Source organism: Blennius ocellaris (assembly GCF_963422515.1).
Source record: "Blennius ocellaris genome assembly, chromosome: 13".
Classification (NCBI taxonomy): Eukaryota; Metazoa; Chordata; class Actinopteri; order Blenniiformes; family Blenniidae; genus Blennius; species Blennius ocellaris.
The window spans coordinates 10368458-10439982 of NC_137662.1; the positions used below are offsets into that span (position 1 = coordinate 10368458).

Here is a 71525-nt window from a genome sequence, read left to right on the forward strand (position 1 = left end):
AAAAACAAACAAACATTCATGCTTATTATAATATGCACAGACAAGTGTAGTTACATATAAGAAAAATGCAGCCTTGTTCAAGCCCCACCTACGGGGTGCTGGAAGATACAGCTTTTGCTTCCAGGAAAAGTTGCTGCCACAAATTAGTTACTTTGATATTTGTAATGAAACATCATTTCAACAAACACCAGTAACTCAAAATACGAAAGTTCAAGTTCTCTGTCCAGCATGAGAAAAGGGATCATGATAATCAATGGTCAATGTGACATTTTAATGCTTTTACTGCAGTGGTATTGTTGGCTACACTTACTTAAACTCCTATGAGAATCTGCACTTGATGACAGATCGTTGGGGTGCACCAGACCGTACCACGACTGACCAGTCATTTCCTCAGCTGGATAGCCCAGAAGATAAAAAACGCTGGGGAAAAAAAAGCAAAACATGACATAAATATCCGAAAAAATGAACTCTGATTATCTACATCTCGAGGGAAGGTGAGTCTACCTGTCAGACAGCCCAGTGAAAGTCATATCCAGCCTGTGGCTACTGCTGAAGCTGTGGCAGTCGTTGTGAGTCAGGCGGTTTGCCGTCGGCGTGCAAAGGGCCACAAACAGAGGCTCGGTGGTGGCCGAGGCTCCGACCGGGGACTTCTGCTGCTGAGGAAAGTACCGGAAACTCCCTCTGACCAACATGGAGCAGCAGCTGCCATGCTGCAATTTAAAGGCCTTGGAGGTTTGCAAACAGCAGATGAAGCTCCTCTCTGAAAGAAGAGCGCAGCAGTGAGTTCAGTGAAAGAGGAGGATGGTGACTTTACGCTGCAGCAAAGTGTGAGGCTGTAACAGAACCAGTGTACTTTTCTGCAGAGTGCAACATCAGTCTACATTATTGAGGTAATTGTTTTGAAGTGAGAGAAATAAAGACACAAAATGAGCTAAACTAAAGATAGACGAAATGAAATCCAATCAAAAAATATTTTAGTTCTGTTAAAATTGTATACATTTTAAGTGATTTAAAGAAATAATTGTGGGTTTTAATTCAGAACATCATAAGAAATATAAATGTTCTCTTGTTTATTTCTATTATTTAAGTACTATTGTGCATAACCTCAGCTTGAGTGATAGTGAGTCAGGAGAGAAGAATGTTGCTGTTCAGATAAAAGGTTGTATATGCATGCAATTATAATTGTTACCAAGTATGATCAAGAAAACCTGAAGAATTAACACTTAAATCAATTGGGATATTAATCAGATAAAATTTCTAAAAGATCTTCACGTTACCTGCTGATGAGCTGTGGTCCATGTCCAGGTTTGATTTGACGACATCGACATCAGGGCATTCCAACATGTCGTATACGGTGTCCCCTTGAAGCACATCTACCTGGAAAGTTCACAGGATTTCCTTTTAGCTACAAAAGCGTTCAGGTATGAAAACTACGCTCCAGTCAAAAGTGCTGCATTATTTCACCGGTTTATTACCGGATCTGATTAAAACACTCACCATGGAAAGTCCAAGGTAGTCTGCGATGTTTTCTGACACGTAGACCAGCCTGCCCTGCGCGGTGCAGACGAGGATGAAGCCGTGCAGGGCTTGAAGAAAGGCCTCGTACGGCAGAGAACACTGTGATCTTTCCCCGTCCGGGAGCCCTTATTATAGAGAGAGAAGAGAGAGTTCAACCCCGGTTACACCGGATTCATCTCTGCAGGTTGTCTCATCTGTTATCCTTGATATGATCCCTAAGGTGCTGCGAACTCAGTCCCGTATTGTTTGACAGCAGCTGAATGTGGATTGGAAGCTTAAAAAGATTTTTAACGAGGCAGGAGTGAAAAACTTACCCTGGATGAGAACAGACTTCCTGATGTAGGTGCATATGGCGGCCATGGAGTGGAGGTACGAGAGGCGCTCCTGGTCCTCCTGCGTGATGGGCAGCAGAGCACGCATGTTCCTGATCTCATGGTTGATGTGGTCCCGTCGAGCTTTGGAGGCTCCTTTAGTGGATCTGTGAGAGACCATGGTCACCGAGGTCAGTGGCGTGAGACACTGGAATCAAGGAAGACCAACTTTTTTTCTACATTTCAAAGAAATGATGCGAGTTCATTCTTTTCCATGTAGATAAAAACACATACGCAAAAAAAAAAAGGCGGAATTGGCCTGGACTGATCCAGTTTCTCTGACACGGTTCGACTGGGTGTCTCTTCCCCTACGAGGTAAAAGCACAATTTGAATATCAAGGGTTCCTATGGAAACTGCTAATATGGGAGGCTGTCGAATCTGAAGTGGAACAGAAACGAGGGCTCTCAATGGACATTGTCCGTGTGATCGCTATCTGTCTGGGTCCATCCTCAGAGCCCGCGGCTTTTATAGCTGCCAGGGCTTCAGCGTGGGCGTCACACACAAAGGAGGGAGGATGGGCTTCTGATGCTCCCTTGCATTACCTTATAAAGTGGGTGTCCTCAGTGTGGGGCACCCCACGTCACAAGGACACAGAAAGTGCCACAAAAGGAATATTATATCACTTCTGATCTCAGTGTAACATTTGACAAATACAGTGGGTTTTTTCATGCTCTAGACAAATTAAACCACTGAGTATGGATGATAATATTACATAACAACAGCTTTAAATTCACAGACACTAAAAAGTCCCACTAATGTTTTTCATCAAAGTGACTTTTCCAAGAATGATGCTTCACTCCAATCACCCCAGGCCTGACTGAAGCAGCCTGATTTGTTCTAATGTGGAGAAAGCCTGGTTGTGCTCTGGATTAGTATGTATCACATAGAGTCCTGAGCTGCAGCCTGGAGGAGAAAACTGGATTAAGAAGTGCAACATTTTGCAATGCAAGAGTTGGGTGCAGACGTTTTCAGTTGTTTTCTGAGCAGCCAATGTGTTGATTGGGCCAGAGAGAGGAGCCACTGACCTGAACCTCCTGCAGAGTGAGCTCCGGTGATCCCGGGCCCGGTGCTGCTGGTGAGAGGTGCACGGGGAGCGGACGTGGCTTCTGCACGAGATGCACCATAGACTCATTTTGACGCAGATGTTGTTGCCTAAAACGTAACATCCAAAAAAAAAGTCAACAAAAAGTCGCGTCGAAGTTTCTGATAAAAAAAAAAAAGTTTGCTATTAATTATAAAGTCATCCCGCAGTGAGGTGAAAATAGTGTGAAAGAAAACGCGTCTTCTTCTCCTCCTACCTATTCCTCTTGTCTGGAGTGCCAAGCACTTGGTGCGCGTCCCTCCTTTTATAGCTTCAAACCTGACACCTCGCATCCAACCCAGCCGGAGGAGGGGAAAAAAAGAGAGAAAAGAGGATAATGTTACTAGTTGTGACGCGCCGACAAATGATCGAGGCGGGTTATATTTAGTGAAAGGAGCCCTAAAAATAACAACAACGCAGGATCTGCCTCTGTCAGTTAAAGTGACGACGATGTCATCACTCATCAGAGTGGAAGAAACGTGCGTAATGCGCGTAAAGAACGAGCGAGGCAGGTACGACCCTGTAATGTCAAGTGTTAATTAATTGGAGAGGAGGGACAAAAAAAAAGTGTGAAGAATGAACGAGTTTACCTTTCTGCGTCGTCTCTGACTGACTGATGTGAACATTTATCGACAGTTTTAATGAGTATGACGTCTTTTCACCCGCGGTTAAATTATCACCACCAACTGCGTGCACATGTTTTGTGAAATGTACTGAAATTCGCACAAATTTCCAATGTGGAAAATATCTGGAAAGTCAAACTTAAAGATTATTTTGTCACCATTACATTCAGTTTTGAATCGTGTGCTTTTATCATATAATTTATTGTTTCGCTCGTCACTGTATTTGTAAGAATAATTATAACAATAATGGAATAAGTCGATCCTCTGACACTTCCAGCTCCTGTGCTCTTTTAAAACCACCAGCACGCATAGATGAAATCAGTTAAGCAGTATGAGACAAACTGAAAGCACTTATAGCGTCAATAATATACATATAATGATGCCTTGTGAAGCTATGAAACCATATGGGCCAAGTCTCTGGGCAACATCCTATTGCTTTATTGATAAAATGTAGAACATGTTATGTATTGTCCCTGAGGTGCAGTTTGTGGAGCCATCAGACTATAGGAGCAATAAAGTAAAAATAATAAAGACTGATTAAAAAAATATACCAGACTCCAGTGCACAAACCATCAGCATAAGGAAACAATTTCAGCCTGACTTGAGCACCTACTTTTCAAATGATAGCCCCAAAGTGGCCACAGAAGATCTCGTTTCTGTTAAATCACAGTTGCTTTTTCATTGACAACAATGTCTTTTTAATGTGAAAATAGAGGAAGTATGGCATTTAGCCAAATATTACCAAAGCTCATGCAGCATGGGGGTCAATTTAGAGTTAATTGTGGAATTTTCACAGTCAAGTGATCATTCACCTTTACTGAAACTTTAATAATATATGCATTTCCGTCTGGTCTGCTGATGAAGTAGCTTAAATTACTATGAGGAGGGAATACATGTGATCATACATAGACCAGCTATGCCTCCACTTTTACAGAAAATCGTACCTCAACTTCCAGTGAAATGGAATTACCATCCTTTATTACAATTTCATCTGCATATAACATTAGCTTCAAGGCAGGTCAGTTTCTGAAGACCAAAAAAAAAACCTTTCTCTTTTCACTTTCTCTACAGTTATTTTCCCTTTGTTGTGTGCTGTTTTACAATCAGGGTTCTTCTAAGGGTCAAAGGGTAAACCCGAAGGGTCATGACATGATTAAGGGGAGAGAAAAACAAGAATAATTAGAGAACAAACAATAACACAGTAAGAACAAAAAAAAATAACAACACTTTTCTTTCCTCCAAACTGACCAGTGTTAAAAGAATAGTGTTGTAATGAGACTATTTCATGAGTTTAGAAGATAAAGTCGCACCATGTTCAGGAGTCATAACACAAGGACTGAGTGACTTTGGAAACACTGATTCAGTTTACATAAAAAAATTATTTTGTAATAATGTGTTAGATTTCATTGCTCAAATGTATTTTTTATAAGGTCATGACAGGTGTTGACAAGTGAATTCTCATGAAAATGAAGTGTAAAACCATTAACAATAGACTAGAAACACACCATGCACATTTATACTTTGTGATAATTTCCAAAAACAAATGAGTGGTTTCACATATTATAGTAAGATGATTGTCATTATAATCACATTTTGACCAGTGTCAATTCAAATTACTCCAATTAGTTGTTGTTTTTCTTTTTTCTAAGGTAGACCAGAAATACATTCAGTCCTTTTCAATGAACAGCTGCCAATATTTTAATAAAACCTCATGGTGGATGTCCTCGTTCTTGTGAGGATTCAATTTATGCGACCTGTTTATCCCTGATACAGATACCTGTTACACAAGTCAAGTTGGATAGGTTAAACAAGCAAATGAAGGTAACTGGTTTTTATTTCCCCCCCCAAATTAATTACAGGTTGATAAATCTTATGGTTGGAAATGTCAATAAACCTATTTGTCTATGTGACGTTCTGCACAAAAGGGACATAAACTAGAGCTGACAACCAAATAAAATCAGTCCTTAAACAGTCATCTGTAGAAATAATGTTTAGAAGTTTAAATCAGAATAAAATTAATCTCAAACATATATTTCAGCTCAGATACATCGATGTTAATCAGTTTTGCTGATAGAAGATGTCCGAGTTGTTTCGCCTGATTAATTGTGTAATAAGCCGCTGCAGCTCAGATTAGAAGACCAAATATTTGTATAAAATTGTAAAACATTGAACGGATGAATGTGCTTCTGTGTTTCTGCATGACTGTATTTGCATTGCTTGAATCAGACTAAGATGTTCACTCTCACTCGAATCATAAACTGGTCGAACTAAAATAGCACTTGGTTAATTTCAAGTTAACTTTGCCAAAATATTTAAATCAAAGGAAAATAGACAGGAAATAGGTTATGCAGCATATAAACAAGAACCTTGGTGACTCTTAAGAACCGATCAGCCCCAGACTTCTATACAACCATGCAACAGTAGAGTCGTTGGAATAATTAAACACATGGGAAGAAAATATGGATTTGTTGTCATTTAGAAATTTTGAGAGTGTAAGACATCCTGAGCTCAGCTCTACAGTTTACATCTCCATGTCGTTATCATTCAGATCTCAAGCAGAAAACCAGCTTGGTGCATCATTGTTTAATTTCTGAACAGGCTTCCCGGGCAGTGAGCTGTGGCAGTTTGTCTTCAAAGGGCTTTAACTGCGTGCGTATTAGTCACTCAATTAAACCCCTGCTGGAAGGGAATTAAGCTACAGGTCTGCAAATATGACGCACTGGAGTTCAGTGGTTCGGTCACTCGCACTAAATTAGTTTCTCTAACAGACGAATAGATTAGGGGCATGACAAAATATGACTAAAGCACACTTGAAACTTAACATTTCTGTGCAGGCTGAGGATGCCTGCATGGTAAACTCCTGACTGTGGTTTTGGTTGCTCTGGTTTTTTTTGGAGGGGTAAATTATACAGCTACAGCGTCTATCCTCAACGGGCTCCTGCTCTTTCATTGCTGCTTTTCTCAAATCCCCAGTTTAGTGGCCTAAGCGGCGCTGGGGGCAGAGGACTAGAACTTGGGAGAGGGAATTGGAGAGGGAATTGGACAGCAATATGGACGGACAAGACAAAACAAATCACTCTGAACAAATCCTCAGTCTGATTCTCAAGGGCCAGCGGGATCGTCTGAGTCCTGAGGGGAAATTAGAGTGTAATTTGGCTAAGTGTCTCCCCGCATTAGCGCCTGCGTTGCTGGCCGAGGCAGACTCTGGGGGCCAGACAATGGGGGCCCGGCGCGGCCCCGTTTCCTGTGTGCGGTGGGACCAGGCGGGACAGGGTGTCTCTGCTGCCTCGCTTTAAGCTGACCCCCCATCTGTGGCCTGCACTTAACACCGCAGATAACGCTGGCTTTATAGCACGCGGCTGGTGACAGACGAGAACAAACTGCCAGGCCACCAATGCCGGTATGACTTGGCGAAGACCAAAGCTGGAGTTCAGGGTGAGACACTTCATAATGATGAACCCCCCCAAAGGAGCAGCACACAACCCATTAGGTAGTCTGAGGGCCTTGGGGGGGGGGGTTGGTGGCACCATGACGAGCCGAGCCAAGGACTCGACGAAGTAGACGCTGAGGGCTATCAGACAGGCCAGCGAGGGAAGGCATGGCTGGTTTTCGGAACGAGCTCAAAGACTTTGTAATGATTATACAGTAGCCCTGAGAGGAGACTCGAGTCTCTGGATTAGAAGGCAGAAGTTGAATGTGTCTGATAAGAAGCGTGTGGCGAAGATTTAGATAGTAAGTAAGGCTGCAGACCCCATTTTATTGAACGTTATTGCCAGAGAAAACCTACGGTGGACACAAAACCTTGGAAAAAAAATACTTTGTGTTTGTGCATGTTGGTTGATCTAATGCAGCCGTTCGATCACACATGCTACTGATGATTGAGACAGGCAGAGCGAGAAGAGGTTTTCAATCCACAAACATTAGAATACGAGGATCAGCAACTCCAATAGAGCCAAACATCAAATTTTAGACAAAAGTAAAACTGTGGCTTTGATTTTAGGGGTTGATTTCCTCTATACATTCATCTTCTCCACCTGCGGCATCCATGAAATTTTTTTTTTTCTTCTAATCAATGGGGTTTCAAAGAAACAGGATGAGTTCAAATATAAAGTCAATTTGTTTCCTCAGAGAGAAATAAAAGCCTCTCTGGACACATCAGTGCTCCTCGGAGTCCTTTCACATTTCACAATCAGATGCTATCAACCTCCATCCTCTCAGATGTATCATCCACCTCGGTATCAAACATACTGCACAGGAAACTCAACCTCTTCAAAAACACATCCATTTCAATGAGGACAAGAAGCTTTAAGAGCCTGCACAGAATCCAGACACACTCCGGTTTTCAAAGCAGCCTTTGTAGTCAGAAATTGAAACACTTGATGCCCAAAACACACACATGAAAAAATAAAATGCTATCGAAGGACAGACATGTACAGACTTATTGCCCTTCTAATCTAATGCTGTTATGAAATGCACTTAATTGTATTAATGGCGCTTCACTCTGACAATTGTTCATGATTGGAAGGCTGCCCATCATCTTGATAGATCTCTTTGAAGTTGTTATCATTGCAGTCACCTACAATCATGGTGATCTGGGGGAAAAGCGCAATAAATAAATAAATAAATAAAAAAATAAATACTATGAAGCTTTGTTGCTGCTGCGCATAACCAAAAAAGATAAATATCACACATTACGTTAAAGCATTGTGGGTAATATATTCAAGCAATACCTGGAAATGTGTTCAACAGACAATATTATATATAAATAGCGTATTATTATATTTGTGTTGTAGTAAAGAAATATAACTGCCCCAGTGATGCTTTTGATTATTAATTTTTTTGGATTAGGCTTTACGTAATATTCCGATGTTTCTACAGGATTTTTCACATTATGTAGCATGATAGAGTTGTACATTATAACACTTTGTACTTTAAATCAAATTTTAACAAGTTGTGATGGTTTTACTAATAGGTTTTTTGTTATATTGTATAAACCTTTTTTTTTTATCATACTTTTTACATCTTATGTCATATTTAGGTTTAACGTGTGAAGTTTCACGGTTATATATATTAATGATTTGTGACGCTAGACTAAACTTCGAAATATTTTATTACTTTTCTTTTTAAGCATTAACATTTTATTGTTATGATGTAAGCTTATTAGTGAAATGTCACAATGTTTTATACATTTCGAGCCTCATGAAGTGAAGTGAAAGTACCAGTCAGCCATAACATTAGGAACATGGTACAATGCTATGATGAAGTCTGCACCGTCCCTCAAACAAAACTAATTGTGTTGCACTGTGCATTCAAGTAGCTTCCGGTTGGAACCATGACTTCTACAGCAGTAATACCACTTTTGGATCGGACCAAAGGTGCAAACATTCACTGGGAACCCCCAAAGGGAGCTGCCATTTTGGAGATGTGACTCAGTCATCAAGTCCTTATCAAACTTGGTGAAATCCCTAAGCTTGAAGTCAGATCACATGCAATAATGTGGGCCACTATAAAGAAAAAAATCAGTACTAATCAACAGTCAGTGGTCATATTCTTATGGCTGATTGCAGTACTGCCACATAAACATGTGATAGTAAGCGTTTTAGGGGATTTCTGCTTTGGCAAGCTCAAGAAACGGCCTCATTAAAGTAAAATGACAACGCCTTTTAACAAAATTTTTTACAAGCACGTCTGTGAAGATGAGATGGAAATTCAGAAAGCCCTCCGATTCACTTCAGCCGATCGACCATCACCAAATACACTTATTGTGCAGGGCTTTTTATTTCTGATCGTTTTTTTTTTTCATATCAACTTCATAACTTTGTATTCATGTAATGTCATATTCCTGAAGAGTTCATGATGGATTCAATAAACATACAACCACATTTTCCACTCGGCACATTTGCAGGGAAATCAGTTTTGCCAGCTGTCACACATACAATTTTTATTGAACACAGAATTGGCTTCCCTGCGGATCCAATGCACTGGGTGCCGTATAGTCCAAGTGACTGGGAGTATCATTCGAAAAAAAAGAAGATTCAGAGTTGGTTCAGGCGGGAGATTATCCAGAGTCTACTGAGGCAAGAGGCAGCACGGGCACGTCTCCTCTCCGGAAGGCCTCCATTGGCTAGAGTGAGTCCAAACCTGCAGTGAGGATTGTTTTTACACTGTTCCGCATGGCAGATCTGTAAACATTTATGTAGCTCAGTGTTTGTCTGTGTTGGAGCCCAAGAACCAGTTTGCTTCTCATCCAAACCAGCCAATCAGAAACTGACTGATAATGGAGAGCAGGGAGGCAGCAAGAGGTCAGATTGTAGCAAACGGAATCCCTGGTGATAAATAGGTCACACGTGAATGTTGCAATATATCGTACATTTGTTGTTTCATCGCGTTTCAAAACTGTCTTGAGTAGACTTGGATACTTTTGATGTTCAATGTTTTTATTATCAATAAAGACGAAAAACTAACTAATCTAACAAGGTTTGTCGTAAAATTGTCTCCCAAACTCCGTAACTTGTATTTATTCTAGACCATTAAACATTTTTTTTTTTTTTTTAAATCAGTTTTATTGCCAATTCTAGATCACAAGTCATCAGCAGCAAAAATAGTTTTTCTCAATCTGGGGCCATCATAAGCATCATCATCATATTTATTGAATGCTCTAAATGTTTTGTTTACATGTGAGGGATGTAGAAAGACAAAACAATGATCTTCTCACTGATATTTTAATTTGAACAGTTGGACAACATCCCATGTCTTTTGTGTATTCGAAGGGGAAAACAAACAAGTCACAACACGACTGAACAGTGCGTTTTGCTTTTTAATGGAATTCGTCAATAAGAGCAAAACTTATAGTATATAACCTTCACCTCCAGCAGGAATCCGATAAAAGACCACCACCATGCTTCTGGTTTCAAGGTTTTGTTCTGACCTTTAGAATTCTGACCAATAAAATAAAAACACGCATCCTGAATAAAAAGTCTCCTTCAATTCAAGCATTTCCAAGTAGTTTTTCTCGCTGCGAGTGGTGATGTCTTTAACAGCCCTTATGCATGAGGAACATCTGCTGCTCTGCTTTTTCTTTGCTTGTAAGTGCACAGCGGCAACATGTGCACACTTTATTTTGTTTTGCCGCACAATTAGCCGGGCGCGAGGAGAGCCTCTGAACGCTGTAGGATTGTCTATAAAAGATGAATATGATTATGCATATCATGAGCCCCCACCCCCTTTGGACTTGGACTGTGTGCAGACAGGACCACATGCTCACACACATACACAGTATATACTTTGCATCAAGATTCCCTTCTACAGTTTGGCACTGAAAAAGAAACTGGGGGGGGGGGGGTTAAAGTGTAGTGGCACGACTCCAGCGACACTGCAGCATTTCTTGGAAAGATACGAAAGACGACCACAAATACCAACGTCCCTGCTAAAAGGCTTTTTGATTCTCAGGAGAAAAGCAGAAGTCTTAAATGTCGGGGAAGGCCGATAGACTGGATGATACTCGTGTTTGAGGGAGGTAGATGGATTTGATTATTCCACAAGGCAGACGGCTCTCCTCTGTGCTGCCTTGCAAATCACCTTAGAGACAGTCGAGAGCAGAGCGGTGGTTATAATGAAGCAGGATAATAGCCGAGCATTAAAAACCAGTCAGACCATTTACACACGTTACACTCCGATATCTACCGTCTCCTTGTTAATGAGTTAGTCTTGTCCGCCCATGGAAATAGACCCAAAATGTTTTTTTGTTGTTTGTTTGTTTAATCACCAAGTGGGAGCTGCGAGGGACAAACTCATGACCGTCTCAGTCCGTTCGCATCTGCAACGGAAGGTTCACATTTTTCTCGTAGGCGAGATCCGTGGAGTGTGACATCAGGACGACTTCAACAAAGAGAGGAGCGCTCAGGACCTTTGGCTGAATGTTCTCGACTCTTCCTGTGCTTAAGATTAGAAGTCTATGATTATCATAGGCTGATTGGATTTCGTAAGAGGCTAGAAAGAACAGGAGTCAGAAATCTTCTGTCTCACGCAACCAAACCGTCCTCGAGGGTAAAAGTATCCGTGGACCGTGTCCGAGGAAGTCTCACGTAGAACATTTTGGTCAACAAAGAGTTTTTCATTTGAAGAAATGTGGGAAATAAAATGGATTGAGATCCAGTTCAAAAACTATACAAAAAAAAAAACAGTCCGTTGCAGCTCAGGTGATTACAAAGAAAAAGGCCCAGAGTCCAACAGAGATTCTGATTCACATTCAGCTGCATCAGCCGTGGGAGGAGAAGATGGGCCTGCTGATGTTGCTGTTGGTCGTCATGGCTGCCAGTTCCCACCTGAAAAAAAACAAAAACACAGTAACAATTAGTATTTAGCAGTAGAGCTCTCACAAAAACACAAGTGTCTTGAAATGGTTGTTACTTCTTCCTTCTTTGATGAAAATCAACAACTTGCACATATTGACTGCAAAAAAAGGTCATGAATACCTTCCTGCAATTTGACTGTTATAGACAAAGTACCAGACATATTTAACATTATAAAGTTAAAAAAACCCAAACAAAATTACAATTGAAAATGGTACTGAACCACATGTTGCCCGTTTGAACAGAGGAGGATTATATCAGCAAAACCTGCAACATATAATGTTGATCAGTAAAATTAAACAAATACGAAAATTTTCACCAGATGACCTGAGTAACACAATTTGGAGAGAATGAAGACAGATGTGTGAAAGTTGATTGCAGATAATGCTGCAGTAGTGCGGCGGTGGAGCTGGATGGCGGCCGTGCTGTAACACGAGCGCCGGGAGCAGGAGCTGAAGACGGGGTCCAGTGCTGACCTGATGACAGGTCAGAGGTTGAGCTCCAGATTGTTATCACTGGCTCTGGTTTCACACTCACTCCCTCTCAACTGCTTTGTTCGTTTTTTTGTCGCCCTGCGTGAGCGTGTAAGAGGGGAGATTGGCACTGGGACTGCCGAGGATGCCACTGAGGGGCGAGGGGGGGGGGGGGGGGGGGAGTTAACCCGGAGTCTTGTGACCCCACTGGAAAACCCTCCAAGGGTTAGAAACACAAATGCAAAAGGCCAAAGTGGGGAGCGTGCAAGGTGGCAGTGACGGTGGAAGAGAAATGAGAGGCTAAGAGGAGTAATTAGTATCAGGTTGCACAGGATCCACGAGGAAAGAAAACCTTTTCAAGGAGGCTCTGGGTTGTAGACACACTTTTCTCATGAGCGACACGAGATCCACAGGATTCCATTAAGGCTTTTGGAGAAATTATTTATTCTTAACCTACTGTGTGCCAGAATTTCCCTGCAAAGCTAAATGTGTTTTAGAAATAATTAATTTGATCCCAGTTTTTTTCCCCCCTTTAAAACACACGCACACGCTCGTCTTCTGCATTTACACGGACTAAAATCAAGCTTTTCCACCATTATCTCCACCCTGTGATTAAAGCATCACAACAAATCAAAGCTTTGCTCTCAAACTTTCACATCTCCGTCACACATTATTTTCCAGTCAGCGCGAGTGAAAAATTACATGTTATTCTTGCAACACACCACGCTTTGTACGACAGATTCACACTTTTGTAGGATCTAAAACAAGCGGCTCCTGAAACTCTTTGTACCAAAACTTCATGATTGTAATGTGGCCGCTGTAGCAACGGCTTGACATCAAAATGGCAAGACAAGTCAGGAAAGAAAAACAAAACATTAAATAGAAAAATTACTTCGAGAGCAATCTAAATTGTAATCCGACCATCGAGAAGTTAATTTCTACAATTCACTCTTAAAGAGTTATTGCGCTCAAGTGCTTCATCTCAGTCGTTTGAATTATTTTCCCGTTATCACACAGAACAACACACACACTGTGTACTTTCTTAGCATGTGTGTGTGCTCTTGTCGCGCTGCTGAGCTGTTCACACACGCCACCGCCGCGACAGAGGTGGAACCGACTGAGCCGCTCTTCCACCTCTGTGTATTCACCCAGTCGGAGGGGCTGAACAATGTCAAAACAAACCGTCTGCGTCAGAGGGGCTGCAGACACCTTTTCACCTTGCTTGTGCTTCTGTTAGCACCATCCAAGTCGGCAGAGCGAGACGGCGTTGACGCATTCTGCCTCCACGCTGACGTGAAAGCACAAACTCTAACTGACTGACCGATGTCCTTTTTCCTCATAGACTCTTGACATATGTTGATTTTGTCTGTCAGACTAAACCTGTGTGAGTATCCATTACTTGTTAAAACTGCTTTTATACTGTAAAATTTTATAATATAATACTCTTTAATGTGAACTCGTAAAGAAAGGATCGTCTAACAGTTCCCTTAAGCTGTAGTTCAGACTTTGGCGGAAAAAAGATAAATCCTGTATGTCTCAGTTTCTCTACATTTTTACAAGAACATATGATGGTAAAGAAAAAGATTTAGTCAAAACAAATAAATATTCTTCCCTAAGTTTTGACTTAAACTTTAAATATAAAATTGTTGTTTTTAGTTCATTCAATAGAATTTGCTGAAACTAGATTTTTATACAAGCTTCTGCAAGCCTTGCAACGAGCAAAACGTTGATGCATCACTGATGGCAAGACTAAAACTGAAGCAATCTGATGTACAATTGACAGGAAAAAAACTAAACCAGTTTGTTTTATTAATGCATTTGTTATGAATAAAATATTTATTTCGAGTAAAGACAAAAAAAAAAAAAACACATTTCAAGTTACGTGGACGTAAAAAAGATTCAATTAAAAAAAAAAAAACTTGGTTTACGTTGACTATTTTAATTTGGGAGTTCTGCTAGTTATTCAAACTTAACTGAACAAGTGAAGAAATTGATTCTCAACCATTTTAATTTCAGATGTTCAGGAAAAGTGGACCTGATCAGGATGAAGTATTATTACTTGGTCAAATGAAGACCATGTCCATAAATGAAATATAAAAAAAGACCATGTCTGTAAAACCACGATGCAGTTATCTCAAGACTTTGTCTTCAAAAGCGTTATCGAGATACACACCATTTGGAAGATGGTGTTTTTAAAAAAAAATCTGTTCTGCAAACCGCACATGGGTACAGAGACAATGAGCAGGATGGATCACACAGACCTCACTAATGTTACAGCAGAACAGCCCGATTTCACCGTACGCATCCCATAATACTATTACAGATATAATATAATTGCGTACAAATTTCACATGTAAAGAGCAAAGTCACACAAAAGCTGCATAAAACTTGGCAGCAAGTTAAATGAGAGATAATGACTCATAATTTGGCTCTTCGAAAAAAACAACCTCATTATTGAGTGAGACAAAGTGGTGGCAACAATGACAAGCAGAACACAAACAGCATGAGCAGCAATACGTCGAATCAATGACAAAACAGCACTAATGTTGGAGAGGAGGATGCTCTTCTGACCTGATATCATGTGGGAGTCCTGACTGCTCCAGACTGTACTGAATAACAGCTATTTTGCATAACGTCTTCAAATTAGGGCCTGAAAAGGACAAAAAGTTAGATGAGTCACAGGATGATCATTGGCACGAATCACACTCCTGCTAAGAATATCTGTTTCAGCACAGCATTAAAACTGAAGTCAGGAAGATCAGAACTCTGTGAAAGAAAGAGGTTAGGGTTAGTTTTCCCACCCAGGGCTGGAAATCACATGGACCATTTATTGCATGCACCGGAAACAAACAGTTCACACACAAGGAGGAGATGAAAATAGTGATGATGCTGGTGTCAAATTATCTATCCTAGTACCAAGCAGCTTTCTAATAACACAGGCGAACTTCCTCCGGCTTACTACCGTCGTCATGGCTGTTCCGCCATATGTTCGGAGATGAACAGCGTGAAGGCCCACGTGACTGGCACGGGGAGGCGTGTGCCGCAGGGGATGCCGCTGCGTACTGCCAGTCCCATACGGTCGCTGTGCTAACCCTGTGTACGCCCACCTACACCAAAACCCTGACTGCGACCTGACAGCATTACAGGCTACCCCAGCGCAGGCAGGATGTGACTATATTTGGTATTCTGGAAGAAGGAAGCTCCCCGTGTGATAAAACAACACAGGACCAAGGCCAGGTATGATGGGCCGGTGAGAAATGAAACAGCGGTGTGGGGAAAGTGGGATTTTTTTGAGGAGAGCAGATTGTCGGCATATCTTGGAAGCAATAGGAACGATTTACAAACCTCATAATGACACTCGTGCATAAATAAAGGTCAACAGTAATGGCGCTCTCATGATCCATTTTTGACAGGCAGGAGTTGTTGCTGAGCAACATTACTTTTCATGTTGAAGTGTGAATTTGGACCTCTGACGATCTTAACGTCAAATGTTTCTTTGCTTTTCAGCTTTATGATATAAATCAAGTAAGTCTTTCTTCTCCAGACCAAAGAGAATCTTCTCGGGTAAACTGGTTGTTTCAGCTCAGGGGTGGACTGTCCACCTTCCTAGGTATATCCGGCCTCTCGCCTCATGTCAGCTGGGATCAAGGGGGCATAGCAGTAAAAAAAAAAAAAAAAGAAATAAACCCGAGTGCCTTTAACAGAATTTTTATCGAGTGCAAATTGTCCATCTCTTTGATAATTCAGCTGAGTAAATTAAGTGTGAAGTCCATTCTAGGCCGTGTGTGAGTCTGAATAGGAACAGGCAGCCTGATGGAAAACGTATAAGCCATCAGCAGTTGCAGCAGTGAATACAAACGGTCTTAAAAGTGCTGAAGCAGATAGACTTCAACGGGGGGTTTTTTTGCTCCTCAATGCACCTTGGAAAACGCTCAAATTACACCAGATCTTTTTATTTTCTTTTTCAACCTAATTACAAAGTTGGTATTCGCTACACCACCAGATAACCGCTGACTCTGAGGCTCTTTCCCAAGTGACACCATGATGTAAGAATGAAGTGAGACTAACCATCGATGAACCAGAAAGTAAAAGACCGAGTTAAAAGATTCTGTGAAGCTCCTGAAAGGAGAAAGGAGTTGCTGAGTCAGCTGATAATTCCCTGGAGGTTAATCAATACTAGAGTGCCCTATCACATTGTCACAGTGCCATTAAAGACAGTTTTACTGCTAAGTATCTATTAACAGCCACTTTAATATGAGAGATGGGTAAAAAAAGATCTTTACAGGTTAAAGAAAGAGGCATTGATACTTACTGAAATCTAAGATATACAGGTCTGAATGATCCATGAGGTTAAACTCGTCTCCCATTCCCTGCTCCGGACAAGGGCTGTGAAGAGACCAGAACAGAAAACTCATCATGAGACAACGTTTTCATATGTATTAAGTAGCTGCTCATCTACATTAAAGAACAATGTTAAGATCTTCCTCTTTTTTTTCACTTGTAAACACCAACAGGAACTCAATCATTTACTTGGTCATGCTATCTTTTTTTAATCACTGTGGTTTATAATCAGGCAGCTGCAGACTGCTCTCAATAGGACCTCCTGGTCACATTTCGCTCTCCTTATCATGAGCTGGCATGATTTAAGCCCACAGGAAGAGGAGCACTGCAGCGAGACGGCAGGCTGGCCCGAGCTGATAGTCTCTCGGACTCGTGCAGCCGTTGATATCATTGCACATCTGTTTCCTGCCACGGCTAAGCACACACACCTGTGAGACACCAGGTGCACTGCCACATAGAGGGAACACTTACAACATAACACCACTCAGTCGGTCGTTCTTTCCATCAACCCAACATCACATATCAATTATTAAAAACATGGCTACTTGGAGAGATGAAGGAAAACATTTTTTTTTTTTTTTTTTACAGAGAATTAGGTTAGATCCTATGGGAGACCAACTCACATTTTCTAGATGATTTATTCCCACGGGGTAGCAAGGATAGTCCTTTAAATGTACACTATGCACATAATTGCTTTATATTCACAACAGTGCATCAAGAGACCGTCCAGATTACAAGATAAAAACTGCACTTTACAGTTTCACACGACCCAGAGGACAACTTCGTCCAGACAGGTGGACTCAGCAAACAGTTTAGTGTCTATGAATATCTTTCGTGAACAACAACTGAGGGAGGTGGCAGCCAAGACTGCTCATTAAAATTCTCATGATGCCGTTTACTTGTTTTTTCCCACTTGCTTTGAACAGACCGATATCACATTTATCTTTTCTCCCTTTTGATTCTTGCCCCAATCCATCGTCCTGCTGTAAACAATACAGTGTCGCCTCCACTGTCCCTCCGCTCATCAATCTCTATCCCGCCGTCCCCTCCATTGCATCTCCCTTTTCGCTGCGTGTTCAGGATGTTGTAAGGGTTTTACGTTGCTAATCTTCCCTAAACAAACAGGGTGGTGGCTTAAAGCGGCCAGGAGAGGAGCGGAGCACGAGCACAGTCGTCCCAGGGGGCCAGATGGGGAAGTCATTATGCCCCCCCCCCATTCCCCTTGTGAGCCACCCAAGCTTGTAGCAAAAGTTTTGATCATAATACTTTCTACTACCCAAACTGTGTGTCACATCACTGTGATGAGTCATTTGGTTGAATGTTAAACATATTGTTTGCTTAATGATATGCACACACACGCGTCAAAGTTTAATGATTAAAAACCTAAACGATCTAAAAGACGGCCAGGGACCCTGATGACTGTGTGAAAAGTAACAGTGCATTTGTTAAAAAGGGGATTTATCAGTGCTTCAGACGAAAGAGTCCTGACACATCAAGCCCATGGCTCGATGTTTGATCTCATCGGGCCAATAATAAACATCTGGGGTCAACAAACGGCTCCTCGGCCTTCAGCAGCCTCCCATGAAAGCAACATCTCTATCTATAGAGCACCCCGCAGTAGCTGTGAACTACCGTACAAGCTCACTTGGAGGTCGGGTGAAGGCTTCAGATGCTGACGCGTGAAAGAGTGCAGATAAGAGCAGTACCTTAACAGGAGCAACAAGCGAGACGGAGATTGCATCCTCTGGGATAAAGTTTTTCTCACATGTCCATTGATAATGCCGGCCTGGGTGTGAATTTTGGCAGGATATTTAGGAATGATAATGCTTTATTGGTCGCTACAAAAAAGGAACGGCGTCTGAAGCTGATTGCAGAGGCGATGTAGGAAACAAGAGAGTGGTGAGAGGTGTCTGATAGACCTACAGCTTTTAGAAGCGGGAACGTCGCAGTGTGCGACTTTATGTGGCGTCCTGGTGTTTGATGGGCCACTTTGTTACTTGATCAGCAAAGTATCACTATGTGTGAAAGCGTTCCTCCCCCCCTGTGGCAGCAAAGGTTTGCAGTTTGAATGAGGTCTGAGTGATGCTGCTCCCCCACTAAAACAACACTGGCTGCTGTTTCAAACAACACTCAATGAGGGTGTCTAATCACCTAATTGCCAGGCCTTTGGTGCAATGCACTGCCTGCACAGCTCCGTCTCAAAACTGTAGGGAAAGACGACGGACTGCTGCCCTATGACTAATGAAGATACACCAAAGAGCCCAAGAAATCCAGATGTTGTGCAAAAGACTGACGGAATCCGTGTCGGCGACAATAATCATTTCTCAAGATGCTTCATCCAACTACCTGTGATCGGTTCAGTCGAACGCATCTTTTCGAGCGGCTCATCCTCATTCTTGAAGTACTGATGATCTTCATCCTTTTCCTTTCTCCACTTCCTATTGAACTTTTGTGCTTCAGCACCACAGGAACTCATCACACACTACAACTTCCTGCATGGCACCTTATCAGCACGGCCAGACCCGGATCAATGCATTTCAGTAGCACTTTGGCAACACAAACAAAATCCCAAAAAGATGTGCACAGTACTTCAAAACTGACATGCTGCCCAGGGTTTGAACATGGTGCTTCCCTTCTACACATCATGTCAAAGTCCTCTTTCAAGGTGCAAATTGATTTTCTATATGTGATTTAGTCACAAAGGATGGATGGAGTATGAAGGAGAATGGGGCAGCAGCTGTAAATTTCTGCGAGCTCTACCAACTTCCTATCACCAAAACAGTGCTCGGTAATCAAAGATTGATAGATCCCGCATCCATCTTTTTTTCTGGCCTAATCTCCCCTGTCTCACCTTGTCTTACCGTCCTATCTGTGCCCCCTCCTGAGCGGTGGCTGGACAGCGGATTAAGACTTGTAGCTGCTCAGACCTAAGCCACAAGCAGAAGGGAGACACAAACCACAGCTGGCTCCCAGAGAGAGACGCCTGACTTCAGATTACACGGAGGACACGCCAGCCGCTAATGAAGCATGCGTCTCAAATTTCAGCTTGTGCACGTAAAATGCTGATGGTACAAGGAAAACACAAGTTCATGCCTTTTTTTTCCTTTTTTTCTTATCAGTACACAGTTCATGCCTCTGAACAGGACAGGTTGTTATCATTATAGACCTATAAAATAAAGAAGATATTAAGTACTTGTTCAGGGCCTTGAACACAGCTGGTTAATATAACATGTAGGTTTTAAGGGGGAGTGGGTGCCAAATGTTCCTCTATAGCAGCATATTATTTATTTATTTATTGTAATACTTCCTCTTGCCAGAATTCTTTCATGTGAAGCTGAAGACTCGCTCCAAGGTCAACAGACACCGGAAGGACCCTCCAAAGATACTAATGAACACACCACAGCTATCCTAAATCGTTGTTTTAATATCTGGATGAGTTCTTCATTAAAGCTATTGCTCCATGTCAAGTTACTCTAATTCATGTCATATTTGATATTTGTCTTTGGATAACTAAACCTGACATGTTTCAGAAACATAAATGTCACCCTGAAGCCAGGGCATTTAAACAGAACTTACTTACTGTGAATGAAAAGCCATTATATTATCATCTTGAATCCTGTGCAATTTGTTTGTGTTTGTTTTACTTGTCCTTATAGTCTGGCATTGTTTCACAGAGGAGCCACAAAGCATCAACATGTGCTCAGGAAAGCAGTAAATCAAGAGATAAACGATTATTTACAGACAGCAGCATCACAAAGCATCATCTATGCAGGCTGTTTATTTGAGCTGCTGTGTAACACTCAACCCTGTGACACCTCGACGTATACAGCCAGCCGGTGGGTTAAGGAGGGTTAAGATGCAGATGAAATACTATCAAAGGCTTGTCTTTGAAGAGTAAATTACGGTGTTGTGGAGCTGCCCTGAGGTCTTGTCTAGCCACGTGCGGGATGCCCCATATCCTGCTGGGGTCACCTTCACTGTTTGACAGGTTTTTATCTCTACATACTGAAGCACAAAGACAATTCATAAAGGAAACTTCTGCAGGCTACCCTTTGACACAGAGGGCCAAACAACAACATGTGTGGCATCGACATATCTGGTGTGTTGACGAGTTTCGAGGGAGTTCCATCGAGGAAGATTTTAAGATATATAAGCGACAAGCCGATTTGTGGTACAATTGCTGGCCAGAAAAGTGTGTCCTGACACAGCCCCTTGTTGTGTTTAGTCTGAAGTTTTGACTGTCAGGTTCTATGGCGATAACAAGCTTCGTTTAAACCAGCTGGACTATCATAACAGCGGCACTGTCAGCCATTGATAAGCAACAGCGCGGGCTTCTAGGAGATATCGAGGCTCCAGGCTTTTGACCTTTTCTGAACTACTAAAGTAAATCACTGAATGCTGCAGAACTTTTCGAGCTTAAGAACTTTGTTTTAACCGACCGGCTAAATTCCAGGCAGATTGAATATCAGGGTAAGACTTGGGTGGATTAAACTAAAGGTGTTGGGCTGGGATGTTTTGGCTAAGAGTGAGATTACTTGCTATGTGGTCTTCCTCTCGCTGGAGAGCTTGGGTGTTGAGTATCGACACGATTGTGTGACGGCAAGACAAGCGCAATCTTATGAGCAAACTATATTTACTATGCTGTTTTCAATCAATCCAGCCTATTTCTGGGTAATGGCTCAGCAATAAAATATATTTCTAAATAAAAACCCAAACACATCTCAATCACTGCAACGTTTCCAATATACTGAGTAGCTCAGTATATTGCCAAATGGAACAAATGTGTCGAGTCTGGCTCACCAAAGCAAGCATGTGCGTGTTTATGCGCCTGCTTGACGTCAGCTTGACAACTGGAGCTGTGAGTCACAAAGTCACGTGAAACAAGCAGATGCAAAGACACAAGAGTGGCACACTTCGGCCGGCAGCAGAGGATGGTAGAATGTGACTGGGTGTGTCGATGGCACACGTTAGGAGCAGGGCATGATAAAACATCTCAGTACAAAGACTGAAACTCACATGCAAGGTGAATGAATCATGAGCAACACGGTATTTCAAGTCCCTGAAAATCTGATTTAATTTTAAAATGGTGATATACTCGGACCTTGCACAAAGGAAAGAAGTGCTTCCAACGAAGATCTTTACCATTTGCTGACTTATATATACTTAATATTCTGTCATAAAAGTTAATAAACTCAACTAAATCAAGAAGGACTACTAGTTAGAACCACAAGCTCTGCTGAATCTCTCCAAACACTGGAAGAATAATACCTTGGCACAATGTTTTATTCATTTTTATTCCTTGTTTCATGTCATACACATAAAAGAAAAAAAAAAACTATCAAAGCAAAAAGCGGCATTAACTTCTTCAATGTCAGCAAGAAGCATCAACATTGAAATGTATTTTGTACTTTGCCAGTAGGTGATGACATAAGCATGTCTACAATGGCAGATCTGAGCAGCTGCTACAATTAGTTTTTGTCACATGCCTTAGCACTATTCTATAGAGCAAGGATCATGTGTTATTTCCAATGTTAGAATTATTTGTCCACCTCACAGAGTGCCTTACACAAGGCGGTATTATTTATGAGAAACACAAAATTAACTGAATAATTGATAAATAGTATTGTATGCAGTGATTATTGAATTTACGTGGATTAATTATCTATGATCAGACATTCAGCCGGATTTGGTTTTTATTCACATATTTCCTCCTAACTTCGAATGACAACCCTTTCTTGGAAGCATCCATTTAATATGACACTAAGTCAGTAAACATGAGTGCATCTCGTTGTCTCTGTTAGCTATGGTCTAGCATAAATACAAAATACAACATTTCATCCACAAGAACAGTGTAACTTCATACACCCAGCTGCAGTAATGAGTCATTGAAATGGTCAGAAACCATAAACTTCCACTCGCTGTAAACCTGAAACAGTGTTTAGAATGTCAAACTGCCCAGCCATCTTGCAAACAAAACTTGGGAGTTCGCAAAGTTGGTCTTTCATCAATTTTGCACCGTAACATCAAAAACAACTTGGAGCCCGAGGCAAATAGATCACAGCATTGCTTTATCTCAGAAGCAACAGTGAGCGTTTAATCTGTGACCTGACAGAGGAGGCGTCGGTACCACACTGAGGATTCTGAAGACAATAGACTTTGTCTCTGGAAACAACTTCCCCAAAACCTTGTCGTCAACTTAAAACTAAAAATGAGGGGGAGGAAAAAGTAAGAAAACAATTAAGTGGAATCTGTGTAAAATATGATCAAGTTGTTGAGGCCAGTTGAGTTACATAACAGAGACATACAAGAGTTTAGTTAAGCAGGGCAGCAACATCAAAAAGACACACTGACAAAAGCCAATTTGACACTGATGGAGCTAAAACGACTCATAGAAGTCATAGAAGATTGTGGATTATTGGCAGGTGACGTGAAAATATTTCTGAAGACACCCGGGATAATTTTAGTCTTCACATTTATCTTGGACCAAAAAAAGAAAAGTCTTAACTAACCACAAACTGTCTGAGTAAACAGAGTCAGACTTGATTTCAGTCCCTCAGTACAAACAAAGCTGTTGTGGTAAAAATATACTTTCTAAATGCAATCATGAAATGAATATATTTTGTCAGGTCCAAGTAGTTCAAAAGGACAGTGCCAGGTCCTCCCTTGCCAAACTGAAGCTGTCTGCTCTCAGCATGCCAATCTGTCATGTCCTTGTTCACATCCTGCCCCTCATAGGAAGCCCTGTTCTCAAGCTTAAAGTGCTTCCCGATTTAGCCCATCCTGGGTTTGTCGGAGGCAATTATACACAGAGTGCCATGAATGCCAACAATGACAACATAGGAACAGCAGGAGATTCATAATCTATATGGCGCTGCCTTCATATGCCTTCGGTTCCTCGGAAGGAAAAAGATCATCTCCAAATGTTGAGGGTTTTGATGGTCGCTGCCAGTGAGCGTAGGTGAAGGTCAGTGCAGGTGGAGCTGGTCATGCGTGGGTCGTCCTTCGTGGGACAGTGAGCAGGTCTCAGTAAATGAGTGTAGCAGAGGCGCTGGGGGTATATCAAATTGCAGCCCGTGAGAAAGAATGCTCCCCTAGGTCATAAATCAGAGATGGGGCAGAATTTCGCGCCTTTCCACAGCTCAGCAGGCCTGTTTACACTGACGCAAGTGGCACTCTGCAGACTGCCACTAATGCCCAGCCTGTCATTCACACACATGCAGCTAACTTATTTACCTTCAGAGGTGAAGCGTGCACCAAAATAAGGTACCGGTATGTGGCACTGAATCCTGGTGTACTGGGCCAACATAGAGACATTTAGTGTGAATACATCTCAATCAACACTCATTTGTGTTTCGATGATAAACTACACATATACCAGCTATTTGTTATACAATTTGTTCATATTGTAGAAATGTCCCCAAAATACACCTCCACAACATTCGAGAGAACCGAGGTCTTGCTTGACTTAACATTATTGTCCTTTCCCAAGTGATAAATTATTCCTTAAATTCCTTCACGCAGAACAAATAAAAGAAACTGGGGGAAATACTATCAACAGCAGGGGTCTGTTTAGGATCAATGTGAAGGAACAACTAACTCAGGAAAACAAGACGAGGACTATAAATTTCAAAACAATTTCCTTTGGGAGACTCACCAAATGAGGAACACAAAAAAACACAAGCAAGGTGTCCAGCAGCTAATTCATGACTGCCTGTGCAGACATTTATCAAATGCATTGAGACAGGCACCAATAACTTCTTAGACCTGTGAGCTGCCCTCGTGTTCTCAGGTCACACACAAACAAACACCAGGCTCTGCAATGGCTGCTTTTAAATTGGATCTTTGTGTTTGAATTGTTATCCTAAGTGGGTGCAACTTTTCTCCTAATCCACGATTCAATTCACAGTTGGGTTTCAAACTCGCCTTCAAAAAGCCAAAGAGATCAGATGAAGAATGACGTTTCTTTTCTGTGCATCACATAATTCAACTGAGCTTTCACAAGATATCACAATTAAAAAAAAAATAACGTGGAGCTTAAACAAACATTTATTGGAATTAAACATATATCTTGAGCAATGAATGTAATGTACACCGAATAAATACAAAACAATTATCAAGTAATAAAAAAAAGGATCTATTCAACAACCATTAAATTAACAATTGCAGGTAAAAGGAACGACTGCCTTACCTCCTTTCAAACTAAAAAGTCTCAAACTAGACAAACTTTTGTTGCCACAGATTCCAACAGCTGTTGACAACACAATCTGGTTTCGTGAAATTATTAGTTCGTTTGACATCAACTAAAATCTTTTAAATGTTGGTAGAAAGATTTCCACCTACCCATGATAATGATAACAATAATGCAGCAGACGAGGAAGTGAGAAGACCCTACAAATGGTCACCTGCTTACCGGCTGAGTGAGCGCAGCGTCAGGGCCACGTCTCCGAATATTCGCTTTGTTTTATTTGAAAGGCTGCCTGCCCCTTTTCACAGCAAGTTTCACAAAACTGCTGACAAACCATATGCTTTTTGATCAGTCTCACAATTTCCAACTTCCTTGATATTAACAGAAAACCCATCCCCCCCCCCCCCCCCACATATCTCTGAAAACTAACCCTCCATGAAATGAGGTTGAGTTCACAAACAAAAACAATTATGCCCTATAAATGAAAAAAAAACAAAAAAACAAAAAAAAAATCAATAAACTATTCATCTGTACAAATAGAAACAGAAATTAAAAACTCTCAATGAAGAAGAGAAAGCAAAAAAAATTAGGGAAAAAAGAAGCTGTTCAGATTGTTTGTATTTCTAAAAGTGTGCGCAAGCATCTATGGAAGTTCCTGTGTGTAAGAGGCTTAAGTGTGCTCGTGTAAACAACAAACAAGCAATGTTGGTCAAGTGAACCTGTGTGGCCAACTTTGCACGGAGTGTGTAAGGATTATGCAGGAATCTGTACAGAAACCGAGGAATTAGAAGGTGAGAGTAACCAAAGGTTACCCCATGGACACATACCTCCTCTATATCCAGAAATACAAGTGAAACTCAGTTCCTAAAAAAAATTTAAAAAAAATAAGGCTTTAAACAGGATGTTGGGTGATATTGCAGTGTTTGATTTCTTCCTCTGTGCCCTCCATCAGCCCACTGACACTCCCTTTTCCAGCCCCTGCCCTATCTGCTCCACAGGAAATCATGACTCTCTAAAATCCATCCTGGAGGAATCCTACAGAGAAACCAAACAATGGATAACAATCTTGAAAAACAAGCATCATTTTAAGCTTTTCATTTTTACCCTGCGTCTTTCTCAGTACCGTATCAACAACCAACTGTAAATGTTGCCGTTTTTGACAACAATCAAACTTTTTCAATATGCTTTTGCATAATATTTATCACCTCCCCCAGGGGGGTTCTGTTTGCAGCGAAGTGTGTTCTGTTTGTCAGCAGGATTACAGAAAGAAAAAAAAAAGAAAAAGAAAAAACACTGCCCCAGTTTTCATCTTGTCGAGGGGTGTATTTCAAGCCAAGAGCACGTTGCATTTTTGGGGAAAATTCATCACTACAATTTAATGCAGAATAATGAAAAAACATAGGGCATTCGGTGATTGTGGTAGTTTCACGTTTACCGGCACCAATAGGCTTCAGAAAATCACAAGTCTCCTTTGACATGAGTCTCTCGGTAAGTCTGGAAACAAGCTTGCGGATTTCCATCTTCATACTATGGAATTTTGACCTCGGTGGAGGTCTGAGCTCTCTGACTGGAACGTCATAATGTCTTGATAACACAGCAGACGATCTGTACACTGATGTGTTTGGTGGAGCATTATGTGGCGTCTAATGAAGCTTTAAAAAAAACAAATCCAGCCACAGCCAAACGCCTCCGGGACTGGTGGAGCCTGCAGACGTAGAGGGGCTGAGAGAAGCCTTATCCACAGCTTTGTGATCCCCACCACCAGGTTCTCCCACCAGGGTTCGCCTGATAACGGAGTCTTGCTGATAACAGGAGCTCAGGACCTGGACCATTCTGGACCATGCTACTGCTGTAAGCTACTTCATTACCCCGCCGGCTACTGGCATATCACAAGTCAGTCACCAGCCCAGCGGCACCTAACCAGCAGCAAACCCCTACGGTTATCACTGCTGCACTACAGCCAGCTCCAGGAACATCAGACTGCTGTCTGCTGGAGCCAGACCCTCTGTTTAGCATAATGAGAGAGGACACTTCTCCATAAACTGTTCAAAAGCTTACAATGATGCTTGTTTCCAGGGCCTCAGCCTTGAAAGGACCAGGAAAACAAGTGTTTTCAGTTTTGAATACATAGAAGTGAATTATAATGGCTCTTTCCATGGATGGGGAATGAGATATGTAAATTATTGCAGAGATATATACATGTCAATTGTCCCGACGGACCATAATCATGGATAAAACAAAAACTATAAGAACATTCAGCTTTTACATGTGAATGAAAAACTGCTATTTAAGAGTTAAAAACAAAAGAAAGAAAGAAAATTATTCAAATTGTCACATCATTTACATTTTAGTGTCACCAAAGAGAACTAGTCTTAAAACAACAATATTGACAATAGTCCTGGTAGTAACATAAAATGTAGATTCTGTATTTATAAGCTCCAAAATTGGATCCTTATTGAACTCAGTTTGCAAGCAAATGTTTGAAAGCCACAAGTAATTACGTCGTCAAATTAAAAGCTATGGGTTTCTCATTGCGCATGTTGTTCAAGTTTTGGATTTTGAGGAAGCAAAGTGTGGTCACTCTTCAAATATGATATTAAAGAAAGTGCTGAAAGGATTCTCATTGTATTCTTACTCTGGTCATCGTCTTTTTGGAAGACATTCAGTCAGTCCTTCTTTCAATGCGTGTCATTCTGAAGCATGCAGGGAGCTTTCGATGATGATTGATTTATCCTTACCAAAACCCACTCCACTCAAGTTCCTGTTTTCAACTCTAATATCACTCAACAATGACTCTGACAGTAAAGCATGAAGTTGTCAAGGACTCTTTAGTTTAAGTAACTTTTACATAACACTGTCCTCATCGTTAAGACCTCAGAAAAACTTTGACTGAAGATTTTGGCACCTAAAAGGCTGAAAAGCTGACAACACTTGATGAGCAGTGCCAACATTTATTCAGGATTGAGCTGCATGGCTCCACTCTCAGTATAAGGAAGAAGCGGCCCAGCTGGCACGCAGCGGTATTATCATCATACATTGTCAGCTTAAGCGTTTAGCATACACGCCTCTGTGAGGCATACAGGCGAAATTGGATTTAAATAAACTGATATTTGAGCAATGAAAAAGAGGCTCGGCAACAACTAATGCATAATATCATTGTTTTGTTTTATTAGCAATGTTAACAGGGACAACTTTCACATGTATGGGCGTGTGCAATTACTGAGATATTTACTGCCATTATAGAGAAAGAGCCATTGTGAGAGCTGCATATAAAGTGCTTGGTCACAGTGAGAAGACTCCGACTAAATTTCAGTACAGGCTTTTTTGTATGGAGATTGCATGTTCTCCCTGGTTTTCTCCAGCTTCCTCCAATAGCCCAAAGATTTACAAGTTTGCGTTAAATATTCACCGTTATTTGCCTTTAGGCGTCAATGTACAGCTCCGCTTTTCAAAGCGCAATGCAGATTACGCTCTCTGAAATATTTGTGACGTGAAGTGCGAGGCCAACGGCGGGAATGCCTCTAACCTGAGGAAGCTCCTGGTTCAGCATTAGTTGCTTCTCCAAGCTGAAGAGATTGCTCATTTGTTTTAAACTTAGTTGCTCTCCGTGGAGCCTCGTCACACAATGTTTCCAGAGGGAAAAGGAAAAGGAGGAGGTGGATCTGGCTGTTAATTTGGGCATTATTAAGAAAAAAAACACTTCAGAAATTTGTGAAACAACTGTGATGTTACAATATGACCAGTTGGATGTTGTTTTGATACATTTGATCAAGTTTATATATTGAGAAATAAATATGAATTTTTTTTATTATTAAACAATTAACATTTATTACCACATTTACACACAAAGTACGAAAATTGGTACCATTGAGTACCGATATCAATTCCTACGAGGTATCGATCCTTAGTAATGATTAAAAAAAGTAGGACGTCAAGTTAGGGTTACATTAGGTTTCTGTAATCAACGGATAATTAATCAAATTGCTGATTTACAAAAATGTAGGTAGGTCTTGAAAAACTTGGGTACTTGGGAATATTTGGCTCCTTTGTATTACGCTGAGCTGCACAAGACCCTCAGAAACAGGAAGAACATGCTCGATCTGAACCACAGACATATGACTCAGCCAGACAAACGTCAGGGCATGACAATTCAGCTCAGGGCGCTGGATGGTGTTGTTAACAAGCTATTCAAACACTTTAAAAAGCTGAAGCTCAAATGCTTTGGATGGCAGCAAGGATGACGGCCTGTCGGACGAGATTGTTAAACCAGAGCACGAGAGCGAACTCAACAGCAAATTTGAGTGAAGTGTAGGCTGAAGACACTCCTAAAACTGTATGCAACAAAGAATCATCTGAGAAATTTGGAAAAGTTGCACTGATATGCGTCACACAGGTGACTGTGCCTGCATTAAATGTGATTAGCACTATTTTTTTTTTTTAATTCATGCACATTTTCACATGAATATAAATGTTGTCACTCACCTGGTTCCTCCAAAGAGAATGATTCGATCTCCAACCATACAGCAGCACTGCCGCCTCCGTGGACATGGGCCTTTCCCCTTTGGTTCAACTTTCTTCCAAGAGAAGGCTTCTGCAGCGTGAACACACGACACAAGAGACAGTCACACTGATGGTTTTTGAGCATTATAAAAAATTATGTGCACATCTAACTTCTTTGACTTTGCAAAAACTGAAGGTCAAAACACAAAATGGCTTTCGATAATTAAATGGCCAATGCTGATTTGTGTGGGCCGCATCATAGTGCAAAACAAACTTGCATAAAGCTTCAGTGAGTGGGCAGTTCAGTGAACCTCCTAATACTAGTCAAACACACGACTCATGAATAATGGGAGCCAAAAATAAACTATCGGAGAAAAAAAAAAAACACCAACAACAACCTATATTTGAACACTCGACACAAAATTTCAGAAACTGGCAGGATTGTAGAAACTGTCCTGTGCCCCGAAGTGTGAGACGAGCGATGATGTTGACACTCGCTCGGCCCATATAAGGAGGCACTGTGTGGCCTGGAAGACTCAAACAGCATCACTGCATCTCTATGGCAACAAGCCATTCTGGCTCTGATGAACAACTTTAGACTTTAGACAGTTGAGCTGCTGCCATCTAGTGGACTGCAATGAACAAGCTAACCAGGCTCACAATGCAGTGAACCTTGCTCATACAAGCGAAAAACGACAGTGTACAGTGGAGCGAAACTAAATGTTTTCATTAACATCCTTGATATAAAATGCAGATCTACACGGTGACCGCTCTATTATTATAGTATACCTCAAGTAAATTTGAATGACACAGTGCTGCCAGTGAGGAAAAGTCAACTTTATAAATACTAATTTGTTATTATACATATAAACATGTGAAAATGTGCCTCATCAAGCCTATGTTAGGTGTAATTCTTTCTAATCAATAAAAGTGATCATAACAAGGGGCACTAAGGTATTATATAAATCTGTTATAATCTAGTCATTTCACATTGCATACATACTAAACACATTGATGAATTAATGTTATAACAATCTGTGAAACAGTTCAAGTAAGTAGAGAATTAATCAGGAATCATTGATCAAAACACTAAATTGGAGACATCCTTTAATCTCAGTGATTCTGACAGAGATAGAGCGAGTGAGAGAAGACATCTGTGTTTCCCACTATGTTTTTAGCAAAGGGAACCGCCAGCCACTATTACGAGACCAACAACGATGCAACAAGGGGGGGAAAAGGATTGTCTGCATGGCTCTCTCCAAAAGAATGAAACAAAGTGGGTCAACACAAGCTGGCCCAGTCAGTGCTGCATATCTCCTAAACAGTCATTGGGCTGGAATTCTGAAAATAAAACACTCCCAGGAGGACTCATTTAGTGACAGCGGTTTACAGCAACATGACAGCTATTCTCACTCAGGCTTGAGTATCTAATAAATTACCTGGATTGAACCTCCAGAGATCGTTGAAGTGCCGGTCCACGCGAGCGTTGTAACCTCCAAATATGTACAGCTCTCCATTGTAGGAAACTAAAAACCCAAACAAACATTGTTAATGGTCCATCTCTAACATCAATGACATTTGTAGCACCATAAATGAAGCCATGAGACATAGTTAACTGGCTGAATAAGCTTCATCTGACTGTAGACATAAAGCGCAACACGAGCAAATAAAAGCCAAACAAGTAACACTGTTTATAGACCAGAAAAAGGAGGCGCATTCTCATTATCTGATGCAACAGTTCCTCAGCCTGCTTGCTATAAAAACTTACATTAGCCTCTCTGTATTGGGCAGAGACAAATGGCTGCGCTCCAAGACTTTTTCTGATGATAAACAACTTGCAATGAAATGGAGAAAGGTCACATAATAAAATCACTGCACAATCACAAACACAAAATAAATAAAAGGAATTCCATAAATTCGGGACACCCTTGTAAAACAGAACCCTATGTTGGTTTGATTAAAAAAAACTAATAGTTTAATAAATAAAGCATAAGATTATTAAGACTTATGCTCATTGAAATACTTGAAAATGTCAACCCAAGGATGTTACTGAGGGCCATTTCAGAAGCTTTCAAAAAAAGACAGTAGAAACAAACAACATTATTTGTGATCGTGTAGGTGATTTTCTGTTTTCCCCGTATTTGCTTTGTGAAGGACTGGTGACCTGTTCAAGGTTAGGTTTGTTGTGGATTTTTTTGTGGATTCTCACAAGCTGAGTGGCTCCTGCGTCCGTCCGGCTGTGGCTGGGTGGAAGGCGTGCTCAGCCAGCAGTTGGTCTCTGTGTCAAACACTTTGATCTTGGGGCAGTAAATCTCGTTGTTTGAGTGGAATGGACCGAAACGGTCGGCGCGACCACCAAACACAAACATTTTTGTCCCGATGATTGTTGCTGAGTGGAAGTCTCTCCAGCGTGCCGGCGTGCCCTGTGCACAGGACCAACAAAAAACAAAAACAAAAAAAAACTGTGATGTGCACACAATCCTCGGCATGCATGAAAAAGAATTAACACTGTAAGTAAGTTGATCTGCTCTGGGTGGAAGTGGCACTTTACTGATAAAGCAGTTCATCTTCACCAAGGCTTGAATACATAACTTAACCTGAAGCATCATCAGCCAAACTCTGCCATCTAGTGGTCTGTCTATGAATGCACAGGAAATGTATTCTTTTTTGAGGCTTTGCCATCTTTTACAAACCTACAGTAGTAATAATGAGGACTGTGCAGTCTCATAATTACAATTCGGCAATCTGTGGATGCTACAGAACCATGAATAGAAGAAGAAGAAGCATGATACGGTTAAAATTGAGCCACCCAATGACACCTGGTCTGACAAAGGCAAGCCTCTTCTTCCTTTGTATCTCACTAAGCATGAAGCCACACTAAAGGCTGTTTTATGCTCGATGTGTCCGCGAGCTCCAAATTACGACGTCACCGCTCCGCACGCTTCCAAATGTTTGACAAAACGGATGAAGACGTGCAGGAGGGAAAAAAAGGCAGAGCTGAAGAGGAGGAAGACTGAAGACTTGGTTATAAAGACACAAAAAGCATAAAGTTGCACATCAACTCTGGAAACACAAGATTTTACTCATCGATGTCAATTTGAAACAATAGTGGAATGCTCCGCTCATCTCCACTTGCAGGATCACCTGCTGGTGTCACAGAGAAGAAGTCTACTTCTTCAGCTCTAATTTAATAGTGTGGTAGTGCGTTTACGATGCACTGCCCCCTGCAGTTCGGGAGTGGGAGCCGTGTGTCGTATAAATGGCACACGTTGTCTCATGCCCATTCCACACGTTTGAGTTCCGCACGTCACGCCCGTGTGTCAAGCATAAAACAGCCTTAAAGCCTTCCACATGTCTTTCATCACAAAATGCTCTGCCTTTGTTTGCCAGAATTTCATGCAGAAAAATGGCCTCTTTAATGTACAACAACGCTGAGATCAATACGCGATTTTCAAACCGGCTCAGACAAACAATGTTGCGCTAAATTAAGAGTGCGAGTAAACAAAACATTTAAAAGGTGTCAGAAAGCTGGCTGAAGAAAGTCAGAGCAAGTTTTTTTTTGCTTTTCAAAAGGAATGTTGGTCTGGGATTTTGTTTAAGTATTATCCAATCACATGCGGAACTCAATCTGTAAATACCAAACTGTAATCTTTTTGATGATGAAGTTTTAACAGTTGTCAAGTAAAACGAGGTGAAAGGCCTTCCGCCATCAGTTCTGAGCCAAGTGTAACCTACTGACTGGTGTACAAGTCTAAAATATACTTTACAAGAGTTTATCACATGAGCACATATCGAATCTGTTTCCAAAAGGAGAGAGTGTATAATCCTCTGTGAGGCTTCTTGTACTTGGCCCCCTACCAGAGGACTGCATTACATTGCTCTGGCTTTCTAACCAGCCAATCTGACCAGTGGACACTCGCGCAGCAACACTGCAAACTTAAAAGCAGCCCAGCATGCTGCCAGACCATTCCAGCTGTCCGTTTCTTCGAGGAAGCACTTTGTGTTTCATTCATTTCAACCGTTCAGCGAAAGATAAGCTTTGTACTGTGACTGAAAAACACATTTCAACTCACTCTGGCATTAATTAACGACCAAACCATGGTGGTGGTGTCCAGCTTGTGAATGTCATTGGAGAAGCAGTCAGCCTAAAAACCAGCAAAAGAGATTAATTAAAATCCAGCGTTAATCCCTGGAGATTTGGTTACACGTGTTGGGGTACTTTCAATCTGACTGTAAAAAGACATCAGGCTCAAGAATGTTTTTCCCAAGTGTACAAGTGATAAAGACTCACCAGCTGTTCATATCCTCCAAATATGTACATCGCTTTCCCCAGGACGCAGGCAGAGTGGCCATCCCTCGCCCCTGGAACAGTCCCCGAGATTTTGGGTGTGAACCATCTGTGGGTGTCTGTGAAGCAGAAAACGTCTTTACAGTAACCGTCACAACACCTGTATCACATGGAGAGGAAAACCGTCCCATATACTGCATGTGGTTTTGTAACAGCTGCCTGAAAGAAATGCTCTCCCTTCTCCCGACATCAAACCGGTGCATCTCAAAGGGAACCGCAGCCTGAAACTGTCACTTAACGGCACGACTCAGAAGATGGTCTACTTACTGACATCAAAGGCATAAAGGACATTGCAGGCCCCCTCTGTGTCGTTGCGCCCACCCCAGAGGTAGATAGTATCACCCAGTAGCACAGCAGTGTGGCCGTAGCGCATGTATGGCACTTCACGGGCACGTTCATGTCCTCCCGTCCTGACCGGAGGCAACTTCATCCACCGCAGTGACACTGAAAGACATGCCAAGGTAGAGTAATTCAATATATGGAAAGGCACACAAGTAACTTCTTACGTTTCGTCGTGCGTTTTTGATGTACTCTTTCAGGAAGTTCACATTAATTTGAAATGAGATATTCTTAAAAAACTGACTCGACTGTAGCGTTCGTTTGTTACCTGTGTAAAATTAATTTAAAACTAAAATTGTTGCTGCCACATCGTTTTCCCCCTATTTTGAAAAACTAAACCAAAAAAAGTGAAAAACGTAAATGACAAAATGAGAAAGAGGAAAAAAAAAACAATCAAATGAACGTCAACAACAGCAGCTTTGTTGAAGAATGAACATCAAAGAAAAAAGAAACACAAAGAAAAATGCCAAGAAACTACTGTTGAGGTGGTGCCGTTACCATTACAATCAGCCAATAGTTTGCGATAGCAGGTAGGCTCGAGCTGCTGTGGGAAGTTGTAAAACCCTAAAGCAGATGGCTGAAGGGAAAAAAAACTCAAACCTATTTGAATTAGATTGGAAAAAGTAAAGGCTGCAGTCTGATAAACTTAAGGAGCAACACATTTAAAGAACACCTGTCTTTGTCAGACAAGTAAAAAAAAAAAAACCAACAGAGAACTGCACAAACCACAATGGAACGCTCCAGTTTTAATCACCAGCTGGAGTGAGACACCGTTATAGTAGTACAGGTGGGGAAAAAAACGGAAACAAACACTTGTCTCTGCAACAAATATACACTTTCCTCTTTAGAGAATAGGCAAAGGGGATCCAAGGAGAACAGCTTACAACCTATTGATAATACAAACAATCCGAGTACCCAAAGTGGAATAGAATTCATTTGGCCAGGTTGACATTATTACGTTTACATTTTCACAGACACAATTTTTTTTTACAAAAATATAATCTAGTGTTTCTATTTACCGGTACTAGAAGGAATTCCTTGAATGGGTTCCTGCTAAACATACTTGACATGAAAAACATTACAAAAAATGACATTTTATATCGAATCAACACAAACTCAATCTCGAGTTGTACATGTTCAGTACCTACCTGTGTTAAAGACGTGTACATCGATCTGACGGAGTGTTTCATAGTCCTCGCCGGAGCAGTAGCCGCCAAAGGAGTACACCTTGTGCCCCACTGCCACAGCAGCATGGTTGACTCTCCGTGGCCCTCCTTCCAGGTGCACCGACCAGCGCAACATTCCCCGCGCAAGCACCTCTGTGACTGGGAGTCCTTACACCATCACCTTGTCGCCTGCTTGGATCCCATCAAGCCGTAGCCATTGAAACCTGCGTTCACAGGAGAGGAAGCCCTCTGATTGGGAGAACGGGGCGGTTGAGGAGGCACACAAAGGGTAACTGTTTACCCTCTTGGGTTAACTCAGCTATGCTGTGGCTGGCAGGCTCAAAAGCCCCTCGTATCTAAGCTGGGAGAGTATTTTAAGAGGTGATTAGAACTACACCTACCACTCCTCCTCCTTTCTCCTCGTATCTATGTAGCCTCCCAACACACAACAATGGGGCTATATAGAAAGTCGTCTACTTACACATGTGATTCAAAATGTGATAGTGTACCTATTTACCTTGAGTTGTTTACAGCATGACAAAGTTTGATGTTTGTCAATAAAGCAAAAACGCCAAAGATAAAGAAGATAAGAAACAGATTGTGATTGTGATGCATATTGGTTCAGGTTTCCTGCCCAGATTTCCTTCAGGAAATACACGTTTCTCCTGTTGAACCCGATGTGCCCCCTGCTTGCCTATTTCGCCTCAATGACTCACTTTCTCACTGACCTCCAACCTTTGTTTGCTCTTAAAAATAAAACTCCCAGAGGACCATAACATAGACATTTCTATTTCAAGCTCACTTCACACAGGCCAGATCCAGGCAGCAGGGCACATTTGGACCCCTGCTCTGTTGTTGTGGAGCAGCTTGTACAAAGTGCCTCGTAAACTGACCCCTTCAAAATGTAAACAGTGTAATGTGAGACTTTGTCCTTATAAGAGGAGCTTCTGATGATGTGCTTTTTTAGCACGTCGTTTCGGAGAGCAGGGAGGTTTGTATGTCCTTTGGGGTGAAAAGAATACACTAGAAAGCAGCTTTTGACCCACTAAACAGGAAGGATATTGTTGATATCCGACGACTAGTCAGGGCAACTCCACAAGACTCCACAAAATAGGCAGAATTCACCAAGCAGGGCCTCATCTGAACACAGTCCAAAATGGGTTTCAACACACCAGTGAGTGATAGTTAATCCAGAGCCGCTGACATGGAGATGGTACATGGTTTACTCTCTCGCAGTGAACGCCTGAAACACCAACTAGCCGCCGCTAAGCTAACGCTGTTTGACAGGGACAACACAAACCTGCGGGAGACAGCTGACAGCCATCAGGGTCGCTCCTTCCCCGGCTCTCAAAACGATCCCAGTGAGACAAATGCAGCCCTCCCTTCAGTTATCAGATAAACACCGGGTGGCGAGGAGAGGCTGCTGCTAGCAGCTAATCAATGGAGCCAACTACCTAATTTAGCCGCTAGCTCGCTGACGTGAGCTACTTGAAGAAAATGACACGTAGCCGTTCACACGGCGTCGTGTTTCTCCAAACCCTGGCCAGGTTAGGAATGGTTTAACTAACAAACGATAAGATAAGAAGACGGAATGGTTCACTACCTTCAGGTGGAGCTGGTGGTGTTGAGACAGGCAGGGGTTTCCACTGGAGCTACACCGAGCTGTGATAGGAGGAGAGTCCGCCGCTAGAGCGCCCTCTGTCGCATCGTCTCCTACACAACAACCGCTGCCTGTGAATTTTTTTTGGGGGGGGACTACTGTCTTCTCACGAAGTAATGGCTGGTTGTCACGTACTCGCATTTCTTTTACACATACTTTCGGCTTTTTCAGGGAAATGTAGAGGTAATGAGAAGCATGGTCGGATAAGCGCGCGCGCGCACACACACACACACACACACACACACACACACACACACACACACACACACACACACACACACACACACACACACACACACACAGAGATATTTTCATCATGTGCAAATCATACCTGATAATGCATAATAATAATAAGCTGTGATGAACAAAAAATTAACAACCTGTCACAATTTGCAGCCATACTAAACAAGATATTTCCAAGAGGTTGGATTTGTCAAATCAGTGATGAGATAACATTTCCATCACACTAGTTGTCATACTTTTGACTGGTCTTCGTGATAGAAGTGGTTTTGTGCCTCAGTAGAGAAGATTACATTTTGTGGTCGTCAAACAAAAAAAAGGATCAAAAGTGTTTGATCTTTTCTGCAGCTGACGCGATCATGTGCAGCAATAGCAGAAATGCAGCAATAGATGGCGCTGTTGTATTGTTGAGATCATTGGCTAGTGCAGATCTGAACGTGGACTCTCAATCTCTCCCATAATGTTTCTACAAATGTGTTACTAACAGCATTATTGATCAGACATGTTTATCCAACAGGCTGATGACCACGTGGACGTTGCACTTAATAATTTCATCATGTGTAGCTACCGACAGCTTGCAGGTGACAGTCATGAAGACCAGAAGAGACTGTTTGTGAGCAGCATCCCAGAAATCTCAGTGTTATTGCATCACCTTGTTTATGGATGATGGATGCAAAATGACCCATTCATGAACCCAGACCAGGCTGTTGCTCGGCCAGCACATTTTACCACTAAGTAAGCCGAGCAACTTATTCCAGGGTAACATTGTGGTCAGAATGGGAAGTTCCTGGGCATGTGTTTGTGTTTGATATAAAGAAACATAATTCATGATGCAAAACACTATATCCAGCTAAATGCTGTCAGTATATAAGAATGTGTTTTTGGGCAGCTCGCCTATGCTTGAGAAGAAAATAGGCTTCATATGGGCTCAATTGTGATAATGCTTCTGTGATTGAGGTGAAAGGGGAAAGGCTCAACGTGAACAGTTCAGAAAGGTTTTCATCATCCACACTGGAAAAGTGTGCTAACACACTCAAAACCACATTCATAGGGTATATGCATGATTCCTTGAGTCAAATATTTTTCAGACATATTTAAGACTTTGATACATCCTCTATGCCACTTTATTGAGGTTCAGGGTCTCAGGGCCCTGGAGCTGTTCCCAGCTGTCAATGAGTGTACAGTGTGGACAGTCCATCACTGCACAGACAGTCAATCTCACACACACACAAACATGAACGCAATTTCAAAGTACCAAATTAACCTCACATGCGTGTTATTGGTTGGCAGTTGGAAACCAGAGTACCCAGAGAAAACCCACACATGGACAGGGAGCACATGAAAACACCCCGCTGAAAGGACTGGACTCGATCCACACTCTCACTGATCAGAGTGCTAAACGCTACACCACTGTGCGGCCCAAGCTTATCTCATATGCTAGTGAATTTTATTAGATCTCCTTAAAGAGCCTGTTTCACACGTCTGGGCGGCAATTATAATGTGCCATACGAGTTTATGATTCTTTCTATAACCTAAACATATTGAATTACTGAGTTAGGTTTACTATGATCATTTGCTCCCAAATGGTCTGGTTGAAGTGAAAGTAGAGCCTTGTAAAAGGATTATAGCACTGAGGATCTATATTTTACAGCTGCTAAGGATCTGCCTGTATCACAGCCTAGGCCTGGTCCACTCAGGAGGGGCTCTGGTTAATTCATTCTTTGTAAGCATTCCAGCCCCATGCCAGCTGCACGTCGTACACAATGGTGAGATTGTGTGCACGGCTGCCCAAATGACAGCTGCCCAGAGCTGCCCCTTGGTTCTCCCTTAGGTGATCTGACAGACACGCTGCTGAATTGTCGAGTCATTCTTCTGTGTGAAGGTGCAGGAAATATCAAAAAGGATTTTGTAAAATCGTTTGGAGTTTTCTTGTTTTATCATATCAGTAGCTTCCGTTGTTATTTAGATGCGTCATGGTGCTAAAGCAGATTTGCATTTGCACTGGAAGGGTCTAACATATTCTTGAAGTTGCAAGTATTATTTATTTATTATTATCTAATCATTTAGTTTGTTTGTTAACAACAGTGACAACATCACATATAAATTATATTAATGCAGTTTAAAATGAAAAACGTAAGAACATGTTATAAAAACAAAAAAGAACAACAAAAAAGCCAAGTGTGTGTGCGTGTGTGGCTCAGAAAGCAAGGACATAAAACTGAACCAGAAGAGGAACCAGCAGGAGAAACCTGGAGGAATTAGTCCCCAGATGAGGGAGGAGCCACAGGGCATCAGGGGACAAGAAGATCCTCACCCATCTAAAACCACTACAGCAAGAACTTACTATACTGGCTACCCTAAACAACAGGTCACTTATGTTTGTATAAAATTATTTTAACCTCAAGAACAATCAATGTCCATTTTTACAACTCCATTACTCGCTGTAGATGTAATGTTGTCAGTTTAATATCAATCAGCATTCAAAAGTGTTTTATCTTTCAGGATGAGATATCAGATGTAGAGGGAAACATCTTGAAAGAGTTGTGACCTGTCGATCTCAAAAGCAGCCCGCTCTGCATTTCCATTGATATTGCACAGTTGCAGTTGGATGATGTTATTGTCTGGAAGCAGACCGAGGAATTTCTGTAAATGGCTTGGATAGGGTTATTGAAATGATCACATGTCTGCAGCACAGAAAGTTATTTATGGTAATTGTATTGTTTTGAAAAAAATATTGGACCTTACGTCACATGGTGTAGATAATAATGTACCATTATTATATTAATATATTGCGCTTACAACACCCATTATTCATTCATCCCAACATTTAGAGTCTTTCGTCATCTCCTCTAACAGAAGAGAAATTGTAACTACAAACAGAGAGTTTCTCACCACACAGGAATTCAGATTCCTATCCATTCTGGTGAAAGTCTTTTTGTAGTCTCTTGCTGTTCCACCCAGCCTCTGACCTACCATCCCACCTGTCAGCATTTGCCCACGTTGCGTCACCCATTTCACCCGCTGAGCTGCTCTCCGACACATTTGCTTAGTGGTGTGTTTTACAAAACTTTATAGGGGACACATGTGGTGTCTGCTTTGACATGGAGAACAGGAGTTGCCCAACTGCAGCATAGCTCGGCCGGTCAACAACAACTGCTCAAACCAACTGTTGTTGGGGATTCTTGGGCAGGCCAGATGATGCCAGAGCTTTGCAATGCTTTGTGGCAGGGAAAAATACAGACTGCACTTCAAAATGGCTCACTTGGTTAACCTTTTTCTTTTACCGTGGCACATAAAATCCTGACGCGCGCCATGTCATTATGAACGGTAAAAGCAACTCCGTGCATCATAACAAAGCATAAAAAGAAAGAGAAACCATGTCTGTTGATGTTCAAAAAAGTACATTGATAGTTAAATACAGATTTAAACCCTTTTTATTCCTGCTTTACTATTGTCTTCAGCAGCTGCATGAAACTGGTCAGATTTTTTTTGCGATTATGTTTTTACTTCATTGTGGACACACTCCTGGGGTTCATTCATAGTTTCCACTTTCTGTATTGGTTGCGTGGGTCTGAAGTGAAGAAACATTCTTGCTGCCGAACGCTGCGGCCGTCACGTTGTTGAAGATTTGCTCCAAACTGTCCTTAACGGTCATAATATTGAATCCTACGATAAACACGTGTGTCCATCAGGCAAATGTTGGCGCTTCATGACAGTGTGCAGAGATAGACTTGTTCCACGGATGTTTAACATACATATTTGACTACATCCATGGCTGAGTTAGGTCAGCAGCGCTAAGCCATCCAGAATGATGTCATAGAGCATGATCTAACTCTGTGGCCAGATGACTGAATCATACATTTTCCTTTAATTTGGGGGGATATTAAATGAACAGAGCTCCTCTCTGTGAGATTTTTTAAAAGACGCCGATTGGTATGCACTTCAAGCCATTTTCTCGCTTATGGTCCATTTGAATTGCTCTGAATTAGGAGTGAAATTAGTACTTTGTACCAGCTTTTATTGGTAAATCTATGTTTCCAATTACCAATTAACCAACAAGCTGTACTTTATTACCCATCATGTGGCGGCACCAGGAGGCGGGTGATTGGACAAAGCTTAAAATCCTAAACAGATGAATGATTTAATAGAGCATTATCATTTCCATTCTCCTCGTAAAACACACTCAAATGTTCTGGCAGAAGTGAGGATTGTGAGGGTATGTTCGAGCACATTTGACAGTCCTGTGTGTCACTTCCAACCTTTGCGTTGACGGCAGGAAATGTGACTCAGAATCCGGTTTGGAAGGAGTAAAGAGTTCTATTGCAGTAGTAATCTGTGACGTGTCATATATGATTTTTTTTTTTTTTTTTTTGGAGTATCTGGATGAGTTCAGTTTGGTGAAGTGTTTATAAAGCTTCATAAAATGGCCCTTCTGTGGCTTGTTCCTCTCTTTGGAAGTGGGTTTGAGTGCTCCCATTCTTCACACTGTGGAGATGATTTTTAGTGTTTGTGGGAACTGTGTTTGTGGCTCTCTCTCAGCTCTCAACATAAAAAACAAATTAAGGGTAGGAAATGTTTCCCATTGCAACACAACTGCACAAAAACAGGCTAAGTGTGAAAGTACTCTTAAACAGCTTTAATCTCTCAGTCTCCCACAACAGTTGTTGCCCTGTTTTGGTTTTGAGGTCCTGTGTTTTGGGTATTTTAGTTTCACTCACAGCGATGGTGTTATTTATTGCCATCATACTGGATAATGATTACCATTCCACAGGGTCTTCCAGATTGACTGCAACAGGGGAGACAGACAACTGGCAGCACAGAGCATATTCATGTGAACCACCTTAATTATGTGGTTCACTTTCTATTTCTGCTCTTAGACAGCACCACCACACCCCTCCTTCTGCTCATACATTGGGAGCAGTTGTTTCAAAGACTGCTTGTAGCACCTGTTTCAACCCCAATTGTTATCAGCCTTTGGTGGCGGGTGGTAAGACTCTGAATCCTGACTGCATTGACCATGATATGGCAGCCAGAATGACCAATTGTCATCCCACCCCATATAAGAACACATTTGATATAGGTATCATCTCCCAATATGGTTTGAATAAATATTGATGCACTGTTCTCTTTTATCATTGGTAAATTGGAAATCACAGAGTGCCCTGCAGTCACTGTTATTATTGAGATATTAATTTTAATTTCATTGTCAGAGCATAGCAAACATTATCAATCGATTCTCCTTATATCAATGTCCTTAAGGGCCACTCTTTGTAGTGGTGATATCCTCTTCTTGTTCTATACTTCATAAATGTATCCAATTTGTCATTAAATTGTGCTTTAGTCTCAATCTATGTGTAAGTTTCTCCATTACAAATATTTACTCCACAATTCACATCTAATGCTTCTCAGACAGTGATTCCACTTCATAACATATTATCGTCATTGATTTATTTCTCACTTGCCATTAGCAATACTTTTAGGACATGCTTGTCTTCTTTGTGTATTATGGTTTTCCCCAAATTTCCCAAGTAAAGTATCTTAAATTATTTTTGTCGTTTTTGTTACTGAAGGTGAAATGGCCTACACACTTATTCATCAATGGCAGGGAATTTCAAAGTGTGTAACGAACTAACTAACTAACTAACTATTAAAGTCAATTTGTTTCCCTTGTGTTTTTTACATCATCTTATTATTACGTGCTCCATAGGGTATGAAAAGCAAAAAATATATTTTTGTGCTAGTTAATATATCATAATTACACTTATAACCCGTTTATTTCTAAAAATGCATGCCTTGATAAAATAGCCCCTAATAGAACAAAATTCTTTTGCCCTCCACTTATTCATATTCATCATGATTTATTCTCAAAAGGTTGGTGAAAAAAATCATGTTTGTAAAAGGAATCCCACCTCTGCTCCCAGATGCTCGCTGGTGCCCCCCCCCCCCCCCCCCCCCCCCCCCCCCCCCCCCCCCGGGTGGGCTCACCTCATATTTTCAGAAACACTGGGCAACAGCAAATGCTGTACACAATGGTGAAGGGATTCTGTGGTTTCATCATCAGTACCCAGCAGTGGGAACAACTTATGCTTTGTCTGCAGTGAGGTAGAAGTTCATTAGAAAGTCAAATACTTCATGAAACCACAAAACAAGGTCCCCGAGGCTCACACACAATGACAGCAATTTGTAAAAGCAGCTCCACGTGAAATTTCTGTTGGCCTTCTACAATGTGCACATTGTTATACAAACCTGAAGAAGAAAAAAAAAGTATCCTTTGGTGATCTTGTTTTATTTGTACAACCACACCACTCAGAATTGCTCTCTTTGTTACAGTGCCGTCTGATTTTAAGCATCAACGGGCCATGCCTCAGTCAGACTGGTGTCAGCAATGAGCTCATTCATTCCACAAACAGGAGGTGACATGAGAGAGGCGAACAATATTGCCGAACTTTCAGGTAGGTCCAGCTTGTTATGTAAAAAACCCCAGGCCACTTGATATGTCAGAGCTGAGGGTTGAGGTCACATCTGTGAGCCCTGTATTAAATCCAGACTCATTGCGGTGGAGAATAATGATGTCTCCATACTCAGACACAATGAGAGTTGACCCAAGTGGTTTTTCACAAAGGTTAAAATACATCTGTAAAAGTTTTTCCAATTTGTCTGTATGTTTATTTTTATGTTTTTATTTACCTTCAGTCCTAGAAATTACAGAGTGAGTAAATATCCTGATGAAAGCAGTATTTAGAAATGACTCAGGATTGCCCACTTTTTTCCATTTGGCTGAAGTATTTAGATGAAATTCTTCATGTAAAGTGTATCATGGTTTCAAGGCAGCACCATCAAAGGTTTGTACATGTAAACGTTTACAGAATAAAAGGTGAGTCCATCTCTTTCTTGATTCCATGTCCCACCACTGGAATTATTTAAAAGCCTTTAAAGCACTTACCTATTCTGTTGAACACACAGGCTGGCAGAATCAGGCTGAAGCAGATGATTAAAGTTTCTGTATGTGATTAATAAATCACACCAATGGGTCAACAGAGTTGCCAAATAAAAGCTTGAAGGCGCAGTACTTACGGCTGCAATGACATCAGAGGTCAAGTGTTAAGCTTCGCTCTCAAGGTGATTGATTCTCTTGGAGAGGGCAAAAATAAAATGCAGCTTTTTTCTGTTATTCAACCTTTGATATTAGGAAATTGCTTCCTGCTGCTGGAGCACAGTTGCCATGTGGAGTTATGATGTCACATAACGAACTGACCTCATCCTGCGATGCAGCCTGACGGCCACCTGAGGGTGGATTTAAATTCGATTCAGAGGAAAAGCACAAAAACAGGCCTGTGTCACCCAGTATGTGTGTTAGCTGTGTCTCTCATTTGCAGAAGGTGAGGTGAGCTGTTTTCATGAGGGCTATCATGACTTCTCAGGCTATGTTGACGTTTCATTTTTTAAAATCTACAGCAATGCCTCTGTGTCAGGTCAAAAGTTACACAAATGAGCAGAATCACACTCTCACGAAAGGTCTGTGAAGAAGCCTTTATAGAAAAGGTTTCTAACACTTACCATCAATCTGGCTTCAGAGTATTTCCAGGGCCTAACCATGAAATGAATCAATTCACCAAGCAGATAATTCTTTGGCTCATGAGAGGAAACCATGAGAAAAACCCTCATACCCACATGGAAAACATGGGAAACCCCACAAAGAATGAGCACAAAACCTGGACACAACCGGGGCATACCATTGTACATCGAGCTCTATTTCATGTTCTTCTCAGTGTTTCAGGAGCTTTTTTCTTGCCTTTGTCTATTTTAGTACACTCTTGCAATCTAATGCAATTCTCCAAAACTGGTCTTCATTTTGGGCGTACAGAATACCGGAAGTCCTGCATCATCACTGCAAATCAAACATTTAAAAATTAGCACAAAGCCAAATTAAAATCTCACAGTAAGAAGGTCCTGGGTTCAAATACCAGCCAGGCCTTTCTGTGTGGAGTTTGCATGTTCCTGTGTGTGTGTGGGTTTCCTCTGGGAACTCCAGCTTCCTGCCCCAGACCAAAAACATGCATGTGGGGTTAACTGGTGACCCTAAATTGTGAATGTGTGTGTGTGTGGTTGTCTGCATCTCTGTGCCTTCCCAGGTTGATCTTGCCCTTGCCCATAGTTAGTTGGAGTTAAAGAGTCTTATTGGCACTGGAATAAAGGAGCTCCTATGGTGCTCTGTTGTCTTTCACTTTCACCCAGCTAAATATAAATGGTGCAAAACAAAACAAAAATGACCAATAATCCATCCTCATGGGCACTTAGATTTCTATTACAAGTTTAATAGCATTTCATCGAGCATAGTTGTTTATTTTCAGTTTGGAATACATTTGTGGCCAAGCTGACAGACAGAGTGACATAGCTGCATCCCTCGAGGTATGTTGGTGGACGGGCCAAAGATTTTATATATTATTTGAATCCCACTGCTTGTCCAACATCGCCAAGAAAAATGTGTCCTTTTGCAGTGACCCCTACACTTGTTGAGAACAAATGATCACATGAATGCCAATCTGTCACCAGTTGGCCTGCAGTCCAGAAGCTGTAACACAAACTAAGTGTGAAGTGGACACATTTAATCATCTGTAAATTTCCCTTCAAATCTGTTCACTGACAAACCCAAATGTGAACTGTGAATAATCAGCTGTTGTGAGGTGCCAGTGAGATCATAAACCTCCATATCGAGGTCCAAAATCACTTATTTCCCCAAGTCCACAGGCTGATATATTTGTTTAATGTCATGGCCAATTGTTATGGACGTCCATCTATGAGGTCTGAGTGAAAACAAAAGCCCACTTGTTTCAGCCAGGTCTGATTTCTGACTTTATAGTTTTACATACTTAATAACCCAGGCTGGTTTTACTCACGATACCTCACTGCTGCCAAAGACGGAGGCTAAAATAGTACAAATATTACAAGTCATGTGTTTACAGGCAGGAATGTTGAAAGAAGATGTCAGGGATCGTGGTGATGTGAATGTCTGCAGCAGCAATCACTGAACTCAATGTCAACCTATGAATGTGACCCATGTAAGGAACTTTTTCTTTTTTTTTTCTAACACAGGGGCGTTGTTTTTCAGAACAATGCGGGTACAGATTAAAACATGCCAGCGAATATATGCGTCATAACAAACGGTTAAGTTTCATTGTCTCTGCATGCCTCCTTGTGCCGTAACAAACCTGGCAGGGACTCTCACTTCACAATGAGTACTGACTGACTGACTGATGGCTAATGGCATTTTATTGCATATGATGTCATCCCACTCCGGCTTGTTCAGGCTCTTTATGTGTGCGATAAGAGTGGATATGTTATAGGGAAGAAATGTGTGAAACAGAACTCCCAGGATGAAGCACCCCAGGTGTTGGAGGAACATCAGACGATAAGCACGCAGTCACATCAGGTCAAACACAGAATCAAAGGTGAGAATCAAAATGGTGCACAAAAATCACATCAGTATTGAATCAATGACTAAAAGGATCAGTATCACAGCTGACACGTTTCAAGCCAGCAGCTTTTATGTTATTAAGAAGGTTTGTCATAAGTTCTAACATAAACTGTGCGATATAACACTTCATAAGATCTAAGATGGTGCAATACCTATGTGGACACTAGGTAGTAAACGTTGAAAATGTGTCTTTCGTAATGTGTTTACACTAGCTTTTGTCCATAAACTGCACATGACATATCGTTCTGCTCAAGCACAAATCATTTCACTTTCGTTTAGCGTGTGAGGTACAAACGCCTGCAGGCCACCCATCTGACTGAGGTCATTGTCAGGATGTGTGTCCAAACAGAAAGTTGACAAGAAGGTATTTTCATCATTAGATAAGGGTGCAAATATATCATCACAAATTAGTTCAGAATTCACACTTTAATTGTGTGTTTCATTGACATTCACAAAACAGCCCTGCTCTGTGCCATTTTCTCCCATTAAAAAAAAGTTTCTTGTGTAAAATGTTGCCAAAAACAAGATGTTGCGTCACCCTGACATTACAAAGAACAAGCTTAGCCATAACAACACAAAAGTGTAGATGTCAGGTATAATGGAGCTCACCATGATCTCTTTGTGTGTAACATGACCAGCATTGGCCCAGCAGACCTGACACAACACGTGGAGTTATATTTTCATTTTTCTTTTCTTTTCATCTCAAACATTTTTGTAAAGCTTCATCCTTTCTCCTCTGATTGCGATCCAAAGCACAAAGTCAACCTTATCTGCACTGAAACTTGACCGGGAGGCCGATCATGCCTTAGTGATGACATACACCGAGTGGAAAAGTACAGACCCCCCTTTCTACTCCAATGCATATTCTCTCCTCCGCCACAGCTATCACTCTCCTTTTATGCGGGCAGCATCTGTGACATCACCCACGAACAAGTCTTCCAAGTCGTATTTACTGACTCTAACATATCTAACAAGGGCAATCACCAACCAGGGTCTGTGGTGAGAAAACAGCAGGTTTTTATTATCACCCTGGGAGGCAGTGATATCAGCCGTTGGGCCAGAACTAGCATGTCTTGAACATCCATCCTCAAAAGTGCACACACAAAAGAGGATGGCACACACACACACACACACACACACACACACACACACACACACACACACACACACACACACACACACACACACACACACACACACACACACACACACACACACACACACACACACACACACACACACACACACACAGAGTGCATTTGGATCAAGCCTTCTAACGGATGTGGGCAGCCCTGAAAGTTACATGCAAGATGTGAATGTGTGCCGTGGGGAGGGAGCACTTCCAGGGTAAACAACATAAGGAAGGTGTTACAGTAGCCTAATCTGAGTGGGTTGGCAGAGGTGGGACACCTGGTTCAAATCTAATCGGACAGTAACTCCCTGCGCAAACAGCTTTCCACTCTTTATAAATGTTTATGGTCCAGGGGGGAAAAAAAGACACTCTGATCCAGATACTGTTTGAAGAAAAATTTATACATTTTCTAAATATGTTGCAAAATGATAACAAAAGGATCAACTTATAAAAGCTTCTTTAAAAGTTAATTGACAACATGTGTTGCTTTGAGTTGTGCATGTGATGCTTAAATAGAATGAAATAGAACAGGGTAGGTATTTATATATAATCAAGGATGTGCTGTTTAGCAGCCTCACTTGGATGTTTTTGGACCATGGAGGGAAATGAGAGTACCCAAAGAAAACCTCTGTCCACACAGGAAGAGCCTGCAGACTCCATATAGGATCCAACTCAGACTCAAAGCCATCACATTCTCTCGATGAGGCAAGAGTGAGAATTACCGCACCACTGTAATGTCTTGCAATGCAAATTAAGGGCAATTATATGCACAAGGGATTGAAGATTAACGCATCTCAGTTTGGTGAGCTGTACTTCAAATTTTGGTTTTTGGACTGAGAGAGGAAACTGTACAACCAGGAGCAAATACACCTAATAGTAGAGAATGTGCAAACTCCACACAGAAATTATTTAGTCATTGCCAAGGCAAGAAAAGTTTAATTGGAGTAAATGTGCTGACAATTTTTTGATTATGTGCCACAACTTGTATCTTATATATGAACCACTGTGAGGAAAAGAGTAGCTACTCTCAAGCTGGGTTGTATTTACAGGGAATACATGGGAACAACTAAAAGCAAAACAGTGACTTTATATTGGAAAAAAAAAATAGTTACTAACATTTCCAAATGTTCCAAAGCACCAACCAAACACAATCAAGATTTCAGCGGTGGTGTTAAAGTCACACAGTGTACCCACAGCACACATAAATCGCAAACTTTAAGAGCTGCTCTGCCTGCAATATGAGGAAATGTCATTTCAAAGTTAGCCAAACCCCTTGAACTCCACCCATGCAGCCTTTCGTGAACGCCACCCAGCCTGTGCAGAATTTATCTCTGATTTCAAGCTGCAGCACATTAAAACTCTTCCTCAGATGACTTCATCATGAAACCAGAGCCATTTTAAAAGCATCATTAACCGCGACGAGTATGAGCCTACGTCTGTCATATGGAGCCCTGTTGAGTGACTGCTGCCCTGCCATTGGCTGTTATTGCCCTCCTCAGAAAATATAGTAACACTGGGGTCATTCGAATGAATGCTTTTAATGTATCTTTTTCTAAAGGTTATATAATCTTACTGCATGTGTTGTAAATTGAGCCGCCCCAGTTTTGCTGTATTGCTTGTTTTTTGCCACAAGTGGCTGAACCGTCGTATTGAGAATCGTGAGCCAGGTGCTCGGGTCAAGACAGAGGGCAGGGGAGTGAGGAGTGAGAGTTCCCTTTTTGGGAAAAGCTTTCACCAGTAGAAGCAGGTTCTCGCCTCTGCACGCACCCTGCAAATATTTTCTCTGCTGTCCGCTCTCCTCAATAATCCTCCCCACCCTGACAAAAGGCACGCCACTCCGGCCATTCCAATCAGTCAGGCCGACATTTGTTCTGCTGATCCTTAACCACCATCAAGGAATGGAGGGTGAGGGCGGGGGGTGGGGGGGGTCATCATCTGCTTGACTGCTATTTGCCACCCTGTCCTGCACACTTGCCATGCCAGCAGCTCAGAGGTTTAAGGAACAGAGCGACAGAACTACTCTGTTCCATTCAGCTGTGAAACTTGTGCGACAACTGCTCCTCACCGATGGGGAAGGAGCAAGCTGAGAGCTGACGACAGCATTCTCACTCCAGGACAGACAGCGCAAGCGTGAGCCTCTGAAGCAGATCCTCTCCTCGTGTTTCAAAACGCTTTTATTTAGTTTTTTTGTTTTGTTTTTTTTCAAAGGAATTTTTTTTGTAAGCCTTGAGCTGAGGCAAAGTGCAACACCTCAGGGCTGAACCTGCTCCACGGCTCTTCAAAAGTGGAGGTAAGGGAGGCGGTGTGGGTGTGTTGTGTGAGTGTGATTCAGCTGAGGATATTACCTCATCGAGGATAAGCTGTGACTGAGGGGCTCTGACAGAGGTTTCTCCCTCTGACTCCATTACTCCCGGCCTCTTATCTGGGCTGATTTTCTGTTCGGGTTCAGAGGGGAAGTTTTGACAGCCAGGCTTTACAGCCGCTCTGTCGCTCCTGACAGAGAGAGAGAGAGAGAGAGAGAGAGAGAGAGAGAGAGAGAGAGAGAGAGAGAGAGAGAGAGAGAGAGAGAGAGAGAGAGAGAGAGAGAGAGGTGGTGACTTCATTCCCTCTCCTCTCCTAACCAACCCTCCTCCTGCCCCCTCCTTTCCTGAGCTTTCCTTTTTTTTTTTTTTTTCTTTTCGTCCAACTTCAGCGTAGCTCAGTCAGGCAGCATGCCAGCAGTTTTCATCTTGCTGCGGTCCCTGGTTATCAGGCTCCTCAGTAGCAGACTGGCAGGCTCAGTGGCACAGTTCCTCAGGAGAAGCCTCTCGACAGGCGCTGCCCACCTTGGCACGGCACTGCGCCACATCTGGGACCGTGTCAGATCCCAGGAGTCCAAGGAAGCCGTCCTGGGCTGTGTGTTATGCATCCTCAACATGCACAAGAAGGTGGAGAACTGAGCTCTCTACACACTCTGTGTTCAACCCTCGACCTCCTGCTGAACAGAGACGGCAGAGCTGTTTGGTGAGGAGAGACTACAAAGGGATGTGAGAGACTTTTTTTGCTTTTTTTCATTTGGACTTTTTGTGATTTTTGCCTCCTCACTGGGACTTTGGTCATGTCGGAAAGTATTGTGAGGAAGGTGCAGCCCTTCACCATTGGCACAAGGCTGTCAGTTCCGGCTGTGCCAAAATGCCAGGAGTTCACAGACAGTTATCTACCCAACGAGACTCTGGATAACTGCGTGCTTCAGCACAACCTGAACTCACTGTACCTCAGCCGGTCCCAGGGCTGCACACATGGCCCCTGTCTGGTCTCGCCGATTGTCGAACAGGTCATCCCAGTGAAGCACCACCAGGAGCACATGGCCGCAGAGGACCACCTGAACCAGAATGTTGCGTCTCCGTCCTCCACAGTCTCCAGGTCCATCAAGAAGATCACGATCTCCGGGAGCAAAGACAGAACAGAGAACATGGTGGTGGTGGGACCGGCACAGCTTCCAAAGGCAGGGCCCAGATCCCAAAACAACAATAACAACAACAACATCAGCAACTCGTCAGAGACACATCTGCCCAGGATTGTGGGAGTGAGCTGTGAGAATAAACCTAATTCTCAATTCAAGGTACAAAACATAGCCAAGCAACTATAATCCAAAATAATATATGTTGTCAAGTAGTGTTGTTTTCCTTCATAATGATAAAATAATAACAATGTTATTGTGGATATATCCCTAAAAAGACTATTTTTGTTAATGCACACAGATAAAAATAATTATTTGATTACTATTTTTTAAATTAATTCCTTTATTTTATTTTATTTTTTTTTACAGTTTTAGTGTGGCTCCAAGCAGAGAAATTAATCTCACATTTATAATGGAAGGTTGACCCATACCTTTGATTTACAGCAAAAATATACAAAAATGGTCTAGACAGTTTTATTCAGGAGTTATGTAACTTCTTAAAGAATATTTTTATGACTCATGAAAATACATCCCAACTGAATATAAAATCTTGAAGTGATTAACAAAAATCTGATCTAATGGTGGATGTGTTTGTTTTATTAACTCCAAATATAACAGTTATTGGAGTTAGTCATAAGTACATGCAGAAGCCAGTAACCCTGTAAAAAGGCTAATTATAATGTGCAACGTTCCTGTCTATTTATTTCATTTCTGTCCAGCTTGTTCCAGTTTATTATTTTCATCGTTGCCAGAAGCTGATTTCATCTTAATATTTTAGGTTTTACTGAGCAAAGACAGCGGTGATGAAATGCAGCCCACGCAGGGACAGGCCTGGACGAAACTGAATGGAGAAAAGTCCGTTCAACAGGTGAGATCCCAGCTGAGGATCAATGAAAGTGTAACATGTGTAAATTTCAATAAATTTAACAGCTTTAATCTCAGAAGAAAAGCCCACAATAAGCAGGCTTTTTCATACTGGTTATTGGCAGGTATATTGATAGTGATGCTCTTTTTCCCAGCTTTACTCAGACTGTAGGAAAACATTTGTTTTGCCGTGATACTTTTATTTTTTTCAAGCCAGCTGTGTGTTGATTAATCTCTTGGAGTTTAGGGAAGTGAAGTCATGCGCTGTGTTTGCCAAACTTAAACAGTTATATTATACATTTGGAGCAAATTTACACCGAGGTGGAAAAAACATTTAGGCGGGCAAGGGTGTCTTTTTGTGAACACAGACACCCAAATAACCCGGTTGTTTCCTATTTTTCAGAAGCACTTTGTTAAAAAAAAAAGAAATGCATGCACAGAACATAGACAATAAGAGTATGTTGTGGGATATGTTTTAAAAGTTAGTGGGCTGTTGGATTTGGCCTGTTCCTTGTTGAAGTCATCACTGTAGGTTGTGCCTGAGGAGCTGTGTTACAGCAACAGACCTCGCGGAGGCACACTGGAAAACATGAAGTCAGGGAAGATGTTGACAAAAAAAAAAGTCTTATTGAAGCCCTCATCGACAGTGACAGAGGTTCAGTTCACAATATGAAACCAAACAGACCAAGTCTCTCACATCATTTCTTATTTTGTAGCGAAAACATTTTATTTTCCCAAATTCCTATTTTATGCATGTAAGTCAGGCTAAAATTGTCTTAATTGCACACGACGGCGGCGGCACCTTCACCTGCGCATGCAGGTAAGAGAAAGTGATGTTTTTGTGTGAGCATGAAAGACGTCACACAGTTTAGGATCTGTCTGTTCCTGTTTCCTTCTTGTGCCCAGATGTTTCCTGATTGGAGAGTGGTAGGAATGCTTGGCCATCTTATTATAGCTTTTTTTTTTTTTTTTTAACACATACGTATAGTGCTGACAGAGGTTTTTGTTAAGAGGGACTTTGGGGCCAGTCTGGCATGAGTCTTTATTGTCTCTGGATGGTAAACACAAAGGTTTAATCAACATTAGATCCCCTGTTATTTGTGAAGTCATTATAGCTGGAGAGCCGGTGCTGTGTCAAAGAGAACCATCTCGAAATGAGTGATCATCATTGGTGAAATATTTGTGTTACATTTCGAGAGCCATTGTTGGAATCAGATTTCCATCATGTTTTCAACACCTTGTCCTTTGGTGTGCCCGCACAGATTTCAGTGGCCAAGTTGCAGACGAAGGCGCCTCAGAGGACAGAAAGTCATTCACACACACAAAGTGAAGCATCTGCAGCTGTTCCATCCCAGAGCGACTGCTTCACTCAGCGCAACTCGCTCTTCACTAAAGAAGTCCTTCAGGTAAACTGTAGAATGCATGCGCGATATCCACATCATCAGTTTCTCGTTGGTTTTTCAGGAGTTTTAACACGTTTGAACTCGTCATCAAAAGCCGCACTATCCTCTTCTCTGCAACAAGCTCCCAAATAAAAAAGACAAGCTCTTTTTTTTCCTCTCCAGAAAATGCACATTTCGCAGGCACAGATTACATAAATCATCTGAAAAATAAACCTTGGCGACAGCTTATCAGAAGGCCTCATCTCTCCCGATGTAAATGCGATGAAGCTGAAGTGAGGTCAATGCAGCGAGCTGTGCTGCTGAGATGGAATCAGTAGGGGAGCTGCCTGTCGCATGACCCGTCGAAGAGAACAAAATATGGACTGGATTTTATTTTGTCCTGAGAACTGTGTGAGCTGTGTTCGGCAGAGGGAAGAGAGGGAGGGGAAACCGCCACAAGCAATTATTTAGGGATGAGATCATTGTTTGGCTCCATCTCTTCACGCCTATGGCCCAGGGAGACTCAGCCAAGCAGCACAACTGGTTGTGTTATCTCAACACGGCGTCCACAAAGATCATTTTTCAAGAAGTTCGGCTTGGGGACATCTTGGCGGGGTCATTGGGCCTCTGTTGTGCAGCTTATTTACCGAAAGCGAGAGAAAAAAAAAGAAAGAAAGTCCGCTTAAAGAACTTTCCATTTCTAAAAAATATCTCCATTGCATGTTGCTAATGGTAACAAGCAATTTTAAGAAAACTAAAATTTTGTACTTTTCTTTTTTAAGAATAGGCTTTAAATAGTTTTGCTACCAGGGGGCAGGCTTATTTTATGGTGAATTGGTTGAGTGCTTTCGTTGATGAAAATGTATTATTATAGTATTAGATTGCTATGAAAGTGGAAGTCGGCTTTTCAGTGAGGGGCTTCTAATGGCCCCAAATGGTCCAAGCGAGAAGAGCAAAGCAGGTCACCACATGGAGAAGCGTGGTTCTGTCGAGAGCCATCTGTCTCCAAGGCTGCTCTGCAAAATATCTCGCCTTTCACCATTTCAGATGCGTGATAGAGGAAGTGGAGAGAGTTCAACTCCCACTGTATCTCCGTAGCCAAATTACATTGTGAGAAAGGGTGAACATGTGGCAAGATGTTTTACAGAGAATCATTACACGCGTGATCTGTCTTCATTATTCCTTAAAAAAAATTTTTTTTTAAATCAATTTCACAAAACATTTTAAGATCTGTTCTGGCTTGCATTAATTAGCTGCCTCCTCTTTGAGGCGAGACTGAGGCCCAACTGTACACTTTGATAAACAGGCCATTGTTGTTGAGCGCGTACAGGAAGAAACAAGGGAATCGTAGACTTCCTGTATGAGGTCATTATAATGCCATGGGAGCCAGTGTGAGAAGATAGGGGCAGGCCTGTTTTGTCAAAGCTTTTTTCCTTCTGTTCAACACAGAAATACCTCTGCCGCCTCGGGGGCCTTGTAAAGTTAATGACCTGAGTCTCAGGGGAGAGGTGACTTCACATTTTAATCAAGACCAAAAAGCTGTTTGGTGGCTGTGTCATGCACATAAGGAGCAGGGTCACTATGGGAGTTGCGTCACTCTCAAGAAATTCCTTCAAGAAATATAATTTGGCTAAAATATCCAGTTCTGTGATTTATTCTGCTTATTAAGGATTAGCCTGACAAGCAAAAACAAAACGTGATTGGAGAATTCTTCTACTTTCTGGTTTGTCAATAACTTCCAGGCTGTGTTTGTTTTTGACACAAAGCAAACATGTGCTTTGTAACACTTTCTGATATTGGCCACCTGGTTGAGCCTGTTGACTTCCTACAAAAGTTTTGCCAAAAGAGGCAGCTCTTCAACACAAATGTCTTATGCAACAGAGCCTTTTCCACTTGCCAAGAGAAACGTCTGCTCTGCATAACATGACACTGAAGAACAAAGATGTGTTCTCGGTGAGCTTGATTCTCCACCCTGCTCCCAGGCAGGAAAGAAAATGGGGCTCGTTTGCTGGATGATCAGATTAAGACACTGACTTCCCTCTTTATTCAGTCTCCTGTCAAACCCACTAAGATTAATTTTTCATGTTGAACTTACCAATATAAATTGTCTTTAAAACATTGCAGCAAAAAAAATGTCTATTAATTTTAGCATGTCGTTATATTGCAAGTTCATTTTGCTGTTGATCCCATGTTATTCACATGTGGAGGACGGTGTGTAGTCTCTGCTTTCAGTAATATGCGAGAATAACATCAGTTATTATCACTTATTACATGCCAAAGCTCTTCTTCTTATTAACTCATTGAGCACATCACTTCTTAAAAGTTTAGGATTTAGATCAATACAGAGACACAATAGCTGCTAGTGTAAGTTGTGAAGCATATCATATTTACATTTCTGTCTGTGTGTGTTTTTGCTGTAGGCAGAGGCATGGATCAAAAGAAAGCTGCAGGATTTAAAAGATGGGTGCAACGTTCAGTGCTGCCCCCTGCAGGACTGGGAGGAAGCTTCACAGACTCTCCAAAGAGACCTCAAAGACTTTGAGAACACCTTAATTCAACTCAATCAGGTGATAAAACGATTCAGGGCAAGCCTTAGACTGAAGTGATATATTACGATGTCCAGAGTGCACAAACTGGGTTTCCACACGTGGAAAATGTAATGTTTATTTTAACTTTGAAGACATAATGGAGATCTGAATGCAACCATTATTCACTGACTGTAGTGCAAAGAACGTCTGTCTGATCACATAACACATAATGTAATGGTCCCGCAGACAGTTCCAGGCAGCAGAAAAGCAGACCCTCGCTGTTCCACAGCTCTGTCAAGCGCGTTTATACAATCTCCCTCAGGAAAAAATGTCTTGAAGTCAAATGTAGACCTGAATGAGCACTCCTCAAAATTTGAATACTCCAGGAATGGGGAAGGAAGAAACTGGGGATTTATCAAACATTTATCAAATCTTGAAGATGTCAAATATGTTCTTCCACTATTGTATCTGAGTCTCTGTGGAAAAACAAAACAAAACAAAACAAAAAAAAAACTCAAGTGAACTTTGGATGAATTTATATTTCCCAAGATGGGCGAGCAGTTAATCTGCAAGCTGAACCCTACATCTGATCTGGTAAAGAAGCAGCTCAGCCAGCTCAGGGACCAATGGCAGAGCCTGAAACTAGCAGCAATCCAGACCAGGACCCAGAGTGGAGCCAAGTGCCTGCAGGAGTTCAACAAAAAGGTGGACAAGCTGGAGGCATGGATTAAAAAGAAGGTACAAATCAGCCATGTCTCCCTTTATTTGCATGACAAGCATATAATGAATACTTATTTTTAATACTGATACATGATACCTTTTCTCCTAGTTCCTTCATTTCTTACTTGTCAGATTAAACTCTGATGTGAAAAAGGTGACACAACTTCTCTTTTCTAAAGCTTTTTTTTATACATCTTCTTTGAATTAATGTCCTCATTTACGCATTCTTTGTTATTTCCCTAATTTCTACATGACCTCTCTCCATCTAATGAGGCAGAAAAATCAGATTAAAAAGAAAACTGAATTAACAGAGTACCGGAGTGGTTTGCCCACAGGCCAGTCTGATTCTACAGACAGCTCTAATCAACAGTTGTCAAGATAATTGGCACAAAAACAGCACTTGCTAATGCAGGAAATTAGCTCACTATCCCGAAGACATCACTTGTTTGTGTATATCCACCATTGTAAAACATCTGCCCGTCATTATCAACAAGCAATCATGTGGTGCATTTCGAGCCTTGTGTTTATCTCTGTGTTCATGCTGCGTCTGGCACCAGGGAAACTAATGATTAATAATGGACCTGTGGGAGTGTAATGGAGGATGTTGCTTATGAAGTCTATAAAACATCCATACTCGGAGGAGATGTATTCTCCATTTAGTTCCACTCATTCTTCAGTCTATGCATTAGTATCGAGTTCAAAGCTTCCCTCCTCCTGCTGAGGGCTATTTCTGTTTAGTGTCTTCGTTGGTAGCAAGACTAATGTGGCTTAAACCCAGCGCGTCTGAAAAAAAATAATGATCACGTTCCTAACAAATGGGGGTTGTAAACATTAACTTTTATGTGTGCCAGCAGGAAGAGGAGCAGTGTCTGGTGAATGTCCTGCGGGACAATGTTGACAAAATGCAGTTGACCAGGAGAATTTTGGATCTTAAACAGGTGACTACTGCAAGGGATCATGCAGAAAACCCATTACTAATTAAGAAAATGCTGCTAAAATAGTTTACGTTTAAAACAAGATTTTTGATGTTATAATGTAAACATTTCCTTATGTTTGTGCTTTCATTTAGAATTTCGTGGAGACTTCCTGGTCATTTATCTATGGCTGACTGTAATTTGTCTCCCAGCATGAATGTAAAGACAGCTGAGGTCATAGTTGGATTGTATTCCCCCGTTTTCCTGCAGGATGAGCAGCTCCACAGAAACCTCCACGAGGAGATCAACAACTTGGCCCTCAAACTGGAGAAACAAGGGAAGACAGATGGCAAAAACATCTCCAGCAGGAGGAAACACATCAATAAAATGTACAGTTTGTCCCTTAAGTTGAACTGGAAAGCTGTGTGACGCATTTTCAATCTGGAGATTAATTGAAATTTGAACTTGTGTGTGTGTGTGTTTGTGTGTGTGTGTGTGTGTGTGTGTGTGTGTGTGTGTGTGTGTGTGTGTGTGTGTGTGTGTGTGTGTGTGTGTGTGCGTGCGTGCGTGCGTGCGTGCGTGTGTGTGTGTATAGGTGGCTGAAGGTCCAGTCCCATTTGAAAAACTACCATGAAAACCTTCATGTGGCGCTGGAAGTGTCCTCGTTTTACCAGCAAGCTGATAATATACTCTTTGCTATTAACAACATGGTAAGATTGTCTGAGAACTTTATTTTATATATATATTCTTTATACATACCTCAGTTTTAAATATTGATTCAATTTTCAGAAGAAAAGCATATGTGCATCCAAAGAGCTGGACGACTTTGGAGACAGAGAGATGAGAGACATTGCCAGTCAAATCATGGTGAGAGCTGGTTGTGCACTTAAAGCTGCAGTGCTTGGCCACATCTTGAAAGTGTGTTGCAGAAGCCTGCTTCGCCTAACCTGCTGGTCTGCGTGTGGTAGATGCTCGATGTGAGTGTGTCCCAGATGTCTAATCTCCATCCCGCCCTGGCTGCCAGCGTTGCGCAGAAGCAGAGTGAGGTGAAGGACTGCTGGACGCTTCTTCAGAAGGTTTACAGGTACGCCAGAGAGCCAAGGATACCACAGACAACCCTGGTGGCCCTCGCTGTAAGCCTCATTTCACACCGTAATTGGTGCTTAGCAGCTTTCCACTCAGCTGGAACCGTATTTTTCCTGGTGATACTTTACTGGTTGCTTACATTTAAAGTATGCACCGGCAAAACTGAGAAGTGTCATCATTGAAAATGAGCTTAAGATGAAGAGTTGTTTTTCTGTCTTTCTTGATTAGCTTTATTTAATCTGGGCTTGAATCGGTCAAAGTGTGTAACCAAGCTAAATGACTGGCCAGTCTCTATGTCTGGGGAAAAAAAATACCCCTTAAGTATCACTCGCCACCCACCTTTTGGTCTATAATGGATAGTTTTCTGTACTGCGTTGGAATTTGGATAGCAGTGAAAGGTGAATAATGCTTTGGCAATGTGTCAAATTGGCAACATGCTGTGTTCGCTTTTCACAATTAAAAGCCTGATGTAATCTGAAACAGGGCTGAAGCTGAGATGGGGCATGTTTACAAGAAAACTTTTTATGGAATTTGTAAAACAGATTTATTGGTAGTGTAGCCTTCAGTGAGAATCCAGACTTTTACATCATTGGAATTTTTAGAACATTAGATCCCTTATCGACCTAATGAGTACAGCCACGCTTAAGTGCTGTGGTAAAACAGGAGCCAAACCCAAGAAAGTGCATTATTGCATGTACAGTATGATCTGTACTGTCAATGTGTTAATGTGGTTAATGTGGAAAAGCATCACTGGATTTCAGACCAAATATGCACAGTTTGTTTCTTCATCTTAACAGTTGCTAAGAGACTCTTGTTTTTATTATTGTTGTTTTTTGTTGTTTTGGGTTTGTTTGTTTTTTTAATCAAATTATGCTGTTTGTGCTCTCTGGATTGTCGATATCAGTTTTGCAGCAAGTAGCAGAGATGCTAAATGCACATTAATTCCTTACGCGTCCAGATCAGAACAGAAATAATTGTCATTGTTTAGGAAACTTGAGAAAAATTATAGTAGACTAGAACTATAACAAGTATTTTATTATTATCATCTGATTTCAATTGATGTATATAAGAGTACAAATAACCTGTTTCTGTTCTTCAAGCCCTAATTTGAACATTTGTGTTCCCACTTTATTCAACTTGAAGTTTGCTGTAGCCAGAAGCTCAACCAAGTTGACAGTATAAACAAGTACAAAGAGACACAATCATCCAACAGACATATTCACCCATACAAGCAATTTGTGGTCACCAAAAGATGTTTTTTTTTCAGAGAAACAAAAGAAGACGGGCTCCAAATTCACAATTGAACTGGGGTGCTCTCACTGAGGCAAGGGAGCTAAACACCACACCACCCTGCAGCCCAAGTTAAAAGCATGCATTTGGATTTTTTCCTTGTTATCTATCCTAAAATCTGTTGTAAAATTAGAATTGCTTGGACTGATGAAAAAAAAAAGGTAGTCATAAGTGACCAAAGTCAGTAATAAAAGCAACAGATATTTGCGCTGCATGAGACTCTTTCCATCTCTTGATGGCAAGTCAAAATTGACTAATGGATAACAATAAAAATATTGGAAGCCTAATAAAAAGATTCAATTATTCCTAATAAAAAAGCACAACTCAAGTCGGCAGTTCTGACATCCATCTCCAAAATCTCTCCCTTCCAAGAATCTCTCAAGCTCAGAGCCTCTCATGTCGGTGGCCTATCTTTAGATCCAAACATTACATCATCGTCTTATCGGTTGTGTTTCATAACCATTTCAATCAAATAACACAAACACTGGCATAAAACCTCATAGCCATAATTGGAGTTCATTGCGAGCCCCTGAAGCGTGTTGTCAGCGGCACAGTGACCTCCCGCTCTGCTCGCCCTGCAGGAGTGACAGGACCACACTCTCTCTCGCTGGCTCCACTTTCACCAGGGAAGACGCTGACCTCCTGACAGTGGCCCGGGAACCCCACTGCAACATGGGAACAGAGACGTATGGGATCATGGGAAAGGAGGTGAAGGAGGAGCAGAATCGTCTGAAGGGCTGTGTGGTGAGTGGCTCTGGTATTTCATTCTACTGCCGGAGAAACCACACGTTGTGCCTCTTGGGAAGGAGAGAACAACGCCATCATTGCTGGCAAAAGATGAGACCAGCCCCTACCAGTCCTACGAAATCTGTGGCTGCAGAAAGTGACGCACTTTGTCCTCTGGTTTGGAAAAGGCCAGACTTATAACTTAAGCAGATTTTTTCCAAAATAGAGTTTGACAGATGTGCTGTAAAGCAGCAGCTTCTGGTCTTGGCACCCAAGTTACTGCTAGTTTTCCATACTACTAACTAATTAGCTATATTTATTAGCATCATCTGACATCCCAGTTGTATCAAAGCCTTAAAACAACGAATTAAGTTACAATATCCGCTCCCAGTGCGACAGAGAGCACTGACTTTGCTCCCTGTTTCTTTCCAGTCTTCTTAATCCCCAAACAAGAAGCTCAGGCTGTAAACGTTACCTATACAGCATTGCCCTGTAGAAGTCACAGGAAGACCTTTTTTTTGGACACTATTTATCCTGGCAGAAAAACTCCATCTGTTTCCATGAAAAATGTCAGGTTGTGCCTGTACAACATGGTTGAACAGCAGGCCAGAGCAAATAGCACTTTCCCTCTGACCCCAAATTTCACTTTATAGTAAAAAAAAAACATGTTGGCTTTCAAGCGTTCTCACAAAAGCACATTCAATTGAACTAATCGTGACTTAATAGATGGTCTGTGGGTCAGTCCAGGTTGAATGAATTAACCACATGCTGCATGTGGCTGCCTCAGACATGACATTCCCGATCCTGGAGGCCTACTGGGATTTTATTGGCTATATGACCACTCCTATAGTGACCCTACTGTCCAGAAACAGACAAGGAAATATACTTTGCGTCTTCTGCACGATGGTATATCCAGAAACTTAAGTGTGTGGTACGTTAAAAACAGTACTTATCTTTAAATTTAGTCTTAGAACTTTGAAAATTAAACTTCTTTAAATCGTGTAAATGAATGCATGGAAAGTACTTGTGTCCCACAATGAAATGCTATTTTCATCTTTTTGACTTTGAGCACTCCAGAAGTCAATGGCTGGCCATGTTCGGCAGAATATGTGAGAGCCCAAAATTAGCATTTCCTTTAGATTTATTGTAATTATCAATATCATTTTGGTTCATTTTCCTTCCAAGCTTGTTTTGGTCTCCTCTTGTTGGCTCTGTGATCCCAGTCAATTGGACCAATGAGTCTTAACTCAGCTGTAAAGTATCTGTCTGCAGGGACGACAGTCGGATTCATCCTGAGTCCATTCACTTCAGATTGTAGCCTTTACAGTGGGAGCTAGGAGTTGCCAGGTTCCACTGTCTGTGGGAGCGGTACTATTTATAGAATGGTTAAAAAGACATTGTAAACAAATTTCTGAAGCCAAAGGGCCAAACTCAACGCCAAGCACAAGCAAAAAGTCCAACAGTCAAAGCAATTTGTCACATACTTTCACTGCACTTTCACTCCAGCTCCCAAGTGACCTGAACTAAATCCAGTAGTACAACATGCAAGTGCTGTAGTCTGTGGGCTGACGCTGGGAAATGACACATTTACTGGATCTGCAAGTTTGTGTGTGTTTGTGTACATGCATGCTAGTATGTGTATGTGTGTCACAGTTTTGTCCTGTGGTGCAATTTGAATAAACTAAAAGTAACCATAAAGGTTTTAATGACGGCCTGTACACATGTGTACACATGTTCAAATCCATACATCCATGTCCTTATGTCAGCAGTAGTACGGCCTCTTATTTCTGGGGGTAAACATGGCTTTCCGCCTGTCTCTCTGGTTAATTGTGGCCAGATGTCATGGCTGGAGACCAGATGGGCTCGGTGCTAAGTGATAGTTCTCGGCTGACATCACATCATAGCACAGTGGAGAAAGACACTGGGGGGAGCAGGAGATCAGCGGGAAACTGATAAGAACAGACAAGACCCAGACAATGAAAAGTATGCGGCAATGGCAGAAGATTAGCTGAAATGTAAAAGCACAGAACACCACTGAATATGGCAGAGCAAATCATTAAACAGCTACTTCCTTGGTGTAACTGACACTACTTATTTTCATATGGTGGGATGAGATGTGGATCGCATCACATGAATTGTTTACGGTGGAAACCACTGTCAAGGATGAAGGACAGGAGCAGATATGTGGGGAGGAGATAGCAGTAATTGTTATAAACCCTGTCAGGTGAATTGTGTGTTTTGGAGCTTCAGCTGGTGAATGGGGTGATGATGTGCCTCTTTAAAAGTAGTATTATCCAATGAAATGACTGGCAGGTTTCTAAATGGTGTTGAACAGCTTCAGTTCTCCTCCACTTGCATACATTTAGAGATAACACAGGCCCCAAGTTTTCCCATTCAAAATTATACTATCATAGCGACATCATAAACCACCGTTTCTTGTGTTTTGCATACTGTGTAATTTTAAATCTTTGAATTAATTTTGGCATTGGATTATTGTCTGACTGAAGCATGTGAAGCCTTACATGTGCTGCATTGTTTAAGACTTTTCTATATATTAAGTAAGTTTAGAAACAATTTCACAGTAATAAGTACATGGCAAACAACTAATGCAAAATAATTTAAATGAAATACATTCCCTTGTTTGAAATGATTTGTGATAAATAATGGTTATTTTGTGAATTATATGGGGGATGTTTTCTTGCACTGATTCTAATGGATCCTGTTATTTTATGATGTTCCACATGTTCTTTTGAATATGTGGAATATCATGGATGAAAAGACCAGCTTCAGGGATTACTCATTGTGTTTTCTGCAATAGTCCAGATACATCCAGTTCTCATTGGAAACTCTGCTGCAGAGTCCTTTGGCCAACCTTTAAAGTACCGAGATGGTTGTAAAAGTGCCTTAGTGGCTGTTGACATTTTTAATATATTTCTGAACATAGACAAGGTCTAAAGCTTTGGCATTGACCTTGCTGAAAATTCTCCTGCATAGCTGTTAAGTGAAGCTGGGGTGGATGGCCATGGAAATCATCGTCAGGGACAGAAAAGGCTCTGCTGCTTTAATGAGAGCTGGGGAAAGGGCATTTAAAAGGAGTCACACTCCCAACAACAATGGCTCCTTTTCATCAACCAGAGCAGTTTTGCACATGCTGCTAAATTTGCTACACCTAATATGTTCATTTATGAAGTTCATTTCATTTATTTAAACTTTTGCTGCCATCTTTAGTATTTTTATTACGCGTGCTGTTGCTGTCAAACTGAAATAGCTGGTGCCTTTTGCCTGGTCTGGGTTGTTTCACAAAGAATGGCCAACCTTTTGTGAGTGTGCTTTGTGTCTTTATGTGTGAAACTTCAGTCTGGGCAGCTGTCCACCTTGTCCAGCCTCCAGCCAGAGTGTAACATTCCCATTAGCAGTGAACTACAGAACCACAGAAGGAAGTCTTCCTTTCTGAGATGTTTATGCATTTATTCGATAGACGATATACATCAAGCAAAGTGCTGCCCACATGCTGATCTTGTACATTTTCCCAGAGACACTTTGACTGCTTCATTTACAGAGCATTGTTGACTGTGAGGACGGCAGGAAAACCCAGAGCCAAGATCAGCAATCGGCGAGCCCCACCTCGACACCAATGGGAGACAGCCCAGCCTGCACCAACAGTGCCATCGTCAGACATCAGTTTAAAGGGGAAAGGTGACATTTTAGTCTGGCTTTACTCTCAGTCTGTGACTTACATAATAAAGGGTCTTTATGTAAGTTATAATTTGAGTCACGTGTCTGTATTTTCTTTGTAGCAGGAAGCCCAGAGCAGAGCCCAAGCTTGCCATTGCCCCTCAAGGCCACCCACAGCTTCATGCACAGCTCCAGAAGTTCACCGTGTCTGCTGACAAGGTGACCTGACCTCTGCCTGGCACCAGAAATCAATTTCCAAAACTGCCTATGTGCTGATAGAACCTGTCTCCTTAGTGTGAAGTCCTGACTTCTCATGTCAATTCTCTGGAATGAAAAGAACATTATCTATTGAGCTGGGCAGTAATATTAGTTCAGGTTTTAAAAGTAATGATCACAATCAGACCTTACATTCTGATTTTGAAGTTTTAAAGTGAGTTCACACACTCTTAGACTAATTAATGTTTGAGCCTTAGTGCCAAGCCACTAGCCAAACAGGTGATTTAAGCTTTTCATTTTCATCCAGTCTTTGCAGCTCAATCTTTCTTTTAGTTTGTGGGTGATTCGGTTTTGGAGTTCCATCAGTCAAATATGCATTTTAACTATTCCCAAAAGTTAGGCATAGCTAATTAAACTGTTCTGTAATCAACCCAAACATTAATCTTTCTAACAAGAATTCCACTTTCTTACATAATGACCAACAATTAATTGACCATTGACATATTGCACATCCCTGTAATTGCAGCCTGGGTAATTTAATTGTCATGATTTGAAGCATGATGTTTCTCGTGGCTTTGGAAACTCTAAACTCTGGTATGGTTTAACCCATCTCTGTTTCACTTTCTTTGCCCCAATGTGAACCTCAGACTTTGTCCTGGCTCAAAGACAACGTCTCCATGGCCACACAGGTGGGCTCAATAGCCAGCTTCGAGGGGCTGGAGGCCGCCAGGAAGTGTCAACAAACTCTGGAAAAAGAAATCCTCACCAACAGAGCCAGGATAGAGGTGGTCAAAAGGGTAAATCCAGGGCGCACCATCACATTCTACACTTCTGTTTAAACATGAGCTTTGGACCACTACCTTGAAAAAAAAAAAGATCCCTCACATTTCCTGATCCAGGCCACTTGGCCAGTCTGGTTTGCGTACTAATGAAATAATGAGCTGATGTCTCCTCTGAGACAATTTTATGTAACCACAGATTTGGTCTGTATTTCACAAGTGGAATTTTTACTTGTCACATGTTCTCACACATTTTAACACCTGTACCTCAGGAGGGCTACGGGCTGGTCCGTGCACAGCACCCAGGCAGCACCAGGATTGAAGAATTTCTCGGCCAGTTGGAAGTCCTGTGGGAAGAGCTGAGGAGGAGGCACCAAAGAAATGCGACCTTTCTGCTGGCCTCAGAGGAGCTCGGTTTTAGAGTAAGCTTCATAAATTATCTCTAAGCGGGGCCCTCTCTAAAGTCATCCCATTTTAGAAGAAATTTATGGTTATAGCAGATTTTTTTGGATTAATTCCACCACGCTAGGGAGCTTATTGAGCAGAGGCTTGGATTATACAAACGCAGTCATAGGTAGAACTTCCATCTCAAAAAAACTTAATTTATAACAGTCTTTCATGGTACTTTCACAACAATTTATGAAAGTTCAACCAAGCCTTATGAATCTGGCTTCCATATAATTTGATTGTGAGTTGGAGAGAGGCTGCAAATCCAGATTGATGACTTTTTACAAAACCTTTCACTCAAAAACGTGTAGTTCAAAGGGGTCGACTGTCTCTGAGGGGTCCCTATGGTTTGTTTTTGCTGTCCACTAAATCACTTGAAAGTCACAGCAGGAGAATCTCCTGCATGATGAAACTACATCCCCTCTTCTGTTCGGTGCAGGCTGTGAAGGTCCTCCAGGCGCTTGGCAGCCTGGAGGCCTGGCTGGAGTCGGTGGAGCTGTCCATGAAGGAATCTGCGTTAGCTGGGGACCCTGAAACAATGAGCATGGCTGAGAGGGAGAGCTGTCTGCTGGAGAGGGAGGTGGCAGCACGCAGCCTGGAGCTCAGTGCCCTGAGGCAAGAGGTGGACCGCCTCCACGCCCACAATCATCCACACACACGAGGGCTGCCAGCACGCATGGAAGAGGTGGAGAGAAAGTAGGTTTTTTTCTTGTTTTTTTTTCTTTAGGGGAGTCAGGGATAGCCCGCTGATGCTTGTCATGGAAGACTTCTGTTATGAATCTGAACAATCAGACTCTGGTGCTCGCCAGTGTGGTCAGGAAATGAAGTCAGTCACTCTTTCCAGGACCTCAACAGGTTTGGCATCGCCACGTTTGTAATCCAACATGGAAGAGTTTATTCATAAAATCCCCAATTTCTATTTTAAGATAAACAATTTCACCCCATAAAGCAGAAGAAAACACTGGGTGTATTTCCATAGATCTCATAAGTTTTCATTTTTTTTTCCATGTTGGCTCGACATTTTCTCCATGTGCTCATTAACAGCATAGCTCAAGTTCATTCATTTATGATTCATGCAGCAATAAGCAAGGTGTACCCTGCTGCTCTGACTTCCACTTCACCCACAGCTTGTCAGTGTGTATCAGAGTCACTCACTCCATGTTGGTAAGATGACACCTCTCTCATGCTTGGCCCTTGAAAGACAGTTTATAGTCATGCTTTCAGTAAAATCTTATGATGTTGGCTGGCTCACTGGACATACCTTTGTCTATAAACAGAAGCTCAGATTCTATAAGGCAACGCCGAGTGCACTAAAGAAAATAGAGACAGAGAGAGGTGTCGGTGTAAGTGTTTCCAGGGTGGGAGTGGAGATGGCCACTTGTGCAGTCTGAGGGAGCATTGATGCAGGTAGAGGCTCTAACCAAGCAGCTGTTAGACACTTGGTATGAGGTCATTATTTAACACTACATAGAAGTCACTTAAGGCTCATTTATTCTGAGAAAAATACCCTTTCAAATCAAGCCCTTTGCCTTCTTATATATAAACTCTGCACAGGGGGAACCTTTACGCCGTGAAGTACAGGATGTGTTTATGTGACACATGATATATGATAACATAAACAGCACTCAAGCATGGCAACAGACTCGCCCAGTAAACTGCCAGCGGTCTCTGTGATGTGGTTCAGCTGAAGGGATGCTGGGTTGTGATTGAGGATATGCGCCACAGCTAAGGTGTTACTTTTAGTTAAAACATTCCTGCTGATGTTTGTGGTTTCCAGGTACTATCGCATTCAAAGTGCCCTGACCCAGCAGAGTTCTGAGCTTCAGGACACGCGCATGCTGACCGAGTTCCTGGAGCGTGTGGAGCTGGAGGAGAGCCAGGAGCTCAGCAGGAATCGGTACAGCCTCACTCAGGTAAAAAACACATTTAAATAGACGAGACTGGAAGGATCAGCTTATTGAAAGTTATAATAACAAATGAAATGTACAGTAAATGGGGTTGATTCGAGCATTGTTCTGAAAACGCCAGATGCTCCATGCTGATGGCCTCTCTGTGTTGAGTTTGCAAATCCAAAAACGTGCTTTTCAAGTTAACTGGTGACTCTTAGGTGCTCTTGTGCTCTGAGGAGTGAATGTGGTCGTGTGCCCTTCTGTGTTAGTCCTGTTAACCTGCCTTCACCCATAATGAGCAGGAAGACACCCCCCCTCCCCTATAGATAACAAATTCTGAAAGGTGATTATAGAAGATTGATGTGACCACTGAATATCCAATCTTTTGCTCTGTGCGCCTGACAGGCTCCTCACAATGAAATGTCCACCACTCCTACATTGATGGGTTTCCAAAGCAGTGGACATGGTGGTGGTGGAAATGGTGAGCCTCTGATTGAGGCCATGGGTGACCCAGTGGAGGAGCTACGAGAGGCTGTTGAGATGCTGAATGACACAGTGAGGGAAAGGGGTCGGTCACAGAACCACGATCAGGCCATCCAGGCGCTGCTGAGCAAAGTAAGGCAGAGTTCTATGGAAAGTGTGGGTACATGGGAGCAGTAGCTCTGGCTCAGTGGAGCCAAGGGTTTCTGTAGTGTTCGGTTATAATGATCTCAGATGATGCTGGATGGTTTTTAAGTTTAATAGAGCCACATCTGGTTTCCTTTTTTCCATGGCTGTGTACTTTAATGAGACCCAAACAAGCCACCCCCCCCTACACAGGAATGTTTTGGTGTTAATTCTATTTATTCTCAGTTTAAAAAAAAAAAAACAAACACGTCAAAATAGCACGTGCCCAGATGCTGGGGCGGAAACTCCATGACACCATTTTGAAAAGAAATTTGCCGTTTGGTTCTTAGTGGAAAACAAATAACACACAGTGAAGTATAATGACTTAATTACATCCTACTCATGATGACTTTGTGCCTTACCAGCATGCCCGCCTTGCGGTGCGTGTGGAGGAGTGCCTGAGCTGCAGCAAGGAGCTGAAACTGGACATCCTGGAAAAAGAGACAGACATGGCCATCCAGTGTGAGCCGGATCGCTGTGGCCTAGAGGCTCTAGAGGACAAGCAGGACCACCTGGAGGTGAGAAGCATGAGTTAGGATCATGATGTAAACACCTGAAATGATTTGTGGTGCAAACACTAGCAGTGTTTTACTCTATTAACTTTGAATCGTGTTGCTGGGTTAATAAGGGGAAGACCCCCCCCCATCTGTCTCTCACTCACATTGTTCCACACTCTGTTTCCTGTTGTGCCAGGATTTTTCACAACAAAGAAAATCCGGGGGGCCGACCACGTGCTAAAGTTTATTATTCACATGGGATATTTATTCATGGTTGTGTGAGTCACTGTTCTGTTAGCTCTCAATACGTGTGTGTATATTTATGAGTAAATCTGGTAGAGTGTGTGTATGACTGGCCAGGGGTCACAGAGTTGGAGATGTGAAGTTGGTAAAGTTCTGTGTGAGTCACATTTGGGCAGTAGCATGTCTATATCGCACACGCACGTGCGCGCGCACAGAAACACACACACACACACACACAGCTGTCTGGAGTTGATACCATTGAAGAGCAGAAATGACCTAATCTCCCATACTGAAATAACTGCCGTCAGCAGACAGGCATCCACAACTCTGTGTTCTTGAAGCTGAACTGTAGCTGAGAAACATTATGAAGTATTGCTCCCAGAGAACCTGAATGCTATTAATTACTGTCTCGTCAAAAGCAGAAAAAAAATGCTGTCAAGATTGCAAGCTTGCTATATCGTGGCAGCCCATATGTAGACCATATGGGCCCCTAAGTGAATAATATGCAAAAAGCTGGGGAGATGAGGTCATAGTCAGAGATAGAATTGGTCCAGGCTGTTTGAGTGATACCGGGTTTGACGGGAGATGATAGGTTTTCACTGTGATTTTCTACAGATTGAGTATGAAGTCATCAAGGAGGACATAAAGGAGATGGAGGACCAGGCTTCACGGATGAATGAGTTGTGTCCGGAGAGAGTCCATATGCTTGGGACAAAAGTCCAGACGACGCTCCAGGCCTGGAATGAGCTGGGAAAGAGTATAACAGAGACCAAATGGTGCCTGAAAGAGTTTGTGCACCTTCAGGACTTCTTCAGGAGCTACCTTGCCATGATGTAAGCACGGCGTGAGGATGTTGTGACCTTTTGTCTGAGACAGAATTTCTTCCATAATCCACTTTACTTGAACATCTGCCCATTACAATGTCTCTAAAGGAAAGAACAGGATGTTCTTGTTGTCAAGCATTAGTCCCTAAGGAAGTGTATAATTTAAGATGTGCTGAGAAGGTCAGAGCAAGTTTCCGGGGCCGAGTGTGACAGGGTGATGGATGTCTGTCCTATCAAGGAGAGTCTGGTCATTCTCAGGTTTTGTGAATGTGTGGTTTTTCTCACAGCCCTGTTCCCTTTCCCAATCCACCCCTCTGAATAGCTCCTGGACAGAAGACACCAGGTCGTGCATCTTCTCAGACACAGCTCTGCATGTCTCGAGAGACGGACAGAGGCCACTGGCCGCAGAGTTGGACACGCAAATTGAGCTGAAGTTCAAGGAGTTTGATGAGCTGGCAGCAACAGGAAACAATCTTTTAGACAAAGAACACCACCTCACGCGTATGGTGAGCGAGGATACCCACCAATAATACTGCAATTCTGGAATTTGATGTTGGTTTTATTATGTATGTTTTTCAAATCTTGCAGGTGAGAGAGCGCATGGAGGAGCTGAGGAGCATGCTCGGGTGGATCTTAGTGCACTGGAGAGCTCAGAAACAACAGTGGCTGGAAAAGATGTGCAGACAGGAGGCCTCACGAGATAACATTTACTCTGAGGCAACAATGTGCAATCCATTACCAGAGGTGAATGAGGATAGTACGCACTGTACAAACAAACATGGGCATTTAGTCTCGTGGGTAACACTCACTCTTTACAGTGTTCCCCATTTAATAGTGGGATGGGAGCCTTTGTGTGTTTTCTCTGTGTATACTTGGGTTCTTGACAGGTACTCCAATTTTTGCCAACAATCCAAATTCATGTTTGTTATGTTAAATGGTGACACTACATTGCCAAAAGGTTAAGGTTAATTTGTGCATGGTTAAATGTCTCTCTTTAATGCTTGTTAACGGATGGTATATCACAGCCTTTCACCACAGATCCTAAGAGAGATGTATACAAAATACATATAGATTTATGTAACTTGTAAAATTGAGGCATCCATATTCGCAAAACTTAACCGAAAAAAGTAACCATGGAAACAAAAATCAGCAGTAAAAGAATCATTCAGTCACATCAAATGTTGACTTTGTCTTTCACACACAGAGTTCATCTCCTCAGCAAGAGGCCCTCCAGACTCAACAGTGCCAAGCTGTCAGCTCCTGCAAAGACACAACAAAAGCAGCAGGAGACAGCCAACTCATGTCCCTGCTGCCCAGGCATGTTGAGCAGTATGAGGAGAAGCTGTCAGACGATGGGTATGAGGTCATGAACAGCATTGGAACCCCGGGCGATTCTCCAAAGGCCAACATGGTGGTGCTCAAGGAGAACCACAGCCCACCTTTAGGGAGCACAGTCAACCTCATCCTTAGCTTTGGAAATGCAGGGGACAGTCAGGTTCAGGTGCTCGACCTTCCTGCTGAGAGTGAAGAGGTGGC

At 41.9% G+C, this 71525-nt stretch overlaps 3 protein-coding genes across 8 annotated transcripts in view; 1 reads left to right on the forward strand and 2 right to left on the reverse strand.

The window, feature by feature from the left end:
• npas4l (neuronal PAS domain protein 4 like) overlaps positions 1-2010 on the reverse strand; it is a gene marked incomplete at its 5' end in the record, with an annotated part of 3709 nt that extends 1699 nt beyond the window's left edge. Inside the window, 5 exons of the mRNA XM_080507401.1 lie at positions 311-420; positions 505-760; positions 1278-1377; positions 1498-1643; positions 1833-2010. Coding sequence (XP_080363527.1) covers positions 311-420; positions 505-760; positions 1278-1377; positions 1498-1643; positions 1833-2010 — 790 coding nt within the window. The remainder of the gene's footprint in view (positions 1-310; positions 421-504; positions 761-1277; positions 1378-1497; positions 1644-1832) is intronic.
• Positions 2011-9604: 7594 nt separating this feature from the next.
• klhdc3 (kelch domain containing 3) lies at positions 9605-37002 on the reverse strand. 2 transcript variants are annotated; one of them, XM_080507920.1, is made up of 11 exons: positions 36901-37002; positions 35280-35521; positions 34060-34236; positions 33736-33851; positions 33518-33589; positions 31654-31867; positions 30884-30970; positions 29427-29535; positions 16731-16804; positions 14990-15068; positions 9605-11918 (listed from the first exon to the last, which is right to left on the reverse strand). In XM_080507920.1, exons 2-11 carry the CDS (start codon positions 35431-35433, stop codon positions 11852-11854), a joined length of 1149 nt encoding a protein of 382 aa, XP_080364046.1. In that variant the 5' UTR covers positions 35434-35521; positions 36901-37002; the 3' UTR covers positions 9605-11851. The 2 variants fall into 2 exon arrangements, with proteins under 2 accessions (XP_080364046.1, XP_080364047.1); XM_080507921.1 differs by lacking the exon at positions 36901-37002 and adding an exon at positions 36598-36685.
• Positions 37003-50770: 13768 nt separating this feature from the next.
• Positions 50771-71525, forward strand: part of mymx (myomixer) — a 29322-nt gene continuing 8567 nt past the window's right edge. For 2 of the 5 annotated variants that reach the window (XM_080507340.1, XM_080507344.1), the window contains exons 1-23: positions 50771-51405; positions 52022-52111; positions 53370-53513; positions 55910-56056; positions 56567-56755; positions 57589-57675; positions 57922-58040; positions 58247-58361; positions 58441-58518; positions 58620-58735; positions 60609-60771; positions 64313-64449; positions 64551-64647; positions 65292-65441; positions 65696-65845; positions 66310-66566; positions 67648-67783; positions 68165-68374; positions 68791-68943; positions 69781-69998; positions 70312-70495; positions 70578-70733; positions 71194-71525. The exon at positions 71194-71525 is cut by the window's right edge and continues 28 nt beyond it. In XM_080507340.1, the coding sequence (XP_080363466.1) occupies positions 50902-51405; positions 52022-52111; positions 53370-53513; positions 55910-56056; positions 56567-56755; positions 57589-57675; positions 57922-58040; positions 58247-58361; positions 58441-58518; positions 58620-58735; positions 60609-60771; positions 64313-64449; positions 64551-64647; positions 65292-65441; positions 65696-65845; positions 66310-66566; positions 67648-67783; positions 68165-68374; positions 68791-68943; positions 69781-69998; positions 70312-70495; positions 70578-70733; positions 71194-71525 (3932 nt within the window). In that variant the 5' untranslated portion in view covers positions 50771-50901. The remainder of the gene's footprint in view (positions 51406-52021; positions 52112-53369; positions 53514-55909; positions 56057-56566; positions 56756-57588; positions 57676-57921; positions 58041-58246; positions 58362-58440; positions 58519-58619; positions 58736-60608; positions 60772-64312; positions 64450-64550; positions 64648-65291; positions 65442-65695; positions 65846-66309; positions 66567-67647; positions 67784-68164; positions 68375-68790; positions 68944-69780; positions 69999-70311; positions 70496-70577; positions 70734-71193) is intronic. The other 3 variants (XM_080507342.1, XM_080507343.1, XM_080507341.1) reach the window with 3 other exon arrangements.

Excerpts from the sequence above, each read along its gene's own strand:
- klhdc3 (XM_080507920.1), bottom strand. The coding sequence starts at position 35,433 with ATGTTGCGCTGGTCGGTGCACCTGGAAGGAGGGCCACGGAGAGTCAAC. Across the intron at positions 31,868-33,517 it reads GGTCGTTAATTAATGCCAGA|GGCACGCCGGCACGCTGGAG; the intron begins GTGAGTTGAAAT and ends TCCTGTGCACAG. Across the intron at positions 15,069-16,730 it reads CCTGTATATCTTAGATTTCA|GCCCTAATTTGAAGACGTTA; the intron begins GTAAGTATCAAT and ends TGTCCTTTTCAG.